Here is a 58828-nt window from a genome sequence, read left to right on the forward strand (position 1 = left end):
TCTGTCAAATTAATTTAATATCTGTATTAATTATTTAAATGTGTTTAGTGGGTTCAATGGCAAAGCTTCTAAAATCTGTATATATGCACATGTTAATATGTGTGTTTACCTTTGTGCATCAGCCAAGCAGCTTCCCTCCTGTTGCCCTCCATATTACTGACAAAGGCTGTCATTAGTATATTTTGTCATACAGTATGGGATGATTTTGCAGAACACTTGAACAAAAATGCTGAATTATTGAAATTTGATTTGCACCAACTTTAATAATATAATATTTATTTGAAGAGTTAAATTCAGTTTGTATGTTTTGTAATTTAGAACTGCTGGTTGATGGAGTTTGTGCGGCGGAGTGGTGACTACTGCCACGCCCAACACATTTAGAGCCCATCTGGGATGAAGCTGCACCATGCTGTCCTGCGGCCCTGAAACCTGAAAGACCATTGGCCCTCGCCCTGTGAACCAGTCAGCTCATGGGGTAACAAGTGGAGCCTCGACACTGGAAGCTAACTGGAGAGAGAAGGAAAGAGAGAGCTACTGAGAGACAAAGAGCGAAAGAGAGAAGGACTTGAGAAGTGACAATCAGAGAGATAAAAACAGAGAAACACTGTATCTTCCTGGACTACAGTCAATTTATGGAGTAAAACTGTACTCAAGACAACAGGACCTCAAAATTGGGAAAATACCTTAAAGGCTAAAAACAGTATCCCAACAGGAAGTTCAACAAGAGACAAGAAATCCAGAGTCACCTGAAGACCTGATATAAGTTGAAAACACAGCAGCTACCTGCAACAGCTGGAGCAAAAGGTGAGGGGTGACTGGTCACCTAAACTTGATTAAATATGGTGATGCACCAACATGTTTTAACTCCTGCATATTACTCACTTGTTCTGACTTGGTTATATGATTCTGTGATAGTTCTTTAATTTGGTCAGTATGAGCTAAATTCAGCATTTGACTTACCTTTCCAGGGGTGTAAGATTTATTTACAAAAACGCTTTCATGTCGAGCCCTGCATTGAAATACATCACACTCCCCATTTTTCGAACTAGTTCATTAGTTTTGGAAATTTTAGCACAGTAATAATTCAGATGAAATGTCATACTCTGTAAATAATGCATTGAAAAAACACACACAATATTTGTGTTACAGCCAGGGGGAATGCAACAGGGAAGAGGAGTGTGTTCTTGGGTGTTCCTTGAGTCAGACACTAAATTTGTTTATAGCATGTGAAGACAATTATATCACCTAAATAGTTGTTATCAGTACTCTTACTAAAATAGTGTCAGTGTTTGGCTTGGGGAATGTGAGGCATCCCTGGATTAAGATGATTGACATTACAATTGCATCCTAAAATACACTCACATCCCTGTTATCTTTTTCAAAATGTAGCAAGAGCAATGCCAGACCAAAGAGACACTTATAATTAAGGTGTGTTTGTTTTTGTTTTACATCCAGTGCAACATACTGATCCCGAGTTTAAAGTGCCCTTATCGGTAAAATTTTACAGGTACATTCACAAAATTTTAGTGAAAAATTTGATGATATGAATATTTTTCATTTAATTTCTCGAAGCAAACACACACAGGTGTTTTTAGTTATTCTGGCTGATTAGAGTAGGTTGAAATTTGACAGAGCTAACTAAATGTACTTAAAGGCCTCTTTCACAGCAGCCAGTTTGAAATTTCAAAGCAGGGTTAACGCAGTTGTAATTAATCAAATTGACTACTTATTGAGTCACAGTTGTTCAAGTGAGCCAGCATGTAAAATACCAGGACCCTTGTCCACCTAAATGGAACAAGGATAATTAATGTTACTGATTACACCTTTGTTTACCCTGCAATGATATGTCAAAATGGCTGCTGTGAAAAGGGACAATAGATAGAGGTATAAGTTGTCCCACTTTGACAGGTGTGACCAAAGCCTGAAGGAGAAGTCAATCAAGTTCAGTCTGTACCCACCCACATAGTTTTGAGATGAGGTATAATCAAGCAAATAAGTGAAAACACCTGTGGGTGGGGAGGGGTCCTTAAACTGCAGGATTGCATTAGTCTTTGACCACGGTCCCTTTTCCCGATGTGCTTGTTTTCACTCTATATTGCATGAGACTTACATAAAAGGACTCTAAATATGTGACATTATGAAGAGTTGTTAGATTTTGTTTAAGGTTTGGTTGCATTTGAAAACATTTTCAGTATCGGAAATGAGCTATCATTCATTTAATTATTTACACCTGTTCTTTTCCTACTGTGAATTGTCAAACGTCTTTCCTGAAATTGCCTCTTGGTGTCAAAGATACAGTGGTGATGTTTAATGGGAAATTATTGAGAAATCTCACAAACTGCAAGGCTTGTAGTCAGCAAAACACATTTTTAACTTTGTTAAAGCTCTACAAGACCTTCTGGGGACAACTTCATGTGGTGTCATGTTTTGTGTTTTATGAGTAAATGTCTAAGGAGCTTAAAAATCGGCACAAAATTTGGCAAAAAAATCTGACATCATTTATTTCTTGTTAAAAACCGTACATTTCTCCCCAACATTAAAAGGTCACAGGTCAACCTGGGATATCCAAGGTCACGATGGCCAACATGAACCGTCCAGCTCCAGTGGAACTGTGCCACAAGAACATGAGATTCCTCATCACACACAACCCCACAGACAGCACACTCGGCTCCTTCATAGAGGTAAGAAACATGTGTCTGTGTGTTGACAGTCCCTGTTAGTACACTGAAAAGCTTCATAAAGATAAACACGTACACAAGCACATACCTAATGTATAAACTGCATGTTTCCCTTACTGTTGACATGCAAACTGAAACAACAAAGAAAAATTGAATTGTATTGATCCACGCGATTTTTGGCTTTGTTTTGAAATTTATTTCCTACTTCTGTCGTCACTTTCAGGACCTGAAGAACTTCGGTGCCACCACAGTTGTTCGCGTCTGTGATATCACCTATGACAAAACACCGCTGGAGAAAGACGGCATCACTGTGGTGGTGAGTACAAAAACACACACAGCATTTAAACTCAAAGTTAGTATGACAAAACCAAAACATAGAGTGCCAGAAGTACTGCAACTGTTCTGCATTTCTTTCAGGATTGGCCGTTTGATGATGGAGCCCCGCCCCCAGGTAAGCTGGTTGATGATTGGCTGAGTCTGCTGAAAAAGAAGTTTCAGGAGGAACCAGGATGCTGTGTTGCAGTTCACTGTGTGGCTGGACTCGGGAGGTGAGAGACACACGGCAAAAAAGCATTAATGTTATTTTGATTGTATTTGATCTGAATCCAAGAGAGGGAGACGCACACACACATGCACAACAGGGATTAACATTTAGAGAGAGATTCATGTTTCTGGTAAAATAAGGTCAGACAGGTTGGATTACAGTCTCTCTATAGTTGTTGTCCAATATGTATGATAATTAAGTACACAACAACATAATTGGATGATAAAAGATTCTAGTTTACAGGAGCTGATTGTTTTATAATACAGCATTACTGAAACTATTTTAAAGATGCGGATAAACTGTCGCTATTTTTACTCAGACATCAGTCTCAACAGACATGTATGTGACTCTGTGTGTGCTTGTGTGTTTATGCACGCATACAGGGCTCCTGTGCTGGTTGCTCTGGCTCTGATAGAGAGTGGGATGAAGTATGAAGATGCTATTCAACTCATCAGACAGTGAGTACATTTGTATCTTACATCCTCATCATGCAGAAAAGAAAAATATAAAACAAATAAACAACACTAAACAAAAACACTGCTTATTGTGATTTTGATAGATTGTACAACAGAAAGATTTGTGTAATATGATAAGGGCTTTACATAGTTTAGGAAATCATCTTTACAACACAACTACAATTTATGCACTGGAATTTTTCTTTGGTGCCATCTGGTGTTGGTATCGAAGAAGGAACGCACACTAAAGAGCCAGTTGAATCCAGATCTTGATTGTGAAATAAGGTTAATCGAGAGGTGTTATACCATTGACTTGCATCATACATTGTGTGTCTTTATGTGTGTCTCAGGAAGCGTCGTGGAGCCATCAACAGTAAACAGCTAACCTACCTGGAGAAATACCGATCTAAGCATAGACTCCGTTTCAAAGACTCTCATGCACACAAGAACAAATGTTGCACAATGTGAACACACACACACACACACACACACACACACAAACACAAACAACACAGACATCTTGTGATCCTCGACAAATGCTCTCAGGAATCCAATCGTTCAAGCCTTGTGTCACTGTCACAAACACTAAATTCTGTATACAGGCCTAATTGGTCCGTGTGTACCCTGTGAAATTTTGACAGCAGTTAAAGTAGAACACCATCTTTGTCCCTTTGTTTGTGATGATTTCTTGATTAATTTATTGGAATGTTTGCTTCGAGATAGATTTTGAGATTTGAGAGATAGATTACAGTGAAGAAAGATATGGCAAAGATGGGGGGCAAGGGAGAGAAAATCACATAAGTTACATTTTGTAGAGACAAAATATACAAAGGTGTGTTGAGGCTTGTGAATCAGGTTGAAATTTTCAATAAAACAAATCCATAGTGTCTTCCTATGGGGACATCTACACAGATTTGGTGTAGCTGATTTACTAAAATATACCTGATGTATTGGCCTGTGAAACCTTAAATCATACAAAATATCTTTGTGAAAATACCATTGAACTTTCATTATTTGGTACAGCTATTTAATAATTACATGCAGTATTTCTGTGAAATGGTTTTATGGTATGAAAAACACTTGAGACACTTTTCAAACAATAGCAAAACCATAACACACTGAAACACAGGATTAAAATCATTTTAGCAGCTCAGTGTTTTTATTGAGAATTAGTGTCTATACTCTAAGATGACCCTTTCTTTTACATTATTCCTGTTGGTGTCTGTTCTTAGAGTAACTGCAGATATAAGGGCTCATTTTTATCCCTGCATTTTCTGCATGATCAGAATGAAAATCAGCTTCTAAAATGCTAGATGAAGCAAATTTGGTATACATAAGGTCTTCATTTGGTTTTCTCACAGTTGCCGTTTTAATATTACTTCATTGTTCTCAAGTTATGTGTTTACATATCAGTGTGTGCATTATATTATGCTCTGTTTACTGACACCCACAGAAGAAAACATCTTTGTCAGCAGCAGCTGATTTGAATCCAGGTTTAAAGTAAATATGTATTATAAAAAAAAGGAATTGTTAATAATTTTGCAGTAATGATACATTACACACATTCTAAAATGACGGAGAGATGTAAACTACTTGTAAATATTATTAAATGAGGTATCTCTTTTATTCTCCTATAGGTCAGGGTAAGCCACTCCAATACATTGATTAAAAAAAGTTTGCAAAGAAATTAAAATCATTGCAGGTATGACAAAATGTTTTTATGTTTATGTGTCAGGGAGTCATTTTCATTTTATCAGTCTCTCAGTTATAATCCATGGATGATGTATGGGTAAATTGAGATATTGGTCAAAATAATGCTGGGCATCATTTAGACTAGGTGACAGTAACTTATACGTATTTTCTTGTGGGGTGGAATTTACTTATTAATTTGTATCGATCCTAAATGAGGCATGTAACCAATGGCTTCAGTTTATGGTCTGATAATAGACCATACACCTTTTATGGATTAGTCAATTGCTTGTGATAGTCCCCTTACCATCTGATGTCATGAAAACAATTTATCAGAAAGAAATGAAAGCAGAGGGTGTAAAACTGAGGTAAAGAAGGAGGGAGAAAAGATAATCTACCATCTTTACCTGAAAGCTTAACAGATTGGCTACAGTTTACTTGTTCATGTGTTTGTTTGAACATGTATGTGTGTTCGTTTTTTAGTCTTTGGCCATTGTTAATCATTGGGACTGGCCTGAGCTGACACTTTTTTAATGTAAAAAAAAATGCTGTAAATGTCTGTATGTCTGTAAATTCTTGCACTGTTTAATAAAGGGTTTGTCATTGTCCTTATATTTTAAAAGTTGTTCATTAAATTATCTGAATGTTTTAATGTGCCAATATGATCCCTGTTTTGCAGCCTTAGTAAGTTCCATTCTGCTGGAAATTATAAAAAAAGAGCAGTTATCAGGCATCTAATATGACGAGACAGTATGAAGCATATACATTCCAACCTAAACCAAAACTATTTCAGTTCCTTGTTGCTTGTGAAATAAACATTGTTTAGGTAGCTTTAGCATCAAAACATGAACATTTATAGTATAACTTTTCCCTAAACTTCAGTATTTCATTAAATTGTACTATTACTTGTGTGAACAAGTGAACATTTCACTTGTTCTGACCATCTAACTTTGAGTTTGCAAGTGCTTGCGCTGCCTTGTAGGAAGCAGGTATTTAAGGCCCTAAAGGATAATTCAGTGTACTCGACTACCACCTAGAGGCTTATTTGTATTTCTAAAATAAAAACATTAATAGGAGCTATCCTGTCTATAATCTGCCTTTAAAACTGTGTCATGTCTGTTCTGTGTCTCTATTTCGATGAAACTAATTTGGCTGCACTTTCTCAAATCATTATTATTCTTATTGACCTTGTGATCATTTTTATTTTGGCCTGTAATACTGTAATGCATTCTTAAAATTCCAAATTCAATATGTGTAATGATTTTCCATTTTAAGTAAATGTTTATTTAGTAAAAGAGAATATTTTCTCTGTACTTAGATATCAGACATTTTAAGCCATAATATAGTTATTTCCTGTAAAATGACATTACATTCTTTATGTTTTTACAGTCCCCCGTTAACCACACTGTGCCATAGATGGTCTGTACTTCTTGCACCGTGCAACCAAGATAAATGTTATATTAGAAACAATATTACTACTGTATTACCCCCTCAACTTAAACTAAAATACTTAAAGTGTATGACAAGAGTGCTTAAGCTTGCTGCACCGCGACTGTGACCAACACGTAAAGAAAATAAAACATTAAATAAAGATAATGAAACATTAAATAAATAGAATAAAACATTAAATAAAGATATTAAAACATTAAATAAAGAGAATAAAACATTAAATAAAGAAAATGAAACATTAAATAAAGAAAATGAAACATTAAATAAAGATAATAAAACATTAAATAAAGAAAATAAAACATTAAATAAAGAGAATGAAACATTAAATAAAGAGAATAAAACAATAGTCAACATATTAAAGATGTGAGTGAAATAAATACTTTGCCAATATTTGTTTCTTTGACAAAAATCGTGACCTTCTGTAGTTCGCTACTCAGCCGCAGTTCAGTCATCCCACCACAGGGGGCGCTGTTCTCCCAGCTACAGCGTCACTGAATCCGGTCCACTTCCGCTGTCTGGAAGGACTCATGTGGCAGATTCGACAGAAATTTCAATGTGCGTAATATAAAATTAAGCTCTAAAATCCGAATTCAGTTATTAAATGTAGCCGTATGATGTATCAAATACAATGATATATTAGTTTTGCTTTGCTGTTTGGACGCCGGAGAATGGATGGTCAAAAAGCAGGTAGGGTTTTTTGGCTGGCTTCAACTCGAATATGTTTGTCGCGTCTTCATGTTAGTTTGGGCCAAATCAAAATAAACGGGTGTGTTAAGTATTAGACATTATCTACAAATGTCCTTTTCTGCAATAAAGTGGTCTACAGAGAGTGGTCTGTCGTGGTTCACAGCCAACTGAATGCACAAAGTGGCAATTGACCGTTATATTGATATGCAAGAAGGACTTATTATCGACCTTATTTAAAAAAGAAATGTTACTGTTTATTTCAAGCTGATATCAATATTTAAGCAATTGTCCCATGTTAGAATTTATGGCCATATAAATTGTATGAAAAATGCAAAATAATTGTTGATCAATATAGAATTAGCCTTAGGGGTCACCTTAGATTAAATAGACTGTCTGTCTGGAATATGAAGATGGGGAAATGGGGTACAATGACACAAAATTCGATTTTTTTGCTTTAAAGCACGCAAATGTCCTCAATCTCTCTCTCTCTCTCTCTCTCTCTCTCTCTCTCTCTCTCTCTCTCTCTCTCTCTCTCTCTCTCACACACACACAATTATTCTGCATTTTTCCTTCTGCCACCTTTCTTCACTGTGTTTTCCAAGCAGGTTCCATGTTTATGTGTCGGCTCTGCAACCTCTTCTCTCCCAGTCGCGTCCAGCTGCTGGCCCATTGCTCCCAGCAGCACACCAAGCAGGATTCTCCTGATGACATCATCATTGCTCTGCAGCCTCTTGTAGGAGAGCCTGGGGAGACGTTGGCAGGTCAGACTAGCGTGTCATTGCCAGAATTACTGTCCCAAAATAATATGTGATATATATATCTGTTTCATTGTATGGAGGAGATAAAAACAGAGTTCTATGACACAAGACGTACGCTGTATCAGGCTTATGCTACACAGAAAATAAGTGTTTGTAGGATAAGCAGGGTTTTTTTTGGTATCTTAGTGTTTTTCTTTTAGTAAATGAAAAGAACCCAGTGTTATCTTCTTAGCTGTTCTGCTGTCTTGTTTGCCCACAGAGAGCCCAGCGAAGCGAAAACGAGGACGACCGAAAGGCTCGACAAAGAAGACGCGCACAGATTTGACAGAGGGCAAGGCCGACTCTACCCAGTCTAATGTTCAAAGAGAAGAAGAAAGGAATAAGGAGGGAGACAAAGGTGGTCATTTTGCCGTTTACATTTATCCCATAATTCTATCTTTTTTAATGCAGAAGATAGGATTAGTACCCTCTGCACAAGAGAAGATGCTCATTTGTATATATATACAAGTTGATAAACTTTACAAAAATGATGAAAGGATGAGTACAATCATGAATATCACCTTAGTGGTTGAATTATAACAGACACACAGTTCAATTGACAAAAAAAACGAGATATCTCAGTTTTATCTGCTCACAAATATTACTCCCAGTGTTTTGGGCAACTGGCTTTTGCCTAGTTGGCAATCTAAATTTTCTTAACAGTAACTTAATTGTTGTGTAGGCATTTAAGCATGAGTTTGGTTTCTTTTCAATTAAATTTGTATTTGTTAGTGATTTCTGCAACACAAACTGTGTTTCCCGATTTTGCCATTCTGACTCTTTTTTTTTTTTTTTCCTCTGCTAGGCCAAAGCCATGATGGGATATTGGGCCTTGAATGTCGAGACTGCCATCGCTCGTTCAGCAACAGACGACAGATCCGCAAACACATCTGCCTCAGAGAAGAAGAGGAGGAGGAGGAGGAGGAAGAAGAGGAGAAGGGTGAAGAGTGAAACAAATCAGCAATAGCAGAGTTAATATTTGCCAAAGAGGCATTCAAAGTTGGGTTGACCTGAGGGAGCATGTTTGGAATGATCTTATCTATAATATAGATTATTAAATACCGATGCGTTAACTACAGATGTTGGAATAAAGCACAGAAGAATATTATTTACATACATTTATTGTACTTGCCAATGCAGGTGATTCTGATTAACAAGCTTATTATTTACAGGAAGCATTTCTGATGTAGCAGCAATAGAGGGTTCTGGGAGTGTGGATCCTGGGGGAGCAGATCCAAACCAAACCAAACAAAACCGAGCAAGACCAGGACCCGTGAGAGAAAAAGGTAGTTTAAGTTTGGGACATGGTTTCTTCACATTAATTCTTTCCAGGAGGGAAACTTAATTGCTGCTTTAAAATCCCTGCTAAATGTTGAAGGATCCTAGCGGTTTGACACTTTTTTTTTTTTGCTTGTAGATGTGGGCAGCGTCAGACACCCAAGGACCAATCGAAGCCGCACCTCCAAAGAAGGAGGCCTAACAACGGGAAACAAAAAGTCGGTCATCAGTGTTGTTTTGACTGAAGATGAAACACTTCCAGGTTTGTCTTAAAGAGCTTTTTTTGTGCGAGCTTTTATACTTTGGCTAACAACTGACTTGACTGCAGAAGGAGACATATTTAAAAAGGTTTGTGTTACCTTTAATTCAACAGGTGTTTCTAAAATGGTTCCAGTAGAGGAAAATTCAGCAGAGACAGAGTCTTCGGCCATCCAACCTCAGGTAAGCACAGAAATACACAGAAACGTTCACCCAAATAATTAAACGTATTTCTCACTGACCTCTTGTAGACGCCTGGCGGACAGTTGGGATTTTATTTGGCCAGATTCTGAGATTTAAGCCTCAAACTCAAATCTTTTCATCTTTTTTTGTGTCCCAGTTGCTAAGGATAGTGCACAGACCTTCTGTGAGCAGTTGTTACCAAAGAATATATCTATAAAAACTGTTTACAGCTTCTTGTGCAGTGCCCACTGTTTTAATAATAACATTAGGATGTAGGTTCAAAAGCAAAATAAAAAAAAACATTTCTAAAATGTACATTGTTTTAGCATTTCAGCTGAGTTTTAAAATGTGAAGATTCTGTGTTACAATGTTGCAGTTTGTTTGTTTAAGAGTATTATCTTATATTTATATGATTTTAATTGATCTATGAATCCCACTATTACATGTGATTAATTATTAAATTTGTCTGTGCGGACAGCAGTCTGCAGTCTTCCAGAGTCAGGCACAAGACCTTGCAAGTGAAGCCACTGCCTGCGAGGGTAACCCTGAAACAGATCAGGAGCCAAGGTATTATATTGGAAAATGTCCATCTCTCTTAATGCTTTTAATGTCATACATAATTGATGGTCATGATAACGAATTGTCAGTAAGCTTGATTTAGAAAATCAAATTTTGCTAATTTTGATTGTAGTAGTCTGCCATATCACTGTTATCTTCTGTCAGCAGTGTGATCCCTTTGTCCTCAACAACAACAACAACAACAGCATCCAGCAGAGGCTTCCAGGAATATTCTATCAAGCAAGATGCTACAAAGTACTGTAGGAATATTTTTTATTGCATGTATTAACATTGATTTAATTAAAGGAGGTATAATTAGAGTGTAGCTTAATTCTCCTGTGTAAGAAATGTGGTTCTATTCTAACAATCTAGCATGACTTTGTTTTTCCTGTTTTTTGAGAAGTTAAAAATGATTTTGTCAGCCTCCTTATTTGTAATGTTGTTATCTGTGCAGCCTAAAGCAACATCCACAATCTCCAATGCCACAATAGCAACTTCAATGATATTGGTCAAATGGTAAATGTCATATTGTGATTCTCTGTCTCCCAGTTTACTTCAGAGCCAGTTGAAGATCTTTTCCTGTGAGTTCTGTAACAAGATCTTTAAATTCAGACACTCACTGATGGCCCACCTCAGGACACACACCAAGGAGAAACCTTTCCAGTGTCCACACTGTGACTACGCGTCAGCCATCAAAGGTAGATCTAGGCTCACCAGAGAAACTGTTATAGAGGCCACACATAAATTTACTTGATCATTAAGAGTGGGACTGAATCAAGATGTTAAAGTCACAATTTGTAGGAATTTATTATTATTATTATTTTTAAATTTGCCTTTATGATATTGTGTAAATCAAGATTGCTGATAGGAAATACGGGAAGAGAGGAGGGTATGACATTTATCAGGTTATATATGTCCCTATTTGTAGTATTTAATGTGACTATAGAATCTTTTAAATTCTTCTGATGGCACAAGTTTTTGTTTATATGCTGTGGTGTCTGCAAGTATTCTAGCAGACACATCCTGATTGGCAGGCTACGCTTATGGAAATTTTCAGTGGCTGAATGTGTGCTCATAATTGAAGGAGAGTATTACACATAGAGTCCAGTAGAGAGCGGTGCCTGTGTGAGATAAAACAATAGTGACAAACAAACAACACACAATTATTGGAAGGATAGGTATTTGTAAAACATATAGAAGACCAGGGCTTCTAACCAAATTATAAAACGTGCAGTTGTCAAACTAATTTAAATTCCTGTAAAAGCTGCTTACTTTCTGCATTTCCCTTCAAAGCCAACCTGAATGTTCACCTGAGGAAGCACACAGGAGAGAAGTTCAGCTGTCAGCACTGTCCTTTCAACTGCCTCAGCCCAGGACACCTCAAGGTGCTCTCATTACTTAATTGCTGTTTTTGAAATTATTAGTTGCACTGTGATACCCATAGTATAATTTGTAATAACATGCAAGATTTGAGACAAAATGTGAACTCTGTTGTGATATTGGTTTCTACATTCTAGATTGCATCAATTTTCAGGTTGCAGCTCCACTGTCGTTCTGGTTGCAGCAGTAATTCTGTGTTTCTGGTCATGCAGGTCCACATAGAGCGAGTCCATATGAAGGTGAAGCAGCACTGCAGCTTCTGTGAGAAAAAATACTCGGATGTGAAGAACTTGCTGAAACACATTGAGAAGCGACATAATATGAAAGACCCTGCTATCAACCAGAGCTACCAACAACTTAGGTTTGATCTGCATTCTTTTACCTTCCTATCTTCTATCAGACACACCTGCCCTTCTAATCTGTTAATCTTGTTCAGGTTGAAGACTCGTCAGGGCTTCAGACAGCTCCTCTACCACTGTCCCACCTGTAATCGGCGCTTTAAGAACCAGCTGGAGCGGGAGCGCCACCTGTTGGTCCACGGCCCCCAGCGTCCCTTCGCCTGCCTCATCTGTGATCATGCTGCGACCAAGATGGCTAGACTCGCTGCTCATGTCAGGAAGCACCTCTTCCTGTACATGTGCTGTGTGTGTGACGGGAAGTTTGTCAGCTCTCAGAGACTAAGGAGTCATTTGAAAGAGTCTCACCAGGAGCTCGACCAGGAGCAGGCCTTCACAGACTGTATCAACAACAGCTACTATCTGATACAGCCTGGAAGAGGCATGTGGGGGGATGAGGAGAGGGAAGATACAGAGAAAGAGATGAAGGGAGAGCTAAGGATAGAGCAGGAGGGTGAAGATGAGAGGATGAGGGAAGAAGGTAGAAGAAATGGTGTCGGAGGGGAGGAGTGCCAAGATGGGGAAGTGGAGCATCTGAAAGTAGCAGCAAGCGAAGCTAGGGAGCCAGAGGAAGATCAAGGTAAATCTCAGGGTGAAAGAGCAGAAGATGTGCAGGGGAAAGAAGGAGAATTAGAAAACGGAGGTGAACATCAAGGTTCCCAAGATCGGCTCCATCAAGCTATTTCTACAGAAACCACAACCCCCTCTGACAGACAGGATGAAGTAACAGCTGGGGCGAACTCACAGGACAACACGGCTGACACATGCACCCCTGCAGCTGTAGATGATACACAAACTTTTTCATCACCAGAGAGCGGTCACACACCTCTGTTGGAGAATAGGACTCAAGAAAACACACAACCAGCTGATGAGAACACACAAACACCTTTGTCGTCAGCACCTTCAGAGGAAAATTCTCAAACTCCACATTCAGAGAGTGTAAGTTAATTACAGGTACTCAAGAAGGGCAATAATGTCAGTATTACTTTTTCATAATTAAGGTATCTGCCAATTATTTTCTCAATTAATCCTTTGGCCTTAGTTTGTCTTATTTTGTCCAACCAACAATCGAAAGCTATTTAGATGACAGGCAATGATTTTGCTCAATAAAGAGCATAATGTAGTCAAATTATTATATTTTTTAATCAGACTCCATATTACTTATTATTTTATTTACAAAACTTATCTTGGAGGAATTCAACTTTAAATACTATTTTCATCTTCTCCTGAGGTAGCAGTCTTCTGGCAGTCTGACATGTTCTTTGTTTTCTTCCTGTAGGTGTCTGAGGTTGTCAATCAGAGTGCGTTCCAGCAGGTGATCTCATCACTACAGAAAACTCTGCTCAATATGGAGTCTTTCCAACGGCTTAGGAAAATTTACGGAGACCTGGAATGTCAATACTGTGGTGAGGGAGATGATGAACCCCTCGACGAGGGTGATTCTGTTATTTATATTTCATTTTTCTTTGATATTATTGTTATGTAATACTTTTGTCTGTCCCGCTTGGGTGTTGAATCGTGCCCTTTGTTTTGCTGCACAGGTAAACTGTTCTGGTACAAAGTCCACTATAACATCCATGTACGCACACACACTAAGGAGCACTCACATTACTGTTCAAAGTGTAGCTACTCGTCCATCACCAAGAGCTCTTTGAAGCGGCACCAGATCCAGAAGCACAGCGGATTGCTGCTGCCTTGTTTGAATCCTGGTTGTAAATACACGACACCTGACAAATACAAACTTCAGGCCCATCTGAAGACACACCAGGAACAGGTAACCAGCCTTCACCCGGAAAAATAACAAAAATAAATCAGTGTTTACTCAATTAAACTTTACATGTGAATGATCAATATTTTAGTTGATCTGCAGTACAGTGTAATGTATTTGCAGAATGGAATACTCAAGGTAGCTTTTTTAAATTGGTTAAATATTAGATTAATTAAGTACATGAAAAGTCTAATTTATTATTCTGCCCTGATAGAATTCAATCTAAAAAAAACAAAAACATTCCCTTTTAACCCTTGAGGTTAAAAATGGAATGTTTTTGAGGTATGCCAACATTGACTATTGTTTTCTTTTTGTGAAATTGGACTTTTTGTCTTTATCTTGTTGCTGTAAACAGGGGAAGAGTGTGACTTGTCCTTTCTGCCAGCAAGACTATCCAGAGCACAGACTAAAACACCACATCAAAACATCCCACCCAGGTAAAGAATATATATATATATATATATATATATATATATATAGCGACATAGACAAAACACACACACCATCTATTTGTTTCAAATCTGTCCTTTAAATCACTCTGAGTATGTGTGAGTATTATTCATTCCTCACTGTGTGACACCTGACTGAAATAAATAGCTAGTCACATAGCCAAGTTTAATAAACAATTCCAAGGTTGTGGTTTCATTTTGGGCGTTTTTTGCATGCTTGTGTTGGACAGACACACTACCTTCGCGGGGTAAAGGACTGATGGTTCAACGTGCAGAGAAGTGCCCCTACTGCGACTCCTACTTCCTAAAGAACAGCAGTGACTTTCAGCGGCACATCTGGGCCCATCAAGGTGTGATATTCCTCTTCCTTTAACAACGGCAAACACATACACACAGCACATGTTTGGAGAAACACATATGGGTCGGTTCATTAATTAATTAATTAATTTCACTGCTTAATTACTGAGTGACCTGAGGGTCCATCTATCTCTTCCTCCTGGCTGCCCTCCAGGAGGATGGACTGACTCAAAACACACTGCAGACTTTGGAAAAGTAAATTGGCCTGTTGGTCAAGTCACACGTGAAATAATGATTAAATTGTTTACTTGTATGCTGCTGGCATAACACATAAGTTTTTAAGACATGCTGTCTTTTCAGTTTTAATAACCGTTTTTCTCTTGCAATGATCACTTGGTCGAAACATGTACATTTTGCTTTGCTATATGTTTGTTTAACGGGGAATCTAATGAGTGAGCCTGCAAAAATATGTGGTTTGCCCAGCTGAAGTGGTCCATAAACCATGTTTAGATTAGCTGTGATGTATGAGGTATTATTTTGAGGAAGTGACTTTTTAGTCTACCCATCTTCCTGCCATTCCCTTCTTAAACACATCCTTGGCTTGATGAGCTGTTTACCTTGAAGTTACATTCGTCCTGAGGCTGAGGAAGCTGGCAGATATTAATCCTGCACAGGTGTTGATGAAGGTCTAAGTGAGCACAGCCACTTAACAAATAACCCTGAAATGTATAATATGCTCATTCATTTTTCAGCAGGTTGTTTCTTTATTTAATTATATTATATATACAGTGGGGCAAAAAAGTATTTAGTCAGCCAACAATTGTGCAAGTTCTCCCACTTAAAAAGATGATCATCATAGGTATACCTAAACTATGAGAGACAAAATGAGAAAAAAATTCCTGAAAATCACATTGTCTGATTTTTAAAGAATATATTTGCAAATTATGGTGGAAAATAAGTATTTGGTCAATAACAAAAGTTCATCTCAATACTTTGTTATATACCCTTTGTTGGCAATGACAGAGGTCAAACGTTTTCTGTAAGTCTTCACAAGCTTTTCACACACTGTTGCTGGTATTTTGGCCCATTCCTCCATGCAGATCTCCTCTAGAGCAGTGATGTTTTGGGGCTGTCGCTGGGCAACACGGACTTTCAACTCCCTCCACAGATTTTCTATGGGGTTGAGATCTGGAGACTGGCTAGGCCACTCCAGGACCTTGAAATGCTTCTTACGAAGCCACTCCTTCGTTGCCCGGGCGGTGTGTTTGGGATCATTGTCATGCTGAAAGACCCAGCCACGTTTCATCTTCAATGCCCTTGCTGATGGAAGGAGGTTTTCACTCAAAATCTCACGATACATGGCCCCATTCATTCTTTCCTTTACACGGATCAGTCGTCCTGGTCCCCTTGCAGAAAAACAGCCCCAAAGCATGATGTTTCCACCCCCATGCTTCACAGTAGGTATGGTGTTCTTTGGATGCAACTCTGCATTCTTTCTCCTCCAAACACGACGAGTTGAGTTTTTAACCAAAAAGTTCTATTTTGGTTTCATCTGACCATATGACATTCCCTTCTGGATCATCCAAATGCTCTCTAGCAAACTTCAGACGGTCCTGGACATGTACTGGCTTAAGCAGGGGACACGTCTGGCACTGCAGGATTTGAGTCCCTGGCGGCGTAGTGTGTTACTGATGGTAGCCTTTGTTACTTTGGTCCCAGCTCTCTGCAGGTCATTCACTAGGTCCCCCCGTGTGGTTCTGGGATTTTTGTTCACCGTTCTTGTGATCATTTTGGCCCCACGGGGTGAGATCTTGCGTGGAGCCCCAGATCGAGGGAGATTATCAGTGGTCTTGTATGTCTTCCATTTTCTAATAATTGCTCCCACAGTTGATTTCTTCACACCAAGCTGCTTACCTATTGCAGATTCAGTCTTCCCAGCCTGGTGCAGGTCTACAATTTTGTTTCTGGTGTCCTTTGACAGCTCTTTGGTCTTGGCCATAGTGGAGTTTGGAGTGTGACTGTTTGAGGTTGTGGACAGGTGTCTTTTATACTGATAACAAGTGCAAACAGGTGCCATTAATACAGGTAACGAGTGGAGGACAGAGGAGCCTCTTAAAGAAGAAGTTACAGGTCTGTGAGAGCCAGAAATCTTGCTTGTTTGTAGGTGACCAAATACTTATTTTACCGAGGAATTTACCAATTCATTCATTAAAAATCCTACAATGTGATTTCCTGGATTCTTTCCCCCATTCTGTCTCTCATAGTTGAAGTGTACCTATGATGAAAATTACAGGCCTCTCTCATCTTTTTAAGTGGGAGAACTTGCACAATTGGTGGCTGACTAAATACTTTTTTGCCCCACTGTATATATATTTTTATTTTTTTATTTTTTATTTTTTAAGCTTTCTGCCACTATTTAAGATTTTGCTACACTTCCCAACTCACTGCTGGCTGTGTCTATACAACGTTAGACCTTGAAGGCACATATCACTAGTTATTTTACTGTAATTTTGTAGTTGGTTATGTTATGTCATGTTATTTTATTAAACTACAGATAATGTAATTACTATTAAACAAAACTTAATTTTCAAAAGGTCCATCTTATTTTGACCTATCACCTTCATTCAACATAGTGCATGTCGACACCTCAGTTATTCTTTAACTCTAAAATATATATCTTTCTCTAGCTTTTTTTGCTGTTTTATTTGTTAAAACCTTTGTACGCACTTGTGTCCGTGTGTGCAGGTTTGAAACCATACGTCTGCAGTGTGTGTGACTATGCAGGCCGTAGTCGGAGTAACCTGAAGACTCACATGAACCGACACAACACAGAGAGACGTCACCTCTGTGATCTGTGCGGGAAAAAGTTCAAATCTAAAGTCACACTCAAAAGCCACAGACTAAGCCACTCTGATGAAGGTACGTTTTGTTTATTTATTATTATCCATGTCATAATTGATTATTCTGCTTGACATATATAAGGACCATTAGTATTTGGTTTGTTCAGGGAAGCGGTTTCAATGTTCAGAGTGTGACTTCACCTCAGTCTCAAAACCATCCTTGCTCAGACACATGGAGCAACACGCTGAGTTTAAGGTCAGAATAAAAACACATACAAGTTTTACTCATGATGTCATGTCATTGTTTCGACAAAAATGAGTTTGTATCAAAGTTTGTATCAAATGTGGTTTTGTCATATAGATTCATCATTGGCATTAACTTTTCTCTATCTTTTTAGCCATTTCGCTGCGCGCACTGCCACTACTCCTGTAACATCGCTGGTCCCCTGAAACGACACTACAACATGAAACACCCAGATCAGAAATATCAGAATGCCGGACCTGGAGTGCCTAACCCTGATGCTCTGAAACAGCAAGGTCTGATCTCTGCTCTCATACTGCCATGTCTAGACTTTTCATTTTTTATTAAATTCACATTTTACCACACTAAGACATTCCTACTAGATAAAGATATTTGTAGTATGGGTGGCATTTTGGTGAAGACTCTTAGGAGTGAGAATCTATTTGATGCTAGGAGAGAAATAATCTAAGATTGCTTTAAGATTGTAGCAGCACAGAACAAAAGGCGTGTTCGGCTGCATGAAGTAACAAAGATTGTGTGTGTTCCTGTGTTTAGGTGGTATGAAGTGTCCTGAATGTGAATTTGTGTATGGCACCAAGTGGGAGCTGAACCGCCACCTGAAGAGCAAGCACAGCATGAAAGTGGTGGAAGGCACCTGGGAGGTAAACAGCTATAACATGAACAGACTAGATATCCTGAAAAAAGGCATTGGGTCATTTTTAGCCTTGCTAGACACGTGGCTCTGAGGATGGCAATGTTTGTAACTATTGGATGGATTGCTATGGCATTTTGTGCAGACATTCAGGGTCCCCAGAGGATACATTCTAATGACTTTGGTGATCCCCTGATTTTTTCCCTTTAGCACCATCATAGGGTCAACCTAATCACTTATTCCATGAAAGGGTTAGAGTGTTCTGATTTCAACATCTAGTATACATATTGGCACAAAATTTGGTACAGAGTACATCCAGTAAATTCATGGTCCCCACAGGGTGAATTGCCACTTTGGTGACACCCTGACTTTGTCTCTAGCACCATCATCAGATCAAAAATGTATATTGTCTAATACTTTAGTTTATGACCAAAATGTTTGCATAACTAATGACACTCCCATCAGCCTCAGCTGTACTTTGTGTTCAGCGCTAATTAGCAAGTGTTAGCATGTTAAACTAAGACAGTAAACCTGCTATAAATAAACATAATGGCATTATTTTGGGGAGCATGTTTACATGCTAGCAACAACCTCAAAGCAACACTGTGCCTAAAGTACAGCCACACAGAGCTGCTAACATGGATGGAGACTCTTTGTCTTGTTTCTGTCCCAATCTCTTGTCATTAAAAATCATATTTCTGGTTTAGAAACTTAAAACCTGTTGCTAAAATATCAGATATAGGAATCCCACTGGAAAAACTTGCTCGTAGGAGGTATCAAATCAGTATTTTCAGGATAATACATAATCTGTATGAATATCCAGGTGGGTGAGACAGTAGAGGCCCAGTTCGTGCCTGTGGAGGATGAAGAGCAGCTGACAGAAGTATCTGTAGCATCGCTGCAGGACAACGGTAACAACAACAGCACTATTGATAAACATACAGTAGATATACAGAAAAACCAACAGACCAAACTTTTTTTATTTTGGTTATTCCATGCAGAGGATTGTATGTACTATGTAACACATTACAATAAATGTGTCTTTATGTTCAGTTGATATTCAGCACATCACTGAATTCAGTTCAGAGACTCACGACGCCGTCACCTCCATGGTTGCCATGGCTCCAGGCACTGTTACCGTTGTACAACAGGTAAACAACACCACATCACATACTCAGGAAATTATTAGTGGTTACAGCAAAATGTTGATCTTGAGTTATGGCTGAAGTTGCAGGTGGCTGGCGAGCAGGAAGTTGGTGAGTGCACAAACCAGCTGATGGTGGTGAATGCGGACGGGGATCTAACTGGTAACCAGGTGATGGTTGTGGAGGACGCACACGGCCTGGAGGCTCTGACGGTCCTCACTCAGGGAGAAAACACTCACCACTATATCGTCTACGTCCAGGAACACACTGTAGAAATCAACTAGTGCTGATTTATCATTGTTGATGGGATCAGTTTCAATAGATCTGTTTACAAAAGTGAAGTAACGTAAAATGTACCAATGGGCAATGCATTCAGGATTAAATTAATGTTTCCAAGACATCATTAAGAATTTCCCTAATCAGATTTATTTTTCAGTCACTTCATAATTATGAAAACCATAAGTGCAATAATTGTTAGTGTGATTATGTGACATATTTTGTACTTACAAAGTTTATTTGAATAAACCCTTGTCCTGAACTGCGTGGAGTTAATTTTCTAAAAAAATAAAATCTCCAAGTTCAGTTCAGTGTTTGCCCAATTTTTTTATTAGCAGAATTTATTAAAACTTTGGTACAATTTTCATATTATGACACACATTTGACAATTTATGTTTTATTTTTCTAGTAGAAAAACAGAAACATTTTGAATAAAATAAAGAGGATGTGTTTCTCTGCCATACTTTATTAATGATTTAATGAGATGAGTTGTTTGGTTTGTTGTGTTTATTTGGCTATAGTGTGGAATCCTAATAAAGAAAGAGGAAAAAGACACAGCTCTTAGAGGAGCGGCATCGTGCATTATGATCTCAATATTGTAGTTTCTGCTTGTAACTTAGACTTCACAATGTGCTGTATGACACACAAAAATATCCTAGCAGACATATTAACATACATTACAGACACTGCAGAAAGCCTGGAAAAGAAATCAGTGGCCGCCAAGCTATTCAATAAGAAGTCCTGTCAGCATAGAATGAAAACAAACTCTTTTAAGTTAATAAACAAGCAAACATGGAATATATATATATATATACCTTTTATGCGTGATATTGTTTTAAATACAGTTTATTTGGTAAATGATTCCATAGACTGCAAAATGTAGTTATTGACAGGAAGTAAAACTGTGTTTTTCACATTTATACATGATTAATGTCTGAATATGATCAAAGCTTGAAAAGTTTAAACCTTTAGATAGCCTTACAAAGCTACGTTAGAATTACAATGTGACTATGTGATTGAGAATTTGTAGATTTATATATAGACTAGGTGCTTTAAATTTGTATTTCAAACTATGCATAGCAAGTTAAAATGGAATTGCTGCCAATAAAGCATACAGTACCAGTCAAAAGTTTGGACACACCTTCTCATTCAATGGTTTTTCTTTATTTTTATTTTTATTGTTTTCTACATTGTAGATTAATATTGAAGACATCCAAACTATGAAGGAACACATATGGAATTAGTGGTAAACAAACAAATGCTCAACAAACCAGAATATGTTTTATATTTTAGATTCTTCAAAGTAGTTGAATGAGAAGGTGTGTCCAAACTTTTGACTGGTACTGTACCTCTGAATCGCTCCATTAAAAATGTGGAATACACAATCTGACATAAATAAAGGAAAAGATGATAATTGAATAGTGAATGATGCAACTGAAGGTTGCCACATGAAGTATATAAACTCTGGTGAAAGATTAATTGACAAAAGATGAGCGCAAAATCTAGGAAACAACATGTGACCGCAGCAGACAGACTTCCTCAGTTAAATCCCTTTGGCATAGGCTCTCTGTGATGAGATGATAAATCTATATTCAATACTGTTTTATGGCTACATGGTCATCAGAGGTACAAGAGGTCGGTCCTCATTTGGCAGATAAAATACATTTGAATCATCTGACTGATGTTCCTTCAGTCACAGGTTCCTCCATGTGATTAAAGGGCAACCAGGAAGTGACCCTTTTGAACTCATCTCCGTCTAGCCACCAGAAATCATTTAAGGAAACAACTTCAAACACATTACATTTGTCTAAACAAGATTTCCTCACTGTTTGGACAAAGTTTCATTCTGGCAGAAGACTCTTTACTGTGATGCTGCTGGACATCAGAGAATATATTTTGTCAAAGAGGAAGAAACAACAAATAATGAGGGGAAAAAAAAGTTACCCTGTGGAGTTTTCTTGTAAACGAAAAAAAGTCTTGTTTAACTATCTTTTTAGCTATCACACACTTGCATAAAAGATGGCCACATTCTCAGTGCAGTGTGAACCATCCCTAAAAGTAAGGCTTTGGTGTTCTGTGATTAAAGGGCAACCAGGAAGTGACCCTTTTGAACTCATCTCCGTCTAGCCACCAGAAATGTGTCCAAACTTTTGACTGGTACTGTATATGAATTCACTCTGTGTTGTAGGGGATGGAAAGAGGGACAGCAGGTCTAGTCGCAGTTCAGTCTCCGTCCGGTAGGTGGCGGTGGCGCGTTTTCTGGTCTTTGGACAACCGCTGGTACATTGTACAGAAGAACAACAAGGAGAACCGGTGGGAAATTTGACAGTGCGCGAAAGACTGTTGTTCACAGTGGACCGACGTTTCACTCAAATACCAATGCTTCCATGACATGGACCGCTACGTGTTGGTTATATCCTTTTGCCAAACGGAAGACGACCTGGCCGAGCAGTTCACATGTAAGAATAGTTTAGTTAAACCAGTAAACCAATAACAGTGTTTGTTTGAGGAGAGCCAGTCACTCTGTTTGGTAACTAACAGGGCTTTTAATTACATCATATGTTAGTTTAGCAGAAGATTATGTTTGTATTTGATTTCAGTGTCTATATTGATGATGGCTGAATTGTCTATGTTCACAGGTCTGGAGCCAGTAAAGCAGATCCATGACAAACTTGTGGACATTTCAACTCAGGAGTCAGTGAGAGGGATCTCTGTGTTTCCAGGTGAAGTAGACCCTGTCTGAACTCCTCAAAGAAGATGTTGTTATTCCACAACTTTCCTCACCTCTTGTCTTTTCTCTGATTGTTTCCCCAGCTTGTTCTCTCAGTGGCAGCCCATCAGTTCAGAGATGGTACTTTGCTGTTCAGGCTTGCCAAGGAGACACGCAGGTGAGACATTTAGAACACTAAGACAGTATTTCTCTAAAGATGGTTTATGTTGCGAGGAACTGGGAACAAGTGCCGATACATGTGCCCACATCCCTTTTCAATTTATGATGCAGGAAAATGCCTCTCGGTCCATAGGTAAGAAGTAACCATAGATAAGAAAATGCTGTTCAAATAATAGAATGAAAAGTGTTTCAGGTTTCAATACATGAGACAATTAAGTCAGCATAAAGTGTGCTAGTTTTGGTAGTTTTAATTTCCGTGGTCCTAATCATATGCAGAGCTCCTGTCATAAAGAGTTGAGTGTAATACATATAAGCCAAACATATGAACCCCCTCCCTGCTAGACTTTCATGACTCTGAATCTTATCCTCCCAAGTTATAAGAAACGATTCCTTATCAATTGTGCCACTGCAACAAAACCTTTTTGTTAGAACACAATCCTAGAAAATAAGTTCCTCCTAGAAAAGAAAAACCGGAGGTTAATATGCTTATCTTTTACCCCCCTTATCAAGATTACAGAAATAGGTAGCAAACTAGCAAACGAACACATTTCTTTCAGTTTGTCATAAAATGTTTACTCTGTGTATATGTTGACCAGCTGAATTCAACTAACAAGGGGATATGACATTTTTAAGGAGTAAATGTGTTTTGAGTTTTACCATAAAAACTATTGATACACTGATTAAGGAAAAGGGGCTGTCATTCTGTAATCATACTTGAATCTCTATCACCTGTTTGGCAGTTTTGCAGCTCGGACTGGGAAGAGCTGGGGACAGGCCATCAGAAAACTGACAGTGAAGAGGAGAAGCCTACTGCTGTGGAGTTATGTCTCAGTTCTCTGAGTAATCAGGAGGCACCGGACCAAAAGGCTGATCAGCCTTCACTGACAGAGTGAGAGACCAATGATATTTACTTTTCTTTATATAGATATGTATTCTTGATTCTGTTCTGCTCGCTGACGCTCTGTGTTGCCGGTGTGTGCATAAATCATCTATGTGAGCTCATAAGTTATTTTCATTGATGATACTGAATTTGCCCCTCCCAATGAGTAAATGGAAGAAACTATTTTATATTTTATCTTAATTTATATCTCATTTAATTTGTGTGTATGTATGTGTGTGTGTGTGTGTATATATATATATATATATATATATATATATATATATATGTGTATATATGTGTATGTGTATATATATGTATGTGTGTATGTATATATATATATATATATATATATATATATATATATATATATATATATATATATATGAAAATATTATTCATGTGTCTCAGAAAAATCTAAGTCAAAGTGTTACATGTTGTCCAGTGGGCCTGCAAGTCTTTCTGATCTCAACTGAATGTCTTTATTGATCAGGCTGTTAGAGGAGGCTGCAGAAGGACTGCATCTGCTGTCAGACAAGCTACCACCTCCAGGTACTGTTGACCAATCCAGAGCACTCACTTTCTTTACAAACAGAACTTTCCTTAGCAGCTGTGAGTTATGTAATCATTTAGAGATGTTAACTGTGTGCTCAGTCAGTAGGGCTGTCAATTTTTTCAAAATAATGTCAGATTTAATTCACATTTAATTGATGCATATTAATTGGAAGGCTCACTCTTTTAATCTATGGCGTTGAATCTAAAAAGCTTCCACACAGTATTTCTCAAATGATTTTAGGTGTTGTCATTCTCTGTACAGCACAGCTTGCCAGTTTACTTTTTTTTCTTTAATTAGGAGAACAACAAACGTCTAGTTTACTTATAGGGCAACAGAGCAAGGTGTTAATCTGCTGCACAAAGCAATGTCTCAAGTGGGAGTTTTGTCGTTGCCAAAAGCTTCCAATAACAAGGAACTAAATCCTCTTTCCTGAAGCCAAACTCCTCAGCTGTGTGACAGGGATCCAGTCCAATTTCAAGCAATTAGGTTCTGAATATCTACGTGCTGCAGCCTGGTAGAAAAGGTGGCCTACTTTACTTAATATATATGCACTCACCACTGGGAAGATGCGATACTTCTGCTCTGACTACTTCTCTGCAAGTCTGCCTCCTGAAGTGATATTCACTTTAACTTCATATTCCCTGTCTTAAGGAGCGTTTCTTAGTCACCCTCCATCTTAAGCTGCCCTGAGGAGCTGGAGTCACCACGGGCTTCCAACTTTTATTCCACAGATCTTGGTATTGAATTGCAAAACGGCAATTCTACCTTGTTTAAGATGGTGTCAGTGGAACAACCATCTTCTTATTGACCCCTCATGAAATCCTATCGGGACAAAAAAGAAAGAAGACAGAAAATGTCTAATGAATTCCTCTTTGGTTTGTCCCATTTTTCTCCCCTTAGGTAAAGCCTTGTTGGATGTGCTAGTGTTGGGCTCTGCAGAGCAGTCCCCTCCTATTAAAGACCTGCTGCCTCTGCTGGGAGCCCTCAAACACATGTCCTACTGGCATGCTGCTAAGATCACTGTCGTCACACAGCACACCACTGGGTGAGGAGACGACAAATACACATGCATTACATTTTTTTAGTTGCACAAAGCAAATTTTCAAACGTATCTGATTTGCAGAGACTTTCCTAAAGTCACTGTATTAACAGGATACTTGTACATTCACTGGGCTGTACACACACACACACACACACACACACACACACACACACACACACACACACACACACACACACACACACACAACACACTCAAAACTAATAGTTTATTGTAGTATGTCAATCATAAAAATTGCTCAAAATACAGGAAATGCAGCAATATTGTATGAATAGGCTGATGTTATTATTTTTGAAGATCTCCCAGTTTACCACTAGGGGGAGCTAGAAGAGTAATTATGAGCAGAGGCAATTTACAGTTATGCGGTTATGCTTGAATAATCTGAGGAACATTTCTACTGAAGCACTTCTTTTAGTTGATGCTAAGATAGCTTCATTAAATCCATAGAAATAAACATCTGTTGTACTTGCTTAGATATGCAATTTAATATGAATAAGGAATTTCTTTCCCCTAAATTACAGGAAACAAACCCCAAAAGAAATCCCCAAAGTTCCCCTGTGCTGGTCATTGAGCGATCCTTTTCTTTTTTCCCCAGGTGGCAGAAAGCGGTGTCTTACCTGAGTGCCAGTCTGGTGGAGCCTGCTGACTTAAACAACTGTATTGATCATAGGGAGTTATGGAGGGGCGGCCTGGTTATCAGAGAGAAGAAGGTAAGGACCTCCGAATTGGAAGAAACATGCAGGATGCAGTTCTTTTTGCATAGTTTATTGCAGTGTTGTCCTCTTTACTTAATGTAGAAAGATGTAGGAGGTGGAGAAAACATTAATTCAGTTAAGCCTGTTCATTGTGCAGCAGGAGAACAACCCAGCAGTGTTAGTTATTGTAATTGTGACAAACAGAAGGAAGGCATGCTGGTGGCACAGGACTCTGGAGGGCCAAAGAGGCTGGCTTATTAGAGACGGGGAGAATAAAGATTTTGAAGAAGGCTGTGTGTGTGCGAGTGTGACGATCGATATGTGCATGACTCTGCAGTATGACAAAGCTATTTGTCATGAACAAGAAGGTTTAGACTTCAAAAAATGTGTATGCAGGTGACAGCTGTTTTGCCTGCTGAAAATAAGAAAGCAAAGATTTCTGATTAATATGCAAGTCTTGCATACGAGTGGGAATAGTAGATACTCGATTAATCATTAATCTGTGTACACTTTTGAAGGTGTAACTGATTATTTAAAAGCAGCAATGAAAGAAAAAAGGTGTTTGTGTGAGGCACTAGCTGTTGATTGATGAGACAAATAACTTATTTTGTCTCATCAGCTCTGAGTCTTTGTTTGTGTGTTTGCTGGACCAGTACTGTAGAGGTCATGAGGAAGAAGTGGTGTTCTTTTAAACTTACCTGCTTGCTTGCCCAGAGCTTTTTATATGAGCAGTGTTCTCTCTACGCTAGAGCACACAGCTAGCTGGGCTCAGGAAGAGACGGCAGAGAAAACAGCGTTTTCTTAAAAAACATCTGTACTTGCTGATGTAGAGATCTTATTCATGCTTCAGTGTGTGTCCTTTTATCTTTTTCATATGCAATTACTCATGCAGTGCACACAAAGGTATAGGGTATATTTTCACATATTTCTCTTTTGAATTACGTGAATTTTAGACTCAGTGGGAGGTAAGCCTTTTTCTGCTGCTGAATGAATGTAGAGGTATTACTGGAGGTCACTGAGGGGTCATGGGAAATAGCTCTACCTTGCGGGCATTGCCTTGGCAGAGCCGACCCGGGTGGCCCCGGCCCCAGACTGACTAGACCTTTCTCACAGAGGAGTCGGTTTTAATTGATTATTTAGGACTTAAGCAAGCATACGTGATATGAAAAACGCCTCTGGGCAGTTTCTGCCTGTATTTTAAGGACAGGGATGGTGCTATTGACATGCAGGTACATTGTTGTTCTTTACTTCTTAGGAATTTAAAGGATTAAAGTACAATTTGATGAAAAATAACAGCTTTAACAACAGTACACAACTTAATTGGGCGACTGTGGCTCAGTGGAGAGCAGGGATGTCCTCCAATCAGAGGATCGGCGGTCTGATCCCCGGCTCCGGCAGTCCATGTCGATGTGTCTTTGGGCAAGACACTTAACAAGTTGCTATCGAAGGCTGTGCCATTGGTATGTGGATGTTGTATGAATGTTAGTTAGACTTAGAGTCCTGATGTGCAGGTGGCACCTTGCATGGTAGCCCCTGTCATCAGTGTATGAATATATATAAATAATAAATAAGTGAATTAATTTCATTCTACTTCAAAATGAAACTGTTTCAGTGAGAGAGAGTGAGACCTCACCACTCAATGAGAAATGTGGACATATTCAAAACTAATCTGTCAAAGTGTGAAAGATCCATATCGGAGACAGATGGAGGGTGTGTCTTACTTAGTTGTGATGCTCAGCATAAACTATGAAAGGGCGCCAAATTGATTGCGCATCTACACGCATCATCATTTTTGATCGTCTGGCAAGGGAGTGGAGGCAGGGGTCTGGGGAAGGAGAATGAATGATGGGCTCTTCAGATACTATCTTTAAAGCCAGATCGTTAAGAATTACTGTTTGAGACAAAAGTGTGATTCCAACTTTGTGGGAACAGTTTGGGGAAGGTCCACTCCTGTTTCAACATGCACAAAGCCAGGTCCATAAAGAAATGTCTTCCTTGTTTGTTGTGGAAGAATTGTATAGGCCTGTAACGAGCCCTGACCTCAACCCATCAATCCTTCACCTTCGGGATGAACTGGGATGCCTCAGTAAAGCTCTCCGAATAGGAAGCCTGGAGTCTGTTTACGGCAGCATGTTAAAGCCCATTGTTGTGGGATGTGATGTTAGACAATAACATATTGTTATAATGTCCAGGTGTCCACACACCTTTGGACATGTAGTGTACTTGATTTCCTGCTTTCCTGCAAGTAGCTTCACACATTGCCCCTGGTCAATTTTGTACTGTTCTTCCACGTTTGTCTGAGGAGAATCACCATCTGTGGAGTTTCCCTTAATGTCTCACACCGTTGGTATTTTTTAAACTGGCTGAGATTTCCTGTCGCCATTTTATGATCATTTTAATTGTGGATTAGAGTTAAAAAATAAACAACTGTGTTATATGAAAATGTTAACTTATGTTTAATAATGATTTTGGCAAAGAATGTAAATTTAGGGCATGTTGTTGAATATATCACCGTCACACTCAAAGTTTGGAATTTCCTATTTTCAAAGGGTTTTCAGGCCAGAGAGATTTGAAGTTAATTATTAATTATATTTTAAGAATAATGTTTCTGGAAATGTGTTTGTTTTGATGCAGACCTTTTGATATTTTCTTGTGGAAATTAATTCCAAGAGATCAATTAAACAAATGTACTTCTGAGGCAAAGGCTAGAAAATGTATGACCAGATATTTCAGTATGAAGTTGAACATTTCAGATTTTCTATGTCTCATGCACTGTTAATATTAATTTCCATTTCGGCAATATCCAAATTCTATGGAAGCCGTTTTACATGTTACAGTGAAAACATTTTCTTGGCTCAAATATCTTAATGATTTTATTTGTTTAGTTCATTGATCTAGTGCTGTTTTGTGCAACAACCTCTTAACACAACGCAGGCCAGTGGAATTTCTGTCCAAGTCAACTGGCAACACCATTTCGCGGTTGACAGAAGTTTTCATCTCTGCTCGATCTACCGAGCTTTAAGTATGCTGAGGCAAGCATGCAGCTTCTCCTTTATAAAAGTGACCTTTTTTAAGTTGCAGCCTTCAAAAGTGAGTCAGTCAGTAAAAGCTTCACAGTTGGCAAGCAGCAGAACAAAGGAGAATTCCCAAAGGAGTAAAAGCCTGTCTGAGAACAACCATCACCACTTTACAGCTGTGTAATCCATAGCATAACAACTAATACTTGTATGTGAACTATTAACTATACAGCCATGTGACAGAGCAAACCATGTCTGTTTTAGTGTGAAACAAACACTTGATTACTTCGTTATAGACTGTAACGTTGTTAAACAAAGAATAAAATAACTTGCCGCTATGTGACGTTTTCTCTCCTCTCTGTGTGTGTCTGTGTGTGTCTGTGTGTGTCTGTGTGTGTGTGTGTGTGTGTGTGTGTGTGCGTGTGTGTGCGCCTCAGTACGTGTCGGAGCTCCGTTTTGACGGCTTCTCTCTGCGCTCTCCATTGCATCACACACCAGGGACCAGTCTCTTACAAGCTCCCTGTACCCCGACGGACCACAAACTGCAGTCTGAGGTGAGTCCTGAGCTCTCACATCTTTATTCACCAACCTCAACCTTTTCTTGTTATTGAATCCACCTTTTACCCCTGAGCTCAAAAGACCTCAGAACACCAAAGCCTTACTTTTAGGGATGGTTCACACTGCACTGAGAATGTGGCCATCTTTTAATGCGCAAGTGTGTGATAGCTAAAAAGATAGTTAAACAAGACTTTTTTTCGTTTACAAGAAAACTCCACAGGGTAACTTTTTTTCCCCCCATTGCGCACCTCATTATTTGTTGTTTCTTCCTCTTTGACAAAATATATTCTCTGATGTGCCAGCAGTTGCATCACAGTAGCAAGCAGAGTCTTCTGCCAGAGTGCTGTAGGCCCTGCACTTTGTCCAAATGTTGTCAGTGAGGAAATCTTGTTTAGACAAATGTAATGTGTTTGAAGTTGTTTAGCTTAAATAAAAGACTAAGATGCCATTATGTCTCTGCGTCCATAGGAAAGGCTTTTGATTGACAGGATTTTGAGTAGATAATGACTGAATTTACATTTAAGGGTTCAACCCCAGTTCAAGCCTCGTCTTGCCTCCAAGCTAAAGAGTTGAATGAAATGCACAATCTCCTAATGATTTCTGGTGGCTAGACGGAGATGAGTTCAAAAGGGTCACTTCCTGGTTGCCCTTTAATCACATGGAGGAACCTGTGACTGAAGGAACATCAGTCAGATGATTCAAATGTATTTTATCTGCCAAATGAGGACCGACCTCTTGTACCTCTGATGACCATGTAGCCATAAAACAGTATTGAATATAGATTTATCATCTCATCACAGAGAGCCTATGCCAAAGGGATTTAACTGAGGAAGTCTGTCTGCTGCGGTCACATGTTGTTTCCTAGATTTTGCGCTCATCTTTTGTCAATTAATCTTTCACCAGAGTTTATATACTTCATGTGGCAACCTTCAGTTGCATCATTCACGATTCAATTATCATCTTTTCCTTTATTTATGTCAGATTGTGTATTCCACATTTTTAATGGAGCGATTCAGAGGTACAGTACCAGTCAAAAGTTTGGACACACCTTCTCATTCAACTACTTTGAAGAATCTAGAATATAAAACATATTCTGGTTTGTTGAGCATTTGTTTGTTTACCACATAATTCCATATGTGTTCCTTCATAGTTTGGATGTCTTCAATATTAATCTACAATGTAGAAAAAAAAAGAATAAAGAAAAACCATTGAATGAGAAGGTGTGTCCAAACTTTTGACTGGTACTGTATGTGTCTTGGCGGGATATGAATCGCTGACTGGTACTGAGAAACTAGAGTTAGCTGTCAGCTCGCTTCGATATCTCTATCCACCCAATGTATTATTTTGATAGATTATGATTATGATCTTGTGAAAAAACATATTAATTAACTAATATTCACCAAAAAACAATTACATTGTAGGTGTTTACAATACTTTTTTTTTTTAAGTGATACATCGAACCGACTTGTCTTATTATATTGCTACCTGTTTGTTAGTTTTTGACCAATTTTTTTTTTTTTACTCTTTTCAGTTCTCTTAATTTAAATTTAACCCAGTGATCACAGACCTCTAAAATACTGTGGCTACTACTGTTGCATTCAGTATAATAATATATTTAATGGTTTTATTTGTATAGCTCTTTAAAAAAAACTATGTTTTTAATTGCGTCATATTACTTTGTCATAACATCGCACCATGAACATTGACCTTCTTGCTCATATATCTGCTTCGCAGAGAAAGTTGGGTCAGAAAAGCCAGAATAGCATACTGTCTTGCATTCTGGAAAATAATAATAATAATAATAATCAATCCTTTATTAGAAATGCTGGCGAATGTAAGACAGTAGGACATCCTTGTATTTTATCATTTTTTCTGGCATACTAAATAGTACAGTAATGAGTATTGGAAAACTCGCTCAGTTACTATCATAGTTGGTAATTAATGGTTAACATTACCTGCTCAACGTTGGCATGTTAGCATTGTCATTGCGAGCATGTTAACATGCGCACAATAGCATTTAGCTCAAAGCACCACTGCGTCTGATACAGCCTTCAAAATAGCTGCATGTTCATTTTCTGTTGACAATGAACATGCAGCTATTTTGACAAATGAATTAGTCAACTAATTGGGTGAGCTCTAAACATTAACAACTAACTGTATGATACATTGTTTATAGCTACATAACAATGGGTGGTTTTTCAAATCAAGAAAATGCGTTGAAATAGATTTGATACTTTTATTAAGTTGCTGAATGGAAGTTACTGAATGGAAGTAGATTTTGCATTTTGCCACTGAAGCAGCCTCCAACTCGGAGATGAATAACATGAAGAGCTTTTTACCCTACAAGAGCAGAAGCTCTAAAACCCTAATGCTAACTGTTGTAGCATGTAATGTGTTATAATTTGAGTGTGTGTTCTTTTCCATGGAGAAGATGTTGTGTGGTGGTGTGTGTGCTGGTTGTGTCCAGTGTAAAATCTGGGTATTTGTTTGAGAGGGTACTCTGTGTGAGACAAGGTCTTTTATAACAGTTGGTAAAGTATAGTTCTATAATGAGTTTTCTTATGTAGATTAACATCCATAACAATAAAACCACACAGAAGCTCTGCCTAAGAAGTTATAGCCTGATATGGGTACTAATAGCACACACACAGGCATTAATAATAGCATTAATAGCATTAACATCAATGGCAATGGGCCCAAAAGATGTCTGTTGTACACACTAAAGAAATACTGAAAAGAATTATTAGCTCTTCAGAGCTAATGTTAATAAGTCAACTGTCTTAAGAGTAGTGATACAGAGTGGCTTTTATAGGTTTTATAATTTTTGTTTAGTGTGTGTTGTGTTTATCTTAACCATTTTCTGCTCTGTGATTTTGTGTCTGGCAACAGATAGAATGTTTATGTTGTGTGTGCTCATTATTCAGTTAACACAGCAGAGTGCCACAGTTGAGATGTGTGTGTGTGTGCGTGCATCTTTGTGTGCATGCTACTCATTTACGCGTCTGTGGAGAGTGAGCCGGTGTGTTTGTGTGATCTCATCAGATCTGTGTGCAGAGAAGCAGATGGCGGTGATTGTCTTGGCACACAATAAAGACAACCCTCTGAGGACGACAAAACTATCACATCTCCGCTCTGCCGGGATAACTGACTGTTAAATCTAAACTATGCTCTGACAAAAACTATTAGGCCTCCTCACTGTCAGGGCTAACTGTTGTGTTAATTACTAACACGCACACACACACAGACGCTCAGCCTCGGTGGGAAGGGAGGCCACACTGTGCTGTGTTAGCACCAAACATAAAGTGTGTGTTTACTGTGTGATTTATGAAATCTAAACTGCAGGCGAGTATGGAGTGAAGGCTTGCTTATATAACATACTTGTAATATTTGTATCTATTATACTGATAAAATGTTCAATCAGTGTTGTTTATGCAGTGATATTGATATATATCATGATATAATAATAGACAGATTCTCATCTCAATATTTTGAATTTACTGAGTAGATTGAACACTTGTCAAATCAAGGAACTTTTTCACATTGATGTCCTGCTCATTGATTTAAAGTACTGCACAGTGCCATGAATGAGCTAGTACAACTGCAAATATTGGAAGAATAGGCAATTCCTTGTTACAGGATATAAGTAATTACTTTTACGTCTTTGTATGTATCAATGTATGCTTGTATGTTTGTATATTTGTTTGTCTGTTTTAGACGGGCACTGCACTAATGATAATAACATGGCAATTTTGTGAGTTAAAAAAAGCAAATCACTTTTTACTCTAAAAGTAATTTTCATCAATTCTACACATTTTCAAAACATCTGGAGGGCATTTCTCTTAACCATGTCACAGTCAACTTTTTTTATTCTTCGCACCTAATTCTCCAGCGAGCTGTTTATCAGAAAACCTTTTTATTAATAGTGAATGTTCTACTACACAGATCCAGCTGCCCTGAAGCATATTCAAATGGTGACATTTAGTCTCTCTCTCGAGTGTCCTTTTTAAAAGTGCCTCAACCCTATTTATCAAGGAAGGGAAAGGGCATTCACATTGCTCATTTTTTCTGATTTGAATAGACTACCAGGCTCAAGTTCTGCATTCAAACTTCTGCACTCCTAAACCCTTTTTCCTACAGTGAAAGTCAGATATCAGTTGGTCACTACTTGAAACGTCCTCAGCTATTGTGTTTGTTTCAGTATACCAACAAGGACTTGTTGATGGCAAACGTATTGAGGCGTCACAATAGACAGTTTGGTTTACTCTGACCTCTGGCCTTGAAATAAAAAGGGAACTTTACTAATGTTAAATGGGCATGTGCTTTTAGATGTAGATTTATATTGTATAGTTGGAAATAGAGCCAGTGTTGGTCAGTGAAGGCTTCTGTGCCTTAACATCACCCTGTTACATACGGAGGATTGTCGCATAATATAGTGTTACAATGTGCTGCTCCTGAACAGCACTTACTGTTGAACACTGCTCGGCTATTCACAGGGGAAGCACATGGGACAAAATTACAGCAATCTATATACATAAGGATAGGATTAATATGGATAAGTAAAGAGGATAGTTTAATATTGGAGGCTACTGCATCAGTGGGTCTCTTCAGTTGGTTGAACAAATGAGTAATACACTTTACCATCTTGCTAGCAAGACTGTGAATGTGACCCAGGTTCATTAAAATCTTCTTCTACTCTTAATCTATAAGAGTCTATCAGAAATAGGTCAGCCCTACATTCCTTTATCCGGATAAATAAATTATGAGGCTTTCCTTGGTATTCTTGTAATTTTCTATATGCAAATGCCCTTTTTTTTTTTTACATGTGACAAACGATTTATATATTATTGATTTCTTCTTAACGTAATGAGCTCGTTAGATAAGTGGGACAACTGCAGATTGTTGAAATGTAGGTCTCTTTAAAAAAAAAAAAAAAGGGAGCTACAGAGTGGTAAGTCACTGATGGGCTCCTGAGAGAAAACAGAAGATACTCTGTGTTTAGTATGGGTGTGAATCTTTTGGTAGATCACGTTTCGATTCAAAATTGATTCTCGACTCAAAGTCGATTCTCGATTCAGTACATAGTGGTGCTAATTTCAGGATCTGCTACAGTCAGCTGTGCACTAATAACAGTGGTGTGGCTAATCATGGCATAAATGAGATTAAATTGTGGATAAGATTAAGGAGTTTTTTATTTGACAAAAGTCATAAAATTATTGCAATAATGTTAACACACAAAAGCAAACCCTAAGACCAAAGTTACATTTTTCTCATGCTATACTTGCACAAATACTGCTGTGTTTGATTATTGTGAATCCATTCAAAATCTTAATTCTTACATGAATCAGTTTTTGCCCAATCCATAGTGTTAAAATGGTTTATGTTTAAAGTGTTAAGTATTGCTTAAGTGATAAGTCAAATAATGGGTTAGTTTTTCAGTAGTAAGTTAATTATCAAGAATTATGACATTTGGTTAATCTTATTTTAAAGTCATTTTCTGGCTCCTTGCTTAGTTTTTTTTCTCCTTTTAGTGTCATTGTAGATTTTAAGACGTATGCTTTTGCTGTTGGCCTTATTTTGTAAATCTTTTTCCTTTCTCTCAAATCCACCTCTTCCTTTCTGCACATACACGTCTGGATGCACCAATATAGTATTTTGCTGACATTTCAACTAGAAGTCCAAATCCAGATTTTGAACCAGGGAAGATCAGATTCAGGGTTGGTTATATAACATCACCTCTGAGCCGGTTAAGGTTGAGTTTCTAGCTCAAGGACACTTCACTTGCATCTTACTCTTTCAACTGCTGGATGGTCTCCAACTCCTTAAGCGGTTGCCTCAAAAAGTACTTTGATTTGTTTTTTTTGTTGTTGCTCTTTTGAGATGCTGTTCTGTGTGATAACATAACAATCTATTCAATTGTTCTGTTTTTTCAGGTTTTCCATTACTACGCACCAGTTTTAGATTTGGTTCAGCTGGTTACTCTGTCAGACCTGCCCAGCTTTCTGATGTCCAAAACCCAGTTTGAACTGTATCCTCAATTCTGAAGTGTGTGTGTGTGTGTGTGTGTGTGTGTGTGTGTCACTGTTTGAGTGACAAACTAATAAAACAACCAATCTATATTTTTCCTTGCATATAGATTTTAATACACACTAGACAAAATGCAGCTTCAACTATTTTCAGGGATCAAAAGGTGGTTGGTAACACCTTCTCCATTATATTGTATTGTTCCTTTACCACAACCAAACAGAAGCGTGTCTGGGAAGTCGATGAAAGCTAAACTTCTGTTGGACCAGTTGAGGTCACTGCGTGGAAAGGTTTGTGTGCCCTTATACATACAAATATTTGAAAACGTCAGTCATATAACTTGATAATCTCTAATGAAGTAAATAAGTTAATTCATTGCATTCAAACCTAAATTTCTGCTTGTTTACTTAAATCCCCAGTCAAATGTGTGTACATGTACATAGGACATACAGTAGAAAATGTCTTTAAGATTCATCTTCTGTTTGATTTGTTGGACTGAGGGACTGTGTGCGTGTGTATGTTTATCAACTATGTTTCCATATCTAGGTTGGAGCGTTGTTCAGCATGTCCTGTATAATCACTCCCATCGCTCAGCACGCAGCCAGCCAGCTCAGCTCGCAGCGCTGGAGAGAGTCCGTAGCCAGGAAACCAAAGTCCTTACCTGGTAAGACTGTTTTTCCTTTTTTTTCCTTTTTGTTTTTTCATGTCATTTTAATACCATGTTAAACGGATGATCATGTCACCTTCTGTGGGGAAATAAATTGGTAACTAGGAATAGACTGATGAAGATAATAAAACACTCTGTTGGGGAAGCAAGCTTTGAAGTAGGACTGAATCAATTTGGAAAGCAACACTGGAAAAATCTGAAAAATAAATCACTAGACAAGATTTACTTATATAACCATATCTTAGAGGTCCAGTGTGAAGGATTTATTGGCATCTAGCAGTTGCAGAATGCTTCTAGCTGAATACGTTCAGCGTTTTTGGGATGTTCGCTCTGGGCTACTATAGTGACATGGTGGTGCAAAATGGCTGAGTCTGTAAAGAGGACCCCTCCCTATGTAGATCAGTCTAAGGTAACAAAAACACACTGATTCCTAGTTTCAGTTGATTAAACATTAACAAGACATAGTTATGAATATTATTCTTTTTATGCCAATAAATACCCCGAAATCCTACACACCTGACCTTTTTAAGTAGAATTTTATGGATGAAATATTTATAAATAAATCATATAAAATGTGAAGATATTACCAGCTAACCATAGGACAAATAAGGATTTAAAAACCCTTCTTTTTCCTAGACAATAAAGCAATAAATAATTGTAAGACAAGTTTTTTAAACATGAAGAAATTAATTTCCTCCTAAATCGTGGATTAACTCTGGATGTAATCTCTCTTTTTCCTTCCGTACCGTGCAGTGCCTGACGTAGAGGTGAAAGGTGAGAGTGCTCACTACCTCCTCTTAGTCCAGGGCTCAGATGAGGCTGGGTTTGGAGGCTGCAGGGTCAGGATGTTGCACTCAGACAGTCAAATCAATGGAGCGGCTGCCATGGCAACCGTCTCAGGGTTGCTGAGAGAGAGGTCTCTGGCGTCGTCATCATCAGGTATATTAAATTGTCATGTTCGTAGAGGAGTTTGAGTGTGTGTGTGTGTGTATTTCTGTGTGTGTCACTGTGAATGTTTTAGTGTCCCTTAAATTGCTAAAACCTTCAATCACAGCATCTTGGACCTGTCTGTTTGACAAAAAACTTGAATCTGATTCGATCCCCCTTCACCATCCTGCCTCAGACAAATGTTAACTAAACACTGATAGAGCATGAAAACAAATATTTTGTACCATTAAAGAGTGCCAAATCAGCTATTTGCAGTTCCTGTTTGCTATGTCCCCATGGATGTATAGTCAACTATCACTTGATTACTTTGATAGTGAAGAAAACAAGTTCTGGAGTTGTCGGGATCGTCTTTTTTTTTTTCTACAATGTGGAAGTGGTTTATGGACGTTTCTTTGCCATGTACTTAATCAGAGATAATGTTGTCCTCAGAAAGTGTTTGAGTCACCCTGAATCTAAAAAATATCCGTATAATGTTCCGTATAGAGTCCGTATAGAGTTCAAGCTGCTGATGGTTTTAAACTACCCTCGGAGAGGCATGCCTCAGTTTGAAAAACATTTGTAGATTTGGGAACATTTATCATAAATTTGTTGTCTGTCATATTGTAAAGAAAAGCCTCTCAAGTGTCCTGTTTATCTTAAAGCAGCTCCTCAGCTTGATTGGAGTAGAAGCCCTTCTGGCTTAATTGACAGAATGAGTGGCGGAAATTCTTCATCAGGCTAGGCTGTATTATCTTCACTGTTTCTCCTTCCCTCTTCACTCACAGCTTTAGAAAGTTGTGACTGTTCTGTTAAGGATTTCCTAATCTTTGTCACTAAAATAAGAGCAATCAAATAGAAAAGAGGTGAAAAGGGGGGTTGAAGAGACAGATGGATTGACAGAGAGAGAAAGAAAGGTGATGAGGAGGAATGGAGTGAATGTATAGGTGAGAGGGATGAACTGGATGGATGGTTAAACAGAAGCCTTGGCTGTTATGGCAGACTAGAAGGACAGACACGTGTATCTCAAACTGCTGTATGTTTTGTTCTCTTAACTTCTCTTCCTTCCGGATGAAAGTCCTTCATTGTTCTTAGGCTTTATATGATATTCAAGAGACCTACTATGGTGTTTCCTCCCGAGAGTTTCCACTGTTGTTAACATTTTATGAAACCTTCAAGAGACATTTTGAAGTACTTTTAAATGCAGAGTAAGACTTTAAAGGTGCCCTAACTGCTTTAGTGACAGCAGAGTTTTGAAAATCTTAAAATTCATACCTGAGGGTCTTTGCACAAGAACAAAAAGCATGAAATACTCGATATACCTTTTTGTTTCCTTTACTAGCATAATGTTTTGAGTCTCTTTGCCAACAACGCAGTTACAGATTTAATTAATCAACCATATGTTAACTACAAAGTATTGAAGCAGCAATAGGTTCATCTGTTTTTGTTGACTCATTCAGTGGTCCCCAACCTTTTTACCTTATGGTGCCTTAAAATGGGCTGTAATAGATGAAAAATAAGTAGTAATTCAACCCAAGATTGATATTTTTTCATTTAGATAATTTGAAGAGTATTTCAAGTGAACTGACCTTTTTGTGCCGAATCGGTGGAGCACCCCTTGAACGCTCTATTGCCTCTTCTGGTCCCACTTGCGAAATGTCAAAACGTTCTACAAGTTCCTTTCCAAACGAATACACAGTTGAGGTTTGCAAGTGATATAAGATTTCCCCCTTTTTTCATTCACTATTTCTCTCTCTTTGACCAGGAGGCACTGTCGGCAGCATCCTCCACCCTCTTCCCTGTCTTCAAGGAGCCGGCCTGCTGAAGAGAGAGAAGAAGGTGACCCAAGTCCAGACACTGGTACTCAAAGAATATCTCAGTAAGTTCTACTTTTAAAGAGCTCCTGAAATGGAAAACAAATCCCAGAATAAACAGTTATTTTGGGAATAAAAAGCAGGTGGTGTAGAAGTTGAACATTATGTAAACCGAAAATACTGCACACTGTTGTAATCAATCAGATTTCGTCACCATTTTTGTTGTATTTTAGTGCTACCAATGCACTTTTTTAAATGCTTGCATGCTAATGTATGATAATAACCAAGACAAGCCCTCAGAACAGCACCTTGAGTCAGCCAAGATATGTCAATCAAACTTTATGCCCCCAAGCAGGATGGGGAAGCAACCTCTCATAGAACAGTAGAGGAGGCAATGGATTTGGTTATATGGGCACAGATTTTTCACATAACACATAACATGTTTTGACTTGTCTAATAATTGATGTGTCTTCTTCTCAGGAATAGTGTTTGACAATTTAAAAAAAGAAAGGTATTTTTTCACTGTTGACTTAATGACAGACACGCATACATACACCTGGTTGATCCTGCACACTATTCAGCAATCATTTGTATTATATGATGGGAATTATTTTATTCATGTCGCTAACCCTTTCCTGACCCTGACACAACTCATTGTGCGAACATTTAATTTCAAATCAAAGTCAGTGTACAAACAATAACATTTATATAGCTGGATTTCTCAAATGTGAAGATTTGCTGCTTTCTCTCTGTATTATTTCATAATGAATTGGGTTTTGTAATGTTGCTTGCATAAGAAACAAGAAAATTGCAATGGCAGTCTATAGTGTGTGTGTGTGTGTGTGTGTGTGTGTGTGTGTGTGTGTGTGTGTGTGTGTGTGTGTGTGTGTGTGTGTGTGTGTGTGTGTGTGTGTGTGTGTGTGTGTGTGTGTGTGTGTGTGTGTGTGTGTGTGTGTGTGTGTGCTATTTCTTGTGTGTATGAACTGCTGGGGAAAATCAGAACTTCCTGAACTGTTTTCAGTTTGAGTTCTCACCAGCCCTCAGCACAGGCTGGTGCACAGAAACACTCCATTGAAATATCATTATTTTACAAACACACATTATGTCCCCTTGGCAGGAGAAGATAGCGAAACACCAGTAGAGTGGAGCCAGATTAAATGAAGTGGAGTGAAATTCTTCAACTTCAGGAAAAGCAATAGGGCTGTTCTTTGAAAAGGCCGTGAGCAGAATGAAGAGACCAGAGAATCTTAATGAAATTCATTGCAATATATTCTGACTTGGCATTAAATTGAGAAAAGGCATGTCCTTATGAGTTGCAAAAGTTAGAAGTATTGTTCTGAAGTTTACTGGAAGTTTTTCTGATTATGTGAAATGTGTGTGTGTGTGTGCACCATCATGGGTCTGTCTTTTGTCTCATACACTGTAATCAGTCTGTGTCTGCATGTGATGAGTATTCAAGCTGATGCATGTGCCTGCTAAGGACTCAATTTGTTATTTTTCTCAGTTTCAATTTCACTGGTTCTCTAACTCAAGTGTTTATAATGTAACGTGAAACTTTTTTTTAAATTGCCCCTTAACACTCATGGCACTCTGACAAATGTTAAGAAATAGTTGCCTGGGTACAGACTTTTGAATCCGCCCACTCCACCAATTTCAACAATTCTGTCTGATATCGAGCAAAAAAAATACTCAAGACGATGAATAATAGTGAAATTCAAAAGTTAGTGCATCACGAAACCAAAATAGCCAAAACCTAGATTTTAAATTGTGCCAAGATTGAAACCAGTGTCTGTTTGTTTGTCTAGGGCAAAAAGAAGAAGCGTCCGCTTCAACTTCAATACCTGTCAATGACTTGAAGGTCATTCTGAGTCTGGCCAGGGAGCAGTATCTGAAGATGATTGACTCCACTCTGCCCTCTGCTGCCACCTGTCTGAAAGACGAGGAGGACAGCACAGCCGCCAAGAACTCAGGTGTGGACCAAGAAAGAGACAAAAAAAAAAGCAACAATATTTCCACATCCATCCAGAGCTACAGTAGACACAATGAAACTCCACCTTCTCCTACACCATCCTGTGAAATGCTCTGTTTATAACCCTTAAATAACACTTTCTTTTTTAAGTTGTTATCAAATTAGTCCAAGCTCACAGTTTTACATTAAAACTCCATTTATCTTCTGTAGGCAGAATGTGAAGAACTGAAACAACTTCTTCTGTCTCGGAAGTGTACTCATATTATACCAGGATGGCTATGTACATTGCTAGCTTGCTGTTAGAGCATTTATACAAATTAGCTTCTTTTGTTGTGTTACCTTTATGTAGTTCTAAGTTAACAAGCAGAATGCTTGATCTATGTCATTAGATTGAGGCTTGCCTCAGCTCGTGTTATTGTATTGGAACTCGTCTAATTCTCTAAAACAGTCCAACGTAAGGGCCTTGTCTTTGTGTGTGTCCTCCCGATTTCATATTTTGTACCATTTACATATATTTAGTTCTCAATGTGGTAAAGCCAGCAAGCTTCAAATAAGAGAAGTGATTGTTAGATGTAAACATGTAGAGACAGACATTCTAAGTTTCATATCAGGTATTTTTTTTCTATTATCCTTGCCCACAATCTGCTCTGTAGAATATTATTTACAGCAATGAACAGCAGCTGCATCTATTAGAAATGTATTTTGCATTTGCATCTCTGCAGCGCCAAAAGGTGTGAATGACTTTGTGTGGGCTTTCAAACCACTGGCGGAGAGCTTAACTCTCTTCATATGTTACACTTACAACCTAAGGACATTACTGTGCATGAAACACCGCATCTTGTCAGTAAACCTGCTCATGAAATGCCAAGCAGTATTAAAGCATCTAAGGCCGAGCAGTAGCTTTGTATTTATAGGCTTGTCAATATCAGACTTTTGTTGAAGTACAGTGATTTCGGGGAACAGTATACTTCATTGTTGCTTCACAATGAGAGATAACCTGTAACTGCAGTTTAATGGAAATCAAGCTATTAAGGTTTTGAAGAAGATGGAGGCAATTTTTCAACTAATGACAATTCAATCAGACAAATTATTATTCAGCATAGTTGATTCTTGCTTAAGGGGAATTTATCAAATGAATCAGTGGGAACGTCCAGCTGAGCCTTGATGTTTCTTCGTTGTAGATTTTCCGACTATTTCCCACCTGCTATCCGACTGGCCAGAGAGGAGTGTCCTCCACAACATAGAGAACTTGCAGAGGAGAAGACAGAAGAGAAGGTACATTTTTGTTTTAATTTGTTGTCTTTTTGTCTTTATTGCTGGAGCACGTATGGCATATGTCTCATCAACATCGACATATGACGACGATCACCACCCAATGCATCTTAGGACAAGAAAATAAGATGATGAAATAAGACTTTAGGCTAATCCAGCAATGGGAGATCAGAGACTGTTGTGCCCACATGTTTACATAGACATGGCTTTTCTGGGATATTCTGGCTCAAGCTGCACTTGACGAGCTCAGGACTCCGGTGGGACAAGAGGAAGCGGACTCAGTGTTTACACTAATGATGCTTGGTGCTCAAACATAGTCAACGTGGTTGACATTGTTCCCCTGATGTTGAATTTTTAATGTCTGCGAAGATGCCCGCCTTGTCATCTGCCCACAGAATTGTTTTTGTTGCTGCTGCACAAAAATGTACAAGTGTTTTATTTCATTTATGTTTTGTCAAGTTGTCCTTTGTAGCAAATGTGCTACAATTGCATTTGATTGTGCAACCCTGTGTTGCATAATGGTGACAATAAATTATCTTTTGAATCCTTAAATGATATTTAAATAGACACATGACAGTTCTGTGCTCCTAATATACTGATTATGATCTACTGTGGATTTTTTTGTGTGTCAGATTTGGTCTGTTAGGTCCAGGCTCCAGTGACAGTCTGCTGGGTCCTAAAGACAGTCAAAAGAGCTCCTCTGCATTACTGGACGCCAGAGAACTTCTAAAACATTTCACATCTGATGGGCTGCCTACTGGGGAGCTACAACTACTGGCTATAAATAGAGTGTAGGTCCAGCCCCCTTTTCTGACTCCATGAATTGCACTGACTAAAGCTGATACACATATAGGCCATCACACAGGTAGACATAAAGAGACTAACATGTAGACAGAGGCCGGCACGATTACAAGCAGACATCGCTAAGAGTGGTTCACACAAAGATGGTAATTAAACAAAACAAATGATAGAAAAATAACAGATTTTCAAATGAACATACACTTACTGTTGTTAGGTAGAACGTTTCTGTGTTGTGTTAGCATGGTTATGAATGACAGTTAATGAGGCCATAATGAGGATTTAATTACGATCATTAGCCTGCTACATTTGACTTACAACCTCTGTCGAAAATTTATTGTGTTGGTTGAAAAAATTATTATTATTCTGGAGCAGAGCAGTCATCAGTTAGTCCTAATAATTATGTCAGGCCAAACTGTGTTTTAATCAGCAAAATATGTATTTATAATTTAATGATGAGAAAAACAACATTTTCTTTGAAAAACTTTTCTCTCTCCATCCCCCACCCCTACTCTCTCTTCCATCCTTATTCTCTTTCTCTCCAGTAATAATGTGTTTCAGTTGTCACCAGACCTTTCTCCCAGGAGAATTAGCCAGATGCCATTCAACAAAGCCTCAGTGTCCCATTACCATGGCATAGAGTAAGTTTCTACAAACTATGCAGCGACTGTTCAGCTACACTAGCTGATATTTTATAGTACAGGCCGCAATGAGAAATGTATTATGATCAACAGACGTGCAGACAGCCAAAAGCCACATCAGTCTCCATTACTTCTTAAATTATTATTCAGAAAAATGTTTTTGTTCATCTAGGTTTTGCCTGGACAATCAGCGGTCCCTGGACCGAGACCAGGCCTTTGTAAAACTCCAATCCCGCCTGATTCGATACGAGACCCAAACTACCTGCTCCAAGGAGCCCTGTGCCCTCCCATTCGCCCTCAGCCCCGCCCCCTCCCCTGCTGTGATGTCCGAACCAGGAAGTGTACCTGATGGAGAGACTCTGCAGAACGCTGATGTAGCGCGACTCAAGCGCAGGTCGTGGGACACGGACATTATTGGAGGTTATCCTCGCAAGAGGTATGATGATGATGATGATGATGATGATGATGATGATGGATGATGATGATGGATGTTCCTGGTTAGGTATGATGATGATGATGATGATGATGATGATGATGATGATGATGATGGATGTTGTTCCTGGTTAGCACCAAGAAAGCTCATTAATTAATAGATAGATTTATGGGTGGATCTTGGGTTTGTAGTTATGGTACATGTACTGTTCTGTATAATTAATGTTTACCTTGTTTTTGTCTAAATGATCCAGGCTGGTAAAGTCAGAGAGCAGTGACTCCCTCTGTTCTCAGAGCAGTGGCAGCAGTGGGACACACCCCGCCATTCGGTCTTTACGTCAACAGCCGAGCAGATCCCAGTCCACAGCATCAGGTGTGTGAATGGTATTAACGATCGGACTATCTAATAAATAACAACACTTTCAATCTGTTGTATTTAGGTATACAAATCTGAACACCATTGCTTATAATGTAAAAAAAAAATGAATCAGCTTAAAATCAGCTTAATTGTTTAGTGACATCCTAGGCATTTAACTAAAATGACAATATCAAATTATACATTGAGCAGCAATTCCAAACATTGGACACAACATTTATCCATCATCTCTTCTCAAAACATCATATATATATATTCCATCAATAAGGCATACGTAATAATGTACTCTTATTTTATGGGATTCTTTATTGAATAATTTTAGAGGCTCAAAATATCTTTGAAATGTAATTAAAACATAAAAAAACTACCAATAAAGCTATTATTTTTAGCATGTATTTGTTGGTGTTTTGCGAAATCTATCTCCTCCATCTTTTTTTCATTTTCATTATGGAACGACACACTTTTCAGAAAGAGATCCTTATTGTATAGAAGGGGCTTTAGTAACATGTTTAAACCAATTCAAATGTTACTTCAAGCCTCTCAGAATTATTTGGTGACACCTTTAAAGATGTCTTAAAATAACAAATGAATGGTTTCTGTAGTGACTCTTTACAAGAGAGCCTAAACCCATCTTTGAGTTTGATTAAATTATACAACCATAACTTTATTTATTGATATTATTATGATTATCCTTCTACTTAGACATATGCCAAGGATTTGAAATGCCCTGTTGTTAATTTTCCTGACATTACTACCAGGTTTGGTGACTGTTCCCCCTGCTGACAAACCTAAACCTCAGCAGCTGAAGACGCATGATGAAAAAACAGAGGACAAATCTTCCAAAGAGTCACGTTCCCAGAAACACAACAGGGTGAGTGTTTGTATTTGTGTGTGTCTGTTTACTTGGAGACAAGTCCTCATAATGGCGTGTCAACCTCACTTGTTTGTCCATTTCTAGCATGTTGCCATTCACAGGAAGAATGAAGAGCACTTACTGGGGATTTTTGGTTCATACATGAACTACAGTAAACACTAAAGTTTTTCCCTTCATGTAAGATGGTTAAAGTTTTTTTAGGGGGCACTTTGGTAGCACACATTGACCATGAGGGCATAATTACATTACATTACATTACAGTCATTTAGCAGACGCTTTTATCCAAAGCGACTTACAGGAAGTGTATTCAACATAGGTATTCAAGAGAACTACTAGTCACCAGAAGTCATAAGTGCATCTCCTTTCTTAAACAAGCATCTTAAAGCATAAGCCAGAGCAAAAGTGTAGTGCAGAGGCAGATTACTATGAATACAATAATTGCAACAGACTAATCCGAATATAGTAAGTGCTACAAACTACTACGAATAGGATAAGTGCAGTAAACAAATACAAATTCAATAAGTGCAGCGAACTTTTAAGTGCAGCAACTAATACGAGTGCAATAAGTGCTACGAGGAAGGCTCCGGGTAGTACTTCTTGAAGAGGTGAGTTTTCAGTCTGCGCCTAAAGATGGGCAGCGACTCTGCTGTCCTGACATCGGTGGGGAGTTCATTCCACCACTGAGGGGCCAGGACAGAAAAAAGCTGTGACCGGGTGGATCGGCCGCAGGGACCTCTGAGCGACGGGGCAACCAATCGCCCCGAGGCAGCAGAGCGAAGTGGTCGGGCAGGGGTGTAGGGCTTGACCAATAATACTGCATTTCTCTCATACCAAGTAGTTTGTAATTCACAGTAAACATGGCTAATTTATAGTAAAATTACCTCATACCGTGTTGAAAATTTGTTGGCCTTCATAACAAATACACTATAAATATCGTAAACAACATGAGGAAGAATGTTGAGTCTATGTTCTTGAGGCTGGAAGTCTCCTCTTAGTCAGTCATGTAAAATGCTTGCTTGCTCGCTCTCTCTGACTTTCTCTCACTTTACATTTCGGCACCCTTAAACTATCAGCACTCCAGTAGGTCGACAAGCAAATGTTAGCATTGCCTCAATATCTGGAGCTAAACCGATAAAGAGCCTGTATTGCTGGCCTGCTGAGGTCACTCTGCCTCTGTTTGACGGGTAAAAAGGCAAAACCTTGTTGTGACTAACAAAATAAAACTGCAAATGAAGACAGGAACACTGCGTTGTGTTCATAGTGCCACCTGAAAACAAAGGTAGAAAAGCAAGCCTGGTTGTTACCAGTATGATAGACCACAGTATAAAGCTGCTGCTATAGTGCCACAGCTCTACTCATGACAACGACGTACAAAAAATGTCAAAACTAGAGCCACAAAATTAAAACCGAAGTGAACCTTCCTATAATATTCACCAGTTTAACAATGAATTTAAAAAAGACTGTATTTTACTGTTTCTACTTACAACCGAATGTGTGATGCTCCCAATCACCACACATTTTACACGCACAAACACACAACACACACTTACTGTCTTTCTACTACAGATGAGAGTTGTGCAAAAGCTCCAGTATAGATAAATGTTTTGTGTTTTGCATACGATCACTGTGAATGTGTGGGCTGCGTTATAATGTCACAGAAAAATCACTATTACAACCAAACCATGGCACCAACTGCCTGCCTCCAGAGACACACACACACACACACACACACACACACACACACACACACACACACACACACACACTTTTCTCTCCCATCTTTTACGTTGTTATACGGTACAGTGTGCAATGACAGAAACTTATATGTGGCCACATGACAGAGTGCACACACATACATACATACATACACACACACACACACACACACACACACACACACACACACACACACACACACACACACACACACACACACACACACACACACACCTTCACACCATTACTTCTGTCACACGTACAGCTCACAATCTGCAGCGCGACTTTGACTTGTTCTGATTTCTGTTCAAACAGGCTTATCATCAAAGTATAGGAAAGAACAGTTGGCCCTACTCAGAAATAACGATAGCACTTTATTCAGGACAGAGATTAAAAGCCGCCTTTCTCCTCATGAGACTGAATGGCACAGATGTTTCTTCGAAATAATTTATTGTGTTTCCTCTGAACAGTCGCGGTGACAAGATTAAAGGCAGATCTATTTATTTAAGGAGTTTTTTCTTCCGTGTCGAGGCTACCAGTAAAATATTTGTATGTTTGTACCTGCAAGCTCACACTGAATGTAAAGGTGTACAAGTCTGAGCGAGGATGGCCCCCAAAGTGGAGACATTTTGACATCCCTTCCTTTTTTAAAAAGGGAGCTGCGCTAAAATTAGTTTCTCTGAACCGGATTAGCATCAGGTGGTTGGGGAATAAACACAACTAGTAGATGTTTTCACAGTAATGCTAATATAAAACTGCGAGCGTGTGTGTCTTTTGTGTCCTCAGATGCTGCAGGAGGTAGTGGCTAAAACGCTCAAACACCACGGGATCACTGCCGAGCATGAATGCTTTGAGGCCTGCGGCAAAAGACTGTTTGATATCTCGAAATTCTATCTCAAGGTTAGTCTGTTTACTGCCCACACACAGTCAGGGCTGGCCTCTCTTTGACAGTTTTTTTATTTGTATGCTTCTATGCATCCAGGACTTGGACTGCAATGTTGACCATATGTTGTGTTTTGTTATAAATCCTCACAACAAATTAGAACAATAATAGGAACAGTTTGAAGACACCATTTCTGATATTTTTTTCGTCTATTTTCTTTTGTGGCTCCACTTAATTTTTTTTTGATGGAACATAAAAACTGATCCATGAAAACTCCCTGTATTTTTTGAATGTAAAATCTTAATCTAAAAACATATGGCTGTCTGATTAATTTATTTCCCTCTGAAATGTAGTTCAGGATAAAGTAGCTGAAAATGAAAATGCTCAAGAATATCTTTTAATAGTTGGCTAAATGTACAGTACTTACTTACAGTTTGCTTTTATCTCTACTCTGTTGTATTTTTTATTTATATTTGTAAGATATAAAGCCGACTTGAGTTTACCTTACCCTGTCAGTCAGAGTGATCTCCTCTTCTGTTGTTTAATCCCAGGATCTGAAGACATCTCGGGGTCTGCATGATGAGATGAAGAAGGCAGCCTGCAGCAACGTTAAACAGGTAAAACCACCAAACACCAATGGTGCACAGTTGGCTTACTAGACCTTCTAAACTTAAACATCCTAAAGGTACATTTTTCTTGTTGTAGGTCATTGAATGGGTGTTGGAGAAGACCTCAAAGAAGTGAAGACAGTCTAAAAGAATGTGTGAGAACAACTTGATTTTTGTTTCATAGTATTTACTTTTTAAGCCTTCCTGATTAGTTTTGAATTGTTGCATTAAGTCTATTTTAATGAACCTAATCCTTTATTTAATTGTATCATGTCTTCCACTAAAATGATCATATAGTGACATATCATTTTGTTTCGGATGTAATAATATTATTTTTTGTTAGTTTGTGCACATTTCTTCTGATATACTCCCACTTCTCCAGAGCCTTAACGCAGAAAAACAGAAACATGGCTTCAGGTTGCAGTCGTCTTTTATTTGAAGCTATTTTCAAACATGATTTTAAACCAATTCTCATTTGTTCATTTTGTTTCTAAATACTATTATAATTTCATGGTTTTATGAATGTACATATTTGATCATTTTACTGTTTGTAACACAATAAAGTGTTTATTTCTTAAATTGTGTAGTACAACTTCCTGAATACAACCTGAGGCAGTGGGATGTGTTTGTGTGTTTAGAAAAAAAGATATAACAGAATGTGTGCAATGTGGTCTGTATCTAAAAACATGTATTACATTATCAGTGCTGACGGCTTACAGCCCAGTCTGAATGGTTTCTGTTATTCAGACTCTGAAAGCAAAGCCAAGAGCAGTGCAGAACATCATGCAGCGCCGATTATCACTGATGGTTATACTTTTGTACTAGAACAGACTGATGAGGAAGGCTGCTAAGATTTCTGGATCCCCATAATGAGCCAAAACACTCGCAGCCAGTCGTTCCACTTCTGGCACCATGCTGTCTTTTCTCAAAGAGGAGCTGGCTACAGGTTTCTGGCATCAACAAAAAAATCTTCTCCATGCCAAGATAGCATAAAATTATCTGTTGAAGTTGCACTTCACAACAAAAAGCATCAACTTCACAGCAGTGGATGGTTTTATTCTAACTTGGCATTGTATTACCTGCATGAATAAGATGACTATACAAAGACAGCTTTATGACTATCCACAAGAGGCCAAATGTGGTGAGGATAGATGGACTGTTCAGTAAACAGGAATAACTCAGTCATGTCTGTTTTTTTATTTAGGTGCAGTTTGGTACTAATTATAGGGAAATTCAGAATTTTCTCTAATTTTCTCTGTTGAAATATAGAAAACTTTATTCTCCATATTTGTTTAACGGTATGCTTTCCTGTAGGCACATTTGACAGACTTCTGTACGCTGACTCAAAGACTGTCTGGTCATTCAGTAATTATTTTTGAAATATATAATTGCAAGTGTACCAAGACAAAACTATCCATTTTTCCTAAATTTAGTATCAAAGCACATAGTTCTCTCTAAGAAACGTCTTGGAAATAATTAGGAAACTACAAATTTACAATAAATACTTTACTTACTTTCACATTACTGTCATGTGAGTAAAGGTACACTGAGTTTGAGGTCATTCTCACAGTACTGTGAAACAGTTCTGTCCATATTTAGTGTCAGGGTTGGTAATGTAACTAAAATGTAGACACAAGTGACCCTTTGTTGACCCTCTACTTCTACTTTCTGGTCAGCTGATCGTTGAGAATCATCATTAGACTATCCTGTGTTTTTCATAGCAGCCATACTCACTTTGAGGTTATTAAAGGGCATGTAAACTGCCCATCCTGACATTTACAAAGTGCATGTTTTTGTGGGAATGGACTGAGTGTGGTATCCATCAGTGTGTGGGAGAACCGCTGAATGTCAGGGTGGGTGCAGATAATACAAGTTATATTATCTGCATGTTCTGGTTGTATCGCAGTGGACCAACAGAAGAGATAATACAGTTTACATTGTACCTCATGCATCTGCGTCACACACAAAATCCTTCATAGAAAATGACCAGAAAAGGAAAATACTATGTGGCTGTGCAGAAGAGAAGCCAACAAATGGTGCCACTTATCACTAGTCCTTGGTAATAAGTGATAAGGCTAACCAAGCATGGAGACTGAAATGTTTCGTTCCTGTGTTAATAATACTTTGTACATATTTAAGTCACACAACAATGTCAGATATACAACTTTTAAAGGAAGACGAAACACAAAACTGTGGAACAACCAGATATTGAAGTAGACGTTGCTTCCAGGTTTTAATCCCAGGGCCCTAAATGATTTACAGAGATGAACTGTGGGCTCATTAAATAAATACAGCACAAATAGATGAGTTGGCCATCTGTTGTCACTGTTGCTTGTTGCAACATGCAACATAAATGTTATTAATGGCCAAGGGAGGTTCTTGTTCCAGGGACGAATAGGCAGAAGCAGCATTCATACAACTAAAGGAGGAAGGAGAGGTTGCAGAGTAAAAGACAGTTTTCTATCTTATTTCTAAACTGTTTCATTCGACAAATTCAAAGTGTAAAGATTTCACTCGCTTGTTTGTCAGGGAAACAATCTGTGTCTGAGGAGAAAAAAGAGAAAAGCTGAACGTCTGTCGTCATGACAACAGGACTAAAAGGCTAATTCATTGTAGAAGTGTAGTTCTTGATTGGCATTATGTACAGATAAGCTAATTCATGCACTATGGTGTTACATTGTTATCTACCTGGTCTACGTGGCCCTTCATTAAAGCCATCCATCGCCAAAGTAGTTCTTCTTGATAAAACTCTATTACAAATTGTCAACCACGAAATCAGGCTCTCGTCCAACACAACTCGCTTAAAACATTTTTGACTTGCCACTGCACTGTCACTATTAGGACTGAACATAACTGAAGTCTTTTTCATTATTTCTTTTATCTCAATTGGGAAAAGCGCAAAATTTCAACTCGCATTTCTGCATCTTTGTCTCAATTTGCCCATGTCACTTGTATCTTTGCATTGACCTTATGTGCAACAATACACTCATTTTACTTCGATTATGTCTTCTGTAAATTTGATCTCCCTACATGATGGTCTTAATGCTGTGAAACTTAATCCTTTTATATAATATAATCCTTTTATTCTATCTTGATTTAAGTTTTTCCCTAAAAAATGTCCAATTTTCAATTTAGTGATAAGTTCTCAAGTTATTAAATGTCAAAAAATCTCAGAAACACTACAGAGAACATGACCTTGGTTCCCTCAATGGTAGGTTCCTCCCTGCAACTGATTGTATGTTTTTATGTGGGTTGATAGAGTTTCAGTAACATAAGTAAAAATACTTGACTTGACTGAGTGGGAACAATAAGAGACTTGTACAGGACACTAACGTTTTAATTTAAGCAGCCTTGTTAGACATCACGTATGAGAAACACTTCTAAAGCAATGATTGATGCTCTATACCTTTGCTGGAGCAGTAATGAGCTGGAATTAAAATAAACTGTCCCAAGAGAGTGTTTGTACATTTCATAGAACAGTAATTAGTGCTGAGCAGACAGTTTGAAGCTTCTGTAACAGCCTGTGCGTGTGTGTTTCTGTGTGTTTTGTGTGTGTGTGTGTGTGTCTGTTGTATGTTGTGTGTGTGTGTGTTTGTATGTATGTGTGTGTGCGTGTGTGTTTAATTTTGTGTCAGTATGGGTAGGTGGCTGGTTTTATACAGGTGCATCAATGTGTGACAGTGCTCATTTCAGGGACCAAACGGTTAAAGATGAAATTCCAATCAGCCTGCAGAGCCGAACACCATCTGTGCCAAAACCTTCCTCTGACAGATGATACTGGACCGGCCTGAGTGAGGCACCATGTCAACTTCTCACACACAGCTGGAATATATTTCTTACCTCAATTTTCGTTATTATCTTGTTTTTAAAAGCTTTATTTTTGAATTCTATTTTAACTGGAAGGAATAGTTTGACAATTTGGTAAATATATGTATTTCCTTTCTTGCCAAGAGTAGGATGAACAGATCGATACCACTTCTATCCTTTGTTAATTGGAGTAATCTGCTCCACTTTTCGTCTCGGTAATGATCTCCCTTAACAGCATTCTGAATGAGCTGTAGTTGTCTGATTGCTTCAAGGATGACATGGTATTTCCTTTCAACTTAGTCTGTTAAAAGGAAACATTTTGCCCAACTTCTCCTGTTCCACAAATAGGCATGTCAATTAAGTATCTCCAGTCCTCTATGCTGACAGTTTTAATGGACCACAAACAGCAACAACCTGGACCAGTGGAACATCCTGGATTCTGGAAGTGACTGGTGTTCGAGATGTTGGACATCGGCCTAAACAACGACATTTGTAAGAGTATGCAGCAACAACGAACACTGTCTCAGCTTTAAACTGTTGCCAAAAAAATTATTGTATTTCACAGCTTGTACTTCTCTTATCTCATTATAAGAGAGTTTCTTATTTCTGCTTTTATAGTTTAAAGCACTGTGTGCTACATAAATGTTACATTTATCATTATCATATCACTTGCATCTCCTCTCCAATGAATCGCCACCTTAAAGTGGTGAAGGGGTTTGTGTGAATCTGGGAGCTGCGTTGTCGGGGACAATAACTCCCAAGGCAAAGTGATCACAGGGGAGGGGCCAGACTAAGAGCGATTCACTGACCCTATACAAATCGAGCAAAAAAGAGTTGTTTGTGTGTGTTTACTATTCATACCTATGAGAACTGCTGGGTGATTATCAGATGGCAAGTTCATGAATGAGAAATGTACTGCTGCCTTGAATTAGTTTGTAACTACATGTTAGGCTTGGTAATTATTAAAATATGTTTCCTCTTTTAATTTTTTACTTTTCTACCACATTAAGGGTTCCAGAAGTTATGTTGGGTCTCCCATATTCTGTGGTGGTCAACTTTGTGCTCTTCCTGTGAAGAATTGACCATGAACTAGTGAGTAATTCAGCCTCTGTTTGCTTTCCATAGTATTCATGGTGGGAGAGCTGCTGAACCTATGTTACTCTCCTAAACAGTCTGCATATTTATTAACTGGCTTTCATTAAAGTCCTTATTGCTTATTTTGTGCATAAATAAATAAGATAAATGTCTTAATGTGATGTGTTTTATCTCCAGCTGCAATACACAAATCAACCTACTGCGTCCACCACCAGACCATGTGATTAATGCCATATGGAAATCAAAGCTGTATTTCAACAAGACTGCCTACAATCAATGGATGCTTAAGCTAAAATACTCATTCTTTAACTATTTTGATTAAATTAAATTAGATGTTGTTTTTTTTCAAACAAGATAGTCGATATGTTCAACACTTCCTTCCTAAAGAGTTTTTATGCTTAACAGCCCATTTGACTGGTATCACACATAGCCATGTAATGGTCATATGACGCCTGCAGCAGGATGCTAGCTATTGTCACTTTGGCTTATTAAGTAACAGACGGGCCATGATGTTTTAAAAAGTTTATTTGTTTTAAAAAAGCTTATTTGTAAAAATATGAATACAATGTTAAATAAATATCTTTAATGACATATAGACACTCAATATCACAATAGCTATCTTAATGAAAGTAATAACAATTGCTAGGAAAACATTTATTAGCAGTATAAATAGTATTTACTTGCCACACAACAAGTTGTAAACACTACTCTGATATAACTTCCTGATAAAATGAATATTGTAAACGTATAAGCAATCAGTGTTCTACTTACACATGAAGCAGACAGAGCAACAAGCATTCATTTAAACTCATGTTTCTGGTTGATGAAATAGCTTTGTTTTGGTCTCCGCCAACTTCTGAGGGAAATATGTCGCTCTTTAGCTGCTGAATGCTCGACTGAGTAGTATGAAACCAGCTAGTTGCTAACTTTGTCTGTCTGTCATTTAGCGATGAACAAGAAGCGTACAGTGGCTCCAAATCCAAAACAATGAGCTAAACAAGGCTAAACCCCTCTATGAAACTAAAGGGGAACTGAGTTGGTTATACTTCTTTGTGGATCTTTCGCCACAAGGACTTTTCCCTGTCATTTATACAACCTTTAATATGAAGATGTTGATCAGTGTAGCATTTAATATAATTCATTAGTACATCTTTTTCTATTTAAATAATCAACCTATTTTTGGGGGCAATCACCCATTAACTTATGTTAAGTCCAAACTCCAAAGCTCCTTTTGAAGCATATCACTGAAGTGCATCCTGTCATTGATGATTTATTTAAGCACACAGATCCAGTTGAAATCCTGCTGTGCTGACCAAATAATCTGGTAAAGGCACAGTGTTGCCTTAGTTTTTAAACTAAAAAGTCACAGCTTCAAACTCCCATTAGTACTATTTTCACGACAGCTTGCTTTACTCATGGGATCCATTCACATGTGCAAGAAAACAAGGCACACACTCGCATGTATTACACATCAATCAATCCCTGTGCCTCTGTGCACAGGTTGACGGGACTGAGGAGAACACAAAAGACTGTGTGTGTGTGTGTGTGTGTGTGTGTGTGTGTGTGTGTGTGTGTGTGTGTGTGTGTGTGTGAGAGAGAGAGATGGGTGTGTGTTCAGGGCTGTGTAGGGACTTGGGGGTGCATTCAGGGCTACTGTAGGGACTTGGCAGTGACATCCCAACATTCCTTTTCTCTCTCACTCACACACACACACACACACACACACACACACACACACACACACACACACACACACACACACACACACACACACACACACACACACACACACACACATTTCTCACCCCTCATCTCTTTTATCATCAGGTTCCCAGAGACTGGTACTTTGTAGTTCTGTGTGCGTGAGAAAAGGAGTTGTTGTGTACAGTCAGTAGGAGTACATAGTTCCATGATCTGAGGCCCGTATGTGTATAGGTTGCGTGTGGGCGGTTGTTTTTCAGAGTAACAGAGCTTGAGGTGCAGCAGTTGTTTAGTGGGAGGGTCACGTCAGCAACATCACCTCACAAACATGCTTCCTATCCGCTCATTTAAGACAGTGTGTCCTTCTGCGTGTGTTGGTGTACAGTGTGTGTATGTTGCTGAGAAGGTGACTCATCTTCTTTATGTACATTAGCAGATAACAGGTACAGAGAGAGGCGATGACCCAGTTTCTTTCTTTTGCAGTGCCTACAAAGTGTGCCTTTGTCTGAGAGATTAATTGTGAATGTTCTCATGCATATCACATCAGAGACCAGTTGTGTTTGCTGTGTTATCAGCTCAGATGTCACATTTGATATAAAACATGGTACATGGCTTGGTAAAACTAGCAAAATGTGGCATTTTAAAGACATTAAAGAAAGTGAAATCAAACAGCCCATTTTTCCTTGATTTTGGATAAACACAGCTGACATGTGTCTGAATCAAATGAAAAGATTCTGTGTGGAGAATGTTTTTGTCTGAATAGGCCTCAAGAAAGTGGGGCTTGCTTGTACCAGCATCGCCAGCACTATCGCTGTACGCTTGCTTAATAATTAAGCAAGGTAATAATAATATGTCAGAAGTGTGTGTTTTATGTTTTTTCAGATTGCTGTGGAGAGGTCAAACAATAAATACATGTATAGATGTAGGCTTGTATCTATGATATTATAGAAATTGTATATTTCAATGTTATGCTTAACCTGAACACGGCTACAAGGGGACTGTACAGATTAAGCCCAATTTTAAACCCCAAATTGGTTTCCCTGGCTAATGTCATCCTTATCCAAGAGCGTTTACAGCAGTACTTCTTCTTTTTCTTCTTCTTGTCAGAAAATCAGTAGACATTAGATACCTCATCCATCCCCAGATAAAACAGTAATGTGGAAATCTCAGACAAGATACATTTTTCTTACCGGAGGTGGGGAGAGAGAGAGATCTGCTTTGTGTGGGTGGATCTTGGTGACAACCAGAGGGTTGGCAGAAGCTGCAGCACAGTGGGGACTAAACATATAAATGCACAGAGTTAGTATTAGTCCTGTTTTTGTCAAAAAATCTGCTTACATTATGGCTCAATTTTCCTCTTCTGTTTGAGGAATGAGAGTAATGATCAGAGAAAATAATCTTATCTCCTTTTACAGTCCAGATCAGATGTCTCTTACAGGGGTATTCTGTTTATGGGGCGGCAAGCCGAACCATAATGAGTCCCTGTTGAATCAAGACAACAATTAAATTATGTTCTTATTTATAACATTCCACTGATCATAAAGACAACTAATAGTATTGATTCAGTGGAAGGATGGGTTAACACCTACTTGTAGTCATCATCCAGGGTTTCTTGTATTGCCTCATAGGTTCTGCTCTGGGCCGGGCTGGTGCTGGGTTCAGTTGCTGCAGACTCCAAAGGTCCATCACTTTAATAATAATCCTCTCTTTCCCATCCCACTAGAGCATCTCCTTCAACAGCTCAATGCACCACCCCCTCCTTCGGTCTTGTTAAAATTCTTCAGGCGCATCTAGTTTAGGAAAAAGCAAAAGTGGCCAGGTCTTTTTTTCTGAATTGTAAAAAATAGTTGCTTTTCAGCAACTTTTGCCTACCTTAACACCTACCATCTTCACTTCACTTTGTCCAGAGACCGGAAGGTTTATAACCTGTAATCTAAAGAGTAATATATATATATATATATATATATATACAGTAGCCAGCCTGGTTCAGACCTAGTGGTTCATTCCAAAGGTGACAAAAATCTGCCATTCAGTGCCTCTTAATCTTACTAATTAACATGTTATGTCTTGTTTGTTTAATCCGTACAAACACCAAGGTGTAAAAGCGATTTGCTATTTTTTTTACGGACCCTTATATGCCAGGATATTTCATGCCTGGCATCAGTTCCATTCTCTGCTTTATGCTGCTGCCTGTCAGTTCTGTTGCTGACAGGTACCGCTGTAGTGACTTAAGTATCAGGGTGCTCCAACATTTTGGTCCCTGAACTAAACTGAGGACCATTGTAGTCGTCAACCCTGGGAGGAAAAAAAGTCTGAATGAGTTTTTTACATTATGTCCCTTCGTTTGACTTTATTTGAAAGATGATCTTGTTACTGCTTTTATATGACTATATAGACAGAGTCAACTATGACCCCAAGGGGTTTATAGTTTAATTTATTAATTAATTTATTATTATTTGATTTATTATAAAATGCTGGGATATTTATTACATTTTGCGTTCAAGCTGTTTATTACAAAATGCAGCAGATTATAACATAATTTGGTGTTATTACATAATGTGTTGTTGCATATCTTTTTAAATATCTTATTGCTACTTTTCTAAATGAATCCAAAATGCTGTGTAGCCTGGCTAGCTACAGGTGGTTTGGCTAATCCAGAACCAAAACGAGAGACTTTTAGTGTGTTTTATGCCCTGAACAGAGCCCAACCGCATGACTCAAGCACCGGCAGTTTAGAAAAAAGCTTGAGCAAGAGAGTCTGTATGGAACTGAGTGTGTGATAGCTTATGACTTGTGATTTGATTGAGACAATTGACCAACTGTGGAAGTCTGTAGCCCTCAGCCATGATAAAAGGATACCTCCGACAGAGAGCTATTGCAGCTACTATAAACTGCATTATGAGATTCATGGGTTGTATCTCATTGGAGGGTTTAGTCAACTTTGCCTGAAAACTTTGTGTGAGCCTTTATGAATTTGGTCAGAATGAGGAGGATGAAGATATTTTAGATGAGTTTAGATGATTATTTGGATTGTTCTTACTTATTACAAAATTGAAATAGGGAAAAAATGTTTTTAAGAAAAAAGACTTCTTGTAAAAATTGGCCTCACTTTCCTTCATGACAATGAACACATGGGAAATGGACCATGGTCCCTAACAAATCATTGTTAAATGTTAAATTCGTGTTCGGTTGCCGACACAATTTTGATATAGACTATCAAGCATGTAAAGTACTACAGGCCGCACACGCACACACACACACCAGAACCTGTGAGGACCTGCCATAGCTGAGGAATGCAAAAAAAAAAAAAGCTTTTTTCAAAGATTAATTTTCATGCATGTCACTGAAAGATTCACTGCGTCTCATCTCTCTGGACTCACTCACACACACACACACACACACACACACACACACACACACACACACACACACACACACACACACACACACACACACACACACACACACACACACACACACACACACACACACACACACACACACACACACAGTTTATGGCTGATTGCTAATTGATCTGGCTCTTGTCCACCCCTTCAA

At 38.4% G+C, this 58828-nt stretch overlaps 3 protein-coding genes across 8 annotated transcripts; all 3 read left to right on the forward strand.

The window, feature by feature from the left end:
* Positions 1-2567: 2567 nt before the first annotated feature.
* Positions 2568-4145, forward strand: LOC129109817 (protein tyrosine phosphatase type IVA 3). 2 transcript variants are annotated; one of them, XM_054621959.1, is made up of 5 exons: positions 2568-2681; positions 2902-2994; positions 3096-3226; positions 3606-3680; positions 4028-4145. In XM_054621959.1, exons 1-5 carry the CDS (start codon positions 2577-2579, stop codon positions 4143-4145), a joined length of 522 nt encoding a protein of 173 aa, XP_054477934.1. In that variant the 5' UTR covers positions 2568-2576. The 2 variants fall into 2 exon arrangements, with proteins under 2 accessions (XP_054477934.1, XP_054477933.1); XM_054621958.1 differs by lacking the exon at positions 3606-3680 and having other exon boundaries at positions 2577-2681.
* A 3197-nt stretch (positions 4146-7342) lies between these two features.
* LOC129109247 (zinc finger protein ZFAT-like) lies at positions 7343-20526 on the forward strand. 5 transcript variants are annotated; one of them, XM_054621269.1, is made up of 24 exons: positions 7343-7502; positions 8108-8263; positions 8520-8657; positions 9105-9239; positions 9472-9585; positions 9717-9839; positions 9951-10018; positions 10497-10585; positions 10742-10831; positions 11126-11274; positions 11870-11961; positions 12169-12317; positions 12393-13290; positions 13631-13757; positions 13893-14125; positions 14475-14556; positions 14799-14918; positions 17611-17784; positions 17873-17961; positions 18104-18242; positions 18502-18608; positions 19422-19509; positions 19652-19749; positions 19827-20526. In XM_054621269.1, the coding sequence occupies exons 1-24, from the start codon at positions 7484-7486 to the stop codon at positions 20025-20027; spliced, it is 3678 nt and encodes a 1225-aa protein (XP_054477244.1). In that variant the 5' UTR covers positions 7343-7483; the 3' UTR covers positions 20028-20526. The 5 variants fall into 5 exon arrangements, with proteins under 5 accessions (XP_054477244.1, XP_054477248.1, XP_054477245.1 ...); XM_054621273.1 differs by having other exon boundaries at positions 19833-20526; XM_054621270.1 differs by having other exon boundaries at positions 10745-10831.
* Positions 20527-22330: 1804 nt separating this feature from the next.
* mtbp (MDM2 binding protein) lies at positions 22331-49188 on the forward strand. Its single transcript, XM_054621911.1, has 23 exons — positions 22331-22478; positions 22659-22742; positions 22834-22907; positions 23650-23798; positions 24280-24338; positions 25243-25387; positions 25998-26112; positions 29552-29668; positions 35603-35697; positions 35917-35983; positions 36240-36357; positions 37114-37299; positions 39050-39163; positions 40904-41068; positions 42249-42342; positions 42972-43130; positions 43683-43778; positions 43951-44214; positions 44465-44583; positions 45345-45457; positions 47963-48076; positions 48611-48676; positions 48765-49188. The coding sequence occupies exons 1-23, from the start codon at positions 22412-22414 to the stop codon at positions 48801-48803; spliced, it is 2619 nt and encodes an 872-aa protein (XP_054477886.1). The 5' UTR covers positions 22331-22411; the 3' UTR covers positions 48804-49188.
* Positions 49189-58828: the final 9640 nt, after the last annotated feature.

Source organism: Anoplopoma fimbria, chromosome 20 (genome assembly GCF_027596085.1).
Source record: "Anoplopoma fimbria isolate UVic2021 breed Golden Eagle Sablefish chromosome 20, Afim_UVic_2022, whole genome shotgun sequence".
Taxonomy (NCBI): domain Eukaryota; kingdom Metazoa; phylum Chordata; class Actinopteri; order Perciformes; family Anoplopomatidae; genus Anoplopoma; species Anoplopoma fimbria.

Coding starts and splice junctions, on each gene's coding strand:
- LOC129109817 (XM_054621959.1), top strand. CDS start 2,577: ATGGCCAACATGAACCGTCCAGCTCCAGTGGAACTGTGCCACAAGAAC. Junction 2,995..3,095: donor AAGACGGCATCACTGTGGTG/GTGAGTACAAAA, acceptor CATTTCTTTCAG/GATTGGCCGTTTGATGATGG. Junction 3,681..4,027: donor GCTATTCAACTCATCAGACA/GTGAGTACATTT, acceptor TGTGTGTCTCAG/GAAGCGTCGTGGAGCCATCA.
- LOC129109247 (XM_054621269.1), top strand. Junction 8,658..9,104: donor GAATAAGGAGGGAGACAAAG/GTGGTCATTTTG, acceptor TTCCTCTGCTAG/GCCAAAGCCATGATGGGATA. Junction 12,318..12,392: donor CAGAGCTACCAACAACTTAG/GTTTGATCTGCA, acceptor AATCTTGTTCAG/GTTGAAGACTCGTCAGGGCT.
- mtbp (XM_054621911.1), top strand. CDS start 22,412: ATGGACCGCTACGTGTTGGTTATATCCTTTTGCCAAACGGAAGACGAC. Junction 37,300..39,049: donor TCTGGCGTCGTCATCATCAG/GTATATTAAATT, acceptor CTCTTTGACCAG/GAGGCACTGTCGGCAGCATC. Junction 44,584..45,344: donor ATCCCAGTCCACAGCATCAG/GTGTGTGAATGG, acceptor CATTACTACCAG/GTTTGGTGACTGTTCCCCCT.